The sequence below is a fragment of the Leucoraja erinacea genome, chromosome 8, assembly GCF_028641065.1.
Source record: "Leucoraja erinacea ecotype New England chromosome 8, Leri_hhj_1, whole genome shotgun sequence".
Lineage (NCBI taxonomy): Eukaryota > Metazoa > Chordata > Chondrichthyes > Rajiformes > Rajidae > Leucoraja > Leucoraja erinaceus.
Genome location: NC_073384.1, coordinates 75,095,965 through 75,168,053, shown reverse-complemented (window position 1 = coordinate 75,168,053; position 72,089 = coordinate 75,095,965).

The following is a 72,089-nucleotide window of genomic DNA, read 5'->3' as shown; positions in this document are numbered from 1 at the left end:
TACAGTTTTACTATTTTTACCAAGGGCAAAAATAGAAATTAAGCTTGAAAAAGAACATTTAAAAAATTAGTGCAAAAGTTCACTCAGTTTAAAAAACAGTTGTGGCTCAGTGGTGTTTCCTGGTCCTCCGTTAGAGATTTGTGAGTTTACACACCACTTCACTAACTTGAGCACATTTACCCTTGGAGCAGACTGGTAGAATGCTGCACTATCGATGGTGATACAAGGAATTGCAAATGCTGGGTTACACACAAAATCCACAAAGTGCTGGAATAACTCAGAGTGGGTCAGGCAGCATCCTTGGAGATCATGTATAGGTTACAAAAAAAGACACAAAGCCGACAGTGCTATTTTTCAGACAGGTTAAACTTGCCCTACACCTCCCCCCAGCCCTGAGTGATTGCACAAGGTGCCGTGACTCTGGGACGAAACACAGAGAAAGAAATCAAACCCAAGATCTGTAGTGACACTAAGAGGCAGGGGAGAGGGAGTGTATTTGAAGTAAGTGACATTCACTTTCCTCTCAAAGTACCCCAGAGAATGTTAGGGAGGCACAAGACTGCAATGAGACCATCAGACATTAAGGCTTGGTAACCACGAGGTCAAAGCTCGTGGGGAGAGGTGGAAAAACTGCAGCAAGGGAATGAGACAGAAGTCCAACTTCATTGATCATCTGCTATTGGCTTCAGTGGGCCTTGGGAAAAGCCGCACCAAACGTTCTCCTGAGTTTGGGCAACGAACACCCCAGTGTTTAGTTTAGTTTAGAGATAGTTTAGAGTGTCTAGTTGACTTTAGTTTAGTTTAGTTTAGAGATACAGCGCGGAAAGAGGCTCTTCGGCCCACCAAGTCCACACCGACCAGCGATCCCCGAACACCAACACTATCCTACACACACTTGGGACAATTTACACTTATACCAAGCCAATTAACCAACAAACCTGCACGTCTTTGGAGTGGGAGAGGAAACCGAAGATCTTGGAGAAAACTCAAGTGGTCATGGGGAATACGTACAAACTCTAAGACTTCTCAAACTTCAAGTAACCCTTGCCTTTTATCTCTCTCCCCAACCCTCCCACTTTTTAGTTCTACGACTGACCCCTTGATTACATTTTATGTCTGTTTGCTTTGTTGTCACCTTCTCCTAGCTAACAATGATCTTTTCAACATCTTCCTTGAACTTCATCCCCTTTGATGTCTTGTTCTCACACCTTACACATCCTTATCTCTGTGTCTCCCTCTCCCCTGACTCTTAGTCTGAAGAAGGGTCTCGACCTGAAACGTCGCCCATTCCTTCTATCCAGATATTGCTACCTGTCCCGCTGAGTTACTCCAGCATTTTGTGTCTATTCCCCTGAATTGACAGCTTCTGTCACCCCTTAATTGGTGGTTTTCATGAGCAGGTTATCAAATGGTTTATCAAATGGATGTTGGGGAGTACAATGGAAGCAAATTTCAATGAGCTTTAACTTAATAGATTTAATGAGCAAGGCAATGCCAGTAAAGTTCGATCAAAGATAGTCCAAGGGTCTCCATTGAGGTAGATAGTAGTTCAGGACGGCTCTCTGGTTGTTGTAGAATGGTTCAGTTGCCTGATAACAGCTGGGAAGAAACTGTCCTTGAATCTGGAGGTGTGTGTTTTCACACTTCTACACCTTTTGCCTTATGGGAGAGGGGAGAAGACGGAGTGTCTAGGGCGTGACTAGTCCTTGATTACGCTGCTGGCCTTGCCGAGGCAGCATGAGGTATAAATGGAGTCAATGGAAGGGAGGTTTGTAATTGTAATCCTCTTAAATTATAACTGGATAGAAACCTCAGATCACGCACCTAACTGCTCTGCCCTTTCACTCAAGGAACTATCATACTAGTGGATGTAGCAGAGGAGAGGCCATGGCCATTTATTTGCATAAGGCCTGCTTGCCTTGCACTTAAACTTAGGCTTCATCCAAAAAAAAGTGCTGGGCCCCAAAATCCTTTGTTGTGGCCGTGAATCAGGGCAGAGATGGACATTGGAACAGGATACGTCTACGCTCACCATAAAACCTGGCCACTGGCTCAATAGAATGTAATGAATATAACTCAAGCTGGAAACATAAATAATTTAAAAACAGATGGTGGATAAAATATATAGCAATTTGTGCATGGACTGATTGGTTGGGAAGTTAATCTGAAGGGTTCGTATTTTATTTCAAGACTATGTCAGTTCTGTTCAGTTCCGTTGAGTTTATTGTCACGTGTATCGAGGTACGGTGAACGTTTTTTTGTTGCGTGCCAACCAGTCAGCAGAAAAACAAAACATGATTACAATCGAGCCATTTACAATGTAAAGATAAATGTGTAAATGTTGCTGTAGAGATTTGTAGAGTGTGGAGCGATTGTAATTTGTGTTTGTCGATCTGCTTCTGAGACCAGCACGCAAATATTCGCCTGGGTTAGGCGCCATCTTGGAAGCATATATAAGACGATCAGAGAGCCCTTTATGGTGTAGCACTTTTGTGTAGTACAGCAGATTTGTTTTATTTTAGACGGGTTTGAAACTGTATGGACAGTACTGTGAAATACGTTGGCACTAGAGCCTAACGTATGAATAAGAACACAATATCCTACAGCTACCTTCCATTTTTGGCCTCTCAGCTGTGTCATTCCCTCCTTCAATAGGTACAAAATGCTGGAACGCCGTATGACTCCATGACTCTATAACTCTATAACCATTATAGAAATCAAATTAAAATAAAATTGAAAACAGTGGGGCTTTCAAAAGCGGGCCAGGCAGCATCGTTGGGGAGAAGGAATGGGTGACGTTTTGGGTCGAGACCCTTCTTCGAACCCTTCCTTCTTACTCATTCCCTTCTTAACTTGCTGCACCAAGCAAATACATCTCTAGCATTGCCACACATAATGATGGGAGCTTCCTCCTCTGCTTAGAATGGAGGTGCTAATTAAAGAAGAATTTGATGAGCATTGAACTCTCGAGCAGTAATTATACCATCTAATGCTTACTTTACGATGTAGTAGTCTCCTCGTTCATTTTTCACTGGGGTTTGGCACATTGCTGAGACAGCATTCCATGTTGGACGTCAGGGAAGTTCAGTTCCTCCTCGTCCTTCTCAGAGCAGAGCCTCAGGGCTGATCCTAGTCCTCATCGCCATTTACTGGACAGCGATCAGGACACATACTCCTGACCTCTTTACTAAAGTACCAGCTCTGAATTTCACCAGACCCTGCCTCAACACAACTCTCAGTGCAAAGTGAGAATTAAACCTGACCCCCATGTTCAGTTCAGTTTAGTTTATTGTCATGTGCAGAAAGCACAGCCAAAGTTTTTGTTGCGTGCTATCTAGTCAGCGGAAAGACAATACATGGTTACCACCGAGCCATTTACAGCATACAGATACTTGATAAGGGAATAACGTTCAGTTGAAGGCAAAGCCAGCAAAGTCCGATCAAGGATAGCTCGAGGATCTCCAATGAGGTAGATAGTAGTTCAGCACTGCTCACTGGTTGTGGTAGGGTGGTTCAATTGCCTGATGACAGCTGGGATGAAACTGTTCCTGAATCTGGAGGTGTGCGTTTTCACACTTCTATACCTTTTTGCCTGATGGGAGAGGGGAGAAGAGGGAGTGGCCAGGGTGCGACTCGTCCTTGGATTATGCCGCTGGCCTTGCCGAGGCAGCGTGAGGTATAAATGGAGTCAAGGGAAGGGAGGTTGGTGTGTTTGAGTAAGAGATGCCAAAGAATCTGTGTTCCCAGACATTGGCAGACTGCAGGCATAGACTGCAACTTTGCACGTTCTCCTCAGGTGATGAATGCTTGACTTATGAACGGCTCATACATAGAGTCATGGAGTGATACAATGTGGAAACAAGCCCTTCGACCCAATTTGCCCACTGCGGCCAACATGTCCCAGCTATACTAGTCCCACCTGCCTGGATTCGCCCCATATCCTTCCAAACCTGTCGTATACATGTACCTGCCTAACTCTTTCTCAACTACCTCCACTGGCAGCTTGTTCCATACACCCGCCACCCATACACATGAAGGGACATTTGATGGGCCAGCAGGACTCCAGGCATCTTCTGATCAAGTGGATGATGCCTGAGGAACCTGAGGGGCAACTCTTTTACACAGAAGCTGGTGGGTGAATGGAACAAGCTGCCAGAGGAGGTAGTTGAGGCTGGGACTATCACATTGTCTAAAAAACATTTGGACTGGTACATGGATATGACAGGTTTAGAAAGATAAGGGTCAAATGCAGCCATGTTAGACTAGTGTATATGCGGCATGTTAGTCGGTGTGGGCAAATTGGGCCGCAGCGCCTGTTTCCATACCGTATGACACCATGACTATGACTCCATAACTCTATAACCATTATAGAAATCAAATTCAAATTGAAAACAGTGGGGCTTTCATGGTGAAAATTAGTTGTTTCATCAAATTACCACACAATTGGGGGCAGTTGCGAATGGGGCATTTCCACATGCGTTCCCTCTCCGCCCATTCCACCCTCTGAGCAACAGTTGGGGTCTGGGTCCAGCTGAGCAAAGCAGGCTCACTCACTCACTCACTCACTCACTCACTCACTCACTCACTCACTCACTCACTCACTCACTCACTCACTCACTCACACACACACTCACACACACACTCACACACACACACGCACACTCACTCACAGTCTCACGCATTCTCTCGCACTCACTCACACTCACACTCACACTCATTCACACTCACTCACTCGTCCCTCACCCCATTACTCACTCACTCACACACACACTCACTCACTCACACACACTCACACACACACTCACACACACACACTCACACACACACTCACTCATCACTCACTTACATTCACTCCATTACTCACTCAGACTCACATACACACACACACTCACTCGCACTCACTCACACTCACACACACTCACTCTTCACTCACTTACATTCACTCCATTACTCACTCAGACTCACATACACACACACACTCACTCATCACTCACTTACACTCACTCCATTACTCACTCAGACTAACACACACACACTCACTCACTCACACTCACTCACTCACTCACTCACTCACTCACACTCACTCATCACTCACTTATGCCCACTCCTGTCAAGGCTGTGTCTGTGATACTCTTCGATATGTGGCTACAGTCCGTTTCTGATTTAGGAACAGTTCTCAGGAACAGAGCCCTGTCATAGCCTGGGGAGAACCCAGGAACATTTCCATGGAAAACATGAGACCATGAGGCGCGGAACGGTGGCGCAGCGGTAGAGTTGCTGCCTTACAGCGCCAGAGACCTGTGTTCTATTCTGACAAGGGTGCTTGTGTGTACGGAGTTTGTACGTTCTCCCTGTGACCTGTGTGAGTTTTCTCCGAGATCTTCGATTTACCCCACACTCCAAAGACGTACAGGTTTATGTGTTAACAGTAGCCTGAGGGTGGTCATGGCAGGGTTGTGAGCACAGAGCAGAGGCTGAAAGAGTCAAGAGTCAAGAGTCAATTTAATTGTCATTTGGACCCCTGGAGGTCCAAACGAAATGCCGTTTCTGCAGCCATACATTACACACAAATAGACCCCAGACACAACATAATTACATTTAACATAAACATCCATCACATAACTGTGATGGAAGGCCAAAAAAACTTATCTCTCCACTGCACTCTGAAGTGGCTTTGTAACTCCTGAAAGGTCAGCAGGGAAGATTATAGTTCTGGTCCAAACAGAGAATCAAAGGGGTGCTAATGAAAGCAGGGACACAACAAAAGAAACAAAGTTAAAAAATATTGCATTGGGTTGACAGTGTCTAATAATGTACCAAATATAAAATATCTAACATTGGCTATTAAATGAGAGTCATTTACAGATGGTTTTAGAAATGATGTACTGCAATGCATTTATTGTTCTGGGTGTAATTATGGTAAAGCTACAGTTGTTTTGCAGTCATCGGCCGTCACTGGAAACGAGATTGACTCCTCTTTTGGGAGGACGCCTGTGCGTGACTTTGTTTAACGTGGGGAGACTGGTGCATAGACAGCCACCACATGGTCCTTGACAGATCTGGGTCAGGATCCAGCGGCATGGAGTCCAAGACGACCGGAGACCCTTTTTTGCTGCGGCCTTCATCCGCCTTCCCAGCCGTTGTGACGCTCCACTAAGGTCAGCCATCGTCCTCCGCCTGTCCCACCGTTGAGGTCTTGGTTGGATTGCTCTTTGTCAGGGACCTCCCCCTCAACCTTACTGCCATGGGTGACCCTACCAGGAGCATAGCTCCAGACGGCATCACTCTAAGGATCTCAGGTCCACACAAGCTTCTCCACCATGACAAGGTGATAATCCACGGGGATCAGGTGTATGTAAGTCTATCTGGAAAAGTGATCCATTGGCATTATGTGTGCCTGGGATATTAAATACATCTAATAAGTGAAGTATTTGTAACTGAGAAGACTGATACAGGGTTTTATTTCATCGTGTGGGTATATTTTTGTAAATAAATAGTTGATTTCGTACTGTCAAACCTGCAGGCAATGAATTGATGATGTAATTTTGTGCATGAAGTGAGTTATTCACCTGTACAGGTCAATTATTTTTAAGGAAGAAAATATCTGGAGCATATGATGGTGTGATGGTTCTTTGAAGAAGTCAGTGTGTCACACTGTCTGATCGTTGATACACTGTGTTACTAGCCTTGCCATCCGGATCACATCTTGTACACTGCGCTGTTCACTACTTTGGAAGAAAGATGTGATTGCACTGAATGGGGTGCAGAAGAAATGTAAGGACTGTAGAAACTCAGCGGGCGAGGCAGCATCTATGGAGCACAGGAAATAGACAACGTTGCCTATTTCCTTCCCTCCATAGATGCTGCCACACCTGCTGAATTTCTCCAGCACATTTGTCAACCTTCAATTTTCCAGCATCTGCAATTCCTTCTTAAACATAAGAACTGTAGACACTGGTTTCAACCGAAGATAGGCACAAAAAGCTGGACTAACTCAGCGGGTCAGACAGCATCTCTGGAGAAGAGGAATAGGGGACTTCTTCAGACTGAGAGTCAGCGGAAAGGGAAACGTCACCTATTCCTTTTCTCCAGAGTACCTCCTGACCCGTTGAGTTACTCCACCTTTTTGTGTCAATCTGTGGTGCTGAAGAGACCTGCAAGAACGTTTTCAGGACTGGAGTCTTTTAGTTACTTACTGTAGGTATGAGAAACAAATGAATAGGCTGGGGTTATTCTCCTCGAAGCAGAAATGACTGAAAAGAGATTTAATTGCGATCTATAAAATGATGAGGGCATTATTGGCCTGTGCCACTTAGACGATTTTTTTAGGCGACTATAGACCAGTAGGCTGTCACCACATGGTCGCCTGGGTGTCGCCTGTATGGATGTGAATAGTCTCCTCAGATGCCCAAAGGGTCGTAGAGTCCTTCTGGTCACCGCTGGATTTCCTTCTTTTTTTAAATATTTTTATTAGAAGCAATTGTACAAAGATAAAACATTTGGCATCTAAAATGACACAATTGTTGTACAACTTCATTTTTAACCTTATACCCTGAAAATGAAAAAAGAAAAGAAGAAGAAAACAAGAAGAAAAAAGTGAAAAGTGAAAAGATATATCGAAAAAGAACAAGAGAAAAAGCCCTAAACTACCAAGAAAGATATGGAAATAAGAAAAAAGAAAAAGAAAGGTGGAGATATACCTTGCCCCTCGTCCCCCCCCCCCCCCCCCCCCCCTGTAAGAATTCGATGAAGGGTGTCCATGTCTTGAGAAATTGATCTGGTTTTTCCGCCAAGACAAGCCTAATGTTTTACAAATGTAGTGTCTCGGACACTTTTGTCATCCACATCTTCACTGTAGGGACTGTTTCCAAAATAAGTACATTTGGACATGTACGTGGATTGGATAGGTTTAGAATGATATAGGCTAAATACAGGCTGGAGAGACTAGTGTAGATGGGGCATGTTGGCGGTTTGGGCAGGTTTGGTCAAAGGGCCTCTATCCACATTGTATGACTCCATGTATCTATAACTCTATAACCATGATAGAACTCAAATTAAAATCAAATTAAAAACCGAGTGGGTCTTTTATAGGTGAAATGAGTTGTCACACACCAAATTATTACACCATAATTGTGGGCAGCACAGTGGCGCAGCGGTAGAGTTGCTGCCTTACAGCGCTTACAGTGCCAGAGACCCAGGTTCGATCCCGACTACAGGTGCTGTCTGTACGTAGTTTGTACGTTCTCCCCGTGGCTATCTGGGTTTTCTCCGAAATCTTCGGTTTCATCCCACACTCCAAAGACGTACAAGTTTGTAGGTTAATTGGCTTGATGTAAATGTAAAATTGTCCCTAGTGTGTGTAGGATAATGTTAATGTGCGGGGATCGCTGGTCGGCACGGACTCGGTGGGCCGAAGATCCTATTTCTGCGCTGTATCTATAGTCTCTTTTTTTTACTTTGCCCCAATGAAAAAAATGTCAACATTCAGAACGCCTCCGCTCAGTCCGCCTCAACCTACCTGATCTCCCGGTTACTCATTACTTTAACTCCCCCTCCCATTCCCACACTGACCTTTCTACCCTGGGCCTCCTCCATTGTCAGTGTGAGGCCCAACACAGATTGGAGGAACAGCACCTCATATTTCACTTGGGCAGCTTACAGCCCAGTGGTATGAACATTGACTTCTCTAACTTCAAGTAACCCCTGCTTTCCCTCTCTCTCCATCCCTCCCCCATCCTATTTCTCCAACCAGTCTGACTGTCCCCCTGATTAAATTTTATCTTTGTATGCCTCGTTGTCACCTTCTCCCAGCTGATCTACATCGGTGAGACTTGGCTTGGCGATCATTTCGCCGAACACCTCCGCTCGGTCCGCATTAACCAACCTGATCTCCCTGTGGCTCAGCACTTCAACTCCCCCTCCCATTCCGAATCCGACCTTTCTGTCCTGGGCCTCCTCCATGGCCAGAGTGAGCACCACCGGAACAGCACCTCATATTCCGCTTGGGCAGTTTGCACCCTAGCGGCATAAACATTGACTTCTCCAATTTCTGGTAGCCCTTGCTTTCTCCTCCCCTTCTCAGCTCTCCCTCAGCCCTCTGGCTCCTCCTCGTCCTTTCTCCTTTCTCCTTTTTTCTCCCCCCCACCCCCCACCCACCCTACATTAGTCTGAAGAAGGATTTCGGCCCGAAACGTTACCTATTTCCTTCGCTCCATTGATGCTGCCTTCCCAGCTGAGTTTCTCCAGCACTTTTGTCTACCTAACAATGATCTATTCCACATTTTCCTTGATCTGCATCCCCTTTGATGTCTCGTTCTCATACCTTACACTTCCATATCTCTGTGTCTCCCTCTCCCCTGACCCTGGCAAGCTCTGCAATTGCTCCAAGCTGGAATTGTTCAATGGTTGACACAAAATGCTGGAGTAACTCGGCGGGTCAGGCAGCATCTCTGGAGAGAAGTAATGGGTGATGTCTCAGGATCAGTCCGGAGAAGGGTCTCGACCAGAAAAGTCACCCTTTCCTTCCTTCTCTCCAGAGATGTTGCCTGCCCCACTTAGTTACTCCAGCATTCAGTGTCTATCTTCAGTGTAAACCAGCATCTGCATTTCTTTCTACACATTTTCTCTGCTTAGCTCTTGATATTGCTCCAGTGTGCAAAATAGTTTTCCTCCGCTTCGAAACTGACTGCAGCCTACTAACGCCTTGTGAAACGAGACCCGTTCATTAGCTGAGCAACACCAGCATCTGCAGTTCCTTCCTATGCAACCAAAGTATCATATCTACTGTATATATGCGTAGAATATTAACAAACTGGAAACATCTCAGAGACACGCTGGTAGGGTTAATAGTTTACTGTGGTGTGGGTGCGTGGAGGAGATTAGATGAGGGAGCGGAGTTGATGAGCCTGTGTGAGAGAATAAGGAAATACGAAAATAAGTGAGGGGAGGGGATTTACGTGATTGCACAGCGAGCCGGCAAAGACTCACTGAATGACGTGTGAAAAAGTAGCAATAGAGCAAATCTGTTAAGTAGGATATTTGTGTAGTTCAATCTGTTATTAGACACTCGTTCATTATCAGGGTCCCCGCTCTTAGAACTCTAATTATACACTTTGAAAGGTAATGCTAAGCCTCCAGCTTTTTGGCAAGTTCACAATTTATTGGCAAGCTTGTTTGGTCTGATTGATTATATCTTTGAAGATAATCTTGCGCAGTTAAATTTGAGAAACATTACCTTGTATTTAATCATGCTTTGGACTAAGATGGTGTGTTGTAAATGTTATCATTGGTTTCAATCCCTGTAGCATTTTTTAGCATTGTAGCATTTGTAGCAAATTTAAGGAACAGCACCTCATATTTCACTTGGGCAGCTGCAAGCCAGTGGTATGAATATTGCTTTATCTAACTCCAAGTAACCTTTGCATCCCCACTTTCTCCAATCAGCTTCAAATTCGTCTTGTTGCGTCTCATTGTCTGCAACTCGTTTTACCTAGCCCACAACTGACAATGGCCTGATTCCTTTATCATCGTCAGGTAGGTCAGGCCAGGTCAGGTGGCGGAGGTATGTGTTGGGGAGCATTTTGGGTCCAGTGATCACAATACCATTAGTTTCAATATAATTATGGAGAAGGTCAGAACTGGACCAAGGGTTGAGATTTTTGATTGGAGAAAGGCTAGCTTTGAGGAGATGCAAAAGGATTTAAAAGGAGTGCATTGGGACATTTTGTTTTATGGGAAGGATGCAGTAGAGCAATGGAAGACATTTAAAGGTGAAATTTGTAAGAATGTAAAAAGAATCTTAAGAAATAAATTAGAAAGGCTAAAAGAAGATATGAGGTTCCTTTGGCAAGTAAGGTGAAAGTAAATCCAAAGGGTTTCTACAACTATATTAATAGCAAAAGGATAACGAGGGATAAAATTGGTCCATTAGAGAGTCAGAGTGGACAGCTATCTGCAGAGCCAAAAGAGATGGGAAGATATTGAATAATTTATTTTCTTCAGTATTCACCAAGGATATTGAATTATGTGAGGTAAGGGAAACAAGTAGAGTAGCTATGGAAACTACGAGGATCAAAGAAGAGGAAGTACTGACACTTTTGAAAAAAATAAAAGTGGATAAGTCTCCAGGTCCGGACAGGATATTCCCTAGGACATCGAGGGAAGTTAGTGTAGAAATAGCAGGGGCTATGATAGAAATATTTCAAATGTCATTAGATACGGGAATGGTGCCGGAGGATTGGCGTACTGCGCATGTTGTTCCTTTGTTTAAAAAGGTTTCTAAGAGTAAACCTGGCAATTATAGACCTGTTAGTTTGATGTCAGTGGGGGGGGGGGGGGGGGGGGGGGGGGGGCAAATTAATGGAAAGGATACTTAGAGATGAATATATATAATCATCTGGATAACCAGGGTCTGATTAGGAACAGTCAACATGGATTTGTGCCTGGATGGCCATGTTTGACTTATCTTCTTGAAGGTTTTGAAGAGGTTACTAGGGAAATTAATGAGGGTAAAGCAGTGGATGTTGTCTATATGGACTTCAGTAACGCCTTTGACAAGGTTCCACATGCAAGGTTGGTTAAGAAGGTTCAATTGTTGGGTATTAAAAGTGGAGTAGCAAGATGGATTCAACAGTGGCTGAATGGGAGATACCAGAGAGTAATGGTGGATAACTGTCTGGCAGGTTGGAGGCCTGTGACTAGTGGGGTGCCTCAGGAATCTGTGTTGGGTCCACTGTTGTTTGTCATGTACATCAATGAGCTGGATGATGGTGTGGTAAGTTGGATTAGTAAGTATGCAGATGATACTAAAATAGGTGGTGTTGTGGATAATGAAGTAGATTTTCAAAGCCTACAGAGAGATTTAGGCCATTTGGAAGAATGGGCTGAAAGATGGCAGATGGAGTTTAATGCTGATAAGTGTGAGGTGCTACATCTTGGCAGGACAAATAAAAAATAGGACGTACATGGTAAATGGTAGCGAATTGAGGAATGCAGTTGAACAGAGGGATCTAGGAATAACTGTGCATAGTTCCCTGAAGGTGGAATCTCATGTAGATAGGGTGGTAAAGAATGCTTTTGGTGTGCTGGCCTTTATAAATCAGAGCATTGAGTATAGAAGCTGGGATGTAATGTTAAAATTGTACAAGGCATTGGTGAGGCCAATTCTGGAGTATGGGGTACAATTTTGGTCGCCTAATTATAGGAAGGATGTCAACAAAATAGAGAGAGTACAGAGGAGATTTACTAGAATGTTGCCTGGGTATCAGCAACTAAGTTACAGAGATAGGTTGAACAAGTTAGGGCTTTATTCTTTGGAGCGCAGAAGGTTCAAGGGGGACTTGATAGAGGACTTTAACATTATGAGAGGGATAGACAGAGTTGACGTGGATAAACTTTTTCCATTGAGAGTAGGGAAGATTCAAACAAGAGGATATGATTTGAGAATTAAGGGCCAAAAGCTTTGGGGCTAACATGAGGGGGAACTTCTTTACTCAGAGAGTGGTTGCTGTGTGGAATGAGCTTCCAGTGGAAGTGGTGGTGGTCGATTTTATCATTTAAATATAAATTGGATAGTTATATGGACGGGAAAGGAATGGAGGGTTATGGTCTGAGTGCAGGTACATGGGACTAGGGGAGAATACGTGTTCGGCACAGACTAGAAGGGCTGAGATGGCCTGTTTCCGTGCTGTAATTGGTATATGGTTATATGGGTATATTGTTTACCTGACTAGAATTTTGTTATGTTTAAAATTTCACCGAAATGCCACTTTAGATTTTCAGACATGCTACTTAATAACATGTACAGGTGCACAACCTTTTATCCGACAGCCTTGGGACCAGACACGTTTCGTAATTCGGAATTTGTCGGCCTTCAGAATAGAAATTTTTTAGCGTAGATTTTAATGGCTGGCTCAGTGGTAGAGTGCTCGGCTCATATCCGCAAGGTCGCGAGTTTGCGCCTTGATCCCGGCAGTTCCTCGGTCGCGAGTTTGAGTCTTCAATGTAGTTTTTTCTTGCAGAATAAATGTCTGTATGAAATGCAGTGTGTTGAATGAATTCCTGAATTTGTAAATGTGCCCGCAGCATTGAATCACCTCCCGCACTCATGTCACCCTAGCGGGGCTACATGCCCTTAGGCGGCCTAAGGCGACATTTTCACACTCTTATATCCGTGTGCAGCAGAGGCGACGTGCGTTTGGCGCCAAACGTGAGCTTTGGTGTGCAGACGACATCCTGGAAAAAATGTCCGGTTTCTTCCAGGTAGGCGATATACCCTCCCGGGCAATATACCCTCCACTTCTCTTTTATGAAGGGGATTTAGTTCCCCTTTCTTCCAGGACCGACCGGAGGTTCCGCTGTCACCTCTGCGGGCCACCCTCGGTGAACGCTCACTCAACTTTGTCTTGGGATTCCTACTCTCCCACGCAATGTACCCTCACCTTCTCTTTTATGAATGGGGATTTAGTTCCCCTTTCTTCCAGGACCGACCGGAGGTTCCGCTGTCACCTCTGCGGGCCGCCCTTGATGAACGCCCTGTCTCCCTGTCCCTGGGATAGCAGGGGGCGATCAAATAGCACAATACCCCCCTCCCTCTCCAACTCCAGAGGAATCCGCTCCCCGATGGGCCGCTACGGCGACAAGTGGCAGTATTCTGCCCCAATCAGCTTCTGCCCCTACGGGGAGCGTGTTCCTCTGGAGTTGGAACGGGGCTGGGCTGGAGTTGCTGATCTGGGATCTCCGTGCTTGCAGTGGGCCTGGGGGTCGGTGTCCCGAGGAGGGGGCACAGCTCGGGCTGTGGGCGAACTGCCACTTGTCGCCGTAGCAGCCCATTGGGGAGCGGCTTCTGGTGGTCCTGATGTCTCCCGCTAGTTTGCAGTTTTCGTCTGGAGTTGGAACGGGGCTGGGCTGTCCGCTATTCGGAGGTTTTCGTTATTTGGATCTTCAGATAAAAGGTTGTGCACCTGTATAATAGAAATAAAATATTAATTTATGTTTTGTGTTTCTATGTTACTTTCTTTTTAGCAATTGGGTTCACTAACATCTCAAACAAGGTCCAGAATATCAAAATCTCAACTGTGCAAAGCTACACATGTGGTAAATTGAATCCCCATGAACAATCAACATATGATGCATATGTCTGAAGAAGGGTTTCGGCCCGAAACATCACCTATTTCCTTCGCTCCATAGATGCTGCAGCACCCGCTGAGTTTCTCCAGCATTTTTGTGTACCTATGATGCAGTCTTTTTGTTTCAGATTTCCATCATCGGCAGTTTTTTGCTCCAATGTCAAAACGTTGATATCTTCTCCAAAGAAACCTTGTTTACTGCAGAGATTTCCAATATGACAAATTTGAAAACATCCAATGGAACTGTTAGTACAAACCCAACAGCCAGTTCGACAGTAATGTATCTGAATTGCTCATCAGACATTTCGCACGAGCGGCTGGAATTCAAAATCCTTGTTCAGATAATGGTATTTTCACATCTCATATGCATACCCATATGTACAAATCCTCTCCCTTCTGTTGGGTTGGGTAGACTAACCCCCCCCCCCCCCCCCCCCCCCCCCCCACCTCCCAATCTTTGTACATCCCCAATCCTTTCCACTTGTCACGTTAGTTTCATGTTTCATGTGTTTCTATGACTGTAGGCAGATCAATTTCCCTCCTGGGATAGATAAAGTTCTATTGTACTGAAGGCTAACCCAAAGGGCTCCACATTCTACATGGAGGGACACCTGGCATAGCAACTATCTATGAGGTCTCAATTCTGTTCCAGTGAGAAGAAATACAATCTTGCAATAACCCAGATAAGGGTTGGTAACAAAGGCGTACACAGAATGCTGGAGTAACCCAGCGGGTCAGGCAGCATCTCTGGAATCACCAAGGGGGAGCAGTGAGAGTGGGCCTTGCAGAATTCCCACCAGAGAGAGAAGGACAACTTCTTCATTGAGGCTGCCTACTTTGGAAGTCATTTTCCTCCTCGTTCTGCAAGAGACCCTCTCTCACTGCTCCCCCTCAGTTAGTGTGAGGGTGCTCAGATGTTTTTCATGCTTTGATGCTGTTGGCTCAGTCATAGCAATCGACATCAAATGGATAAAAGCGTAGATTCTGTGGATCAAGTAAAAATACACAAACTGGTAAATATGAGTCAATAAGGTGAATGTCCGTAGCGGGTCTGTAGGAGTTCGTGGATGTCTCGTAGCGGCCCGTACGAGTAACGGCAGGAACTCGGGAAATACGGTAAACTCGTGACGTTTTTTCAACACTGTGAAAAATGTCCACCAGTTAAAAAAATACTCGTGATGAAAAAAGATTGTTACTTTTTACTTGTACGAGCCGCTACGAGACATCCACGAACTCCTACGGACCGGCTACAGACATTCTCCGAGTTTGAATCAGGGGAAAACTCGGGAGAACTCTTGAATTACCTCGTACATTGGGACAGGCCCTTAACTATCAAGTGTTTAAATTCTTCTGATCTATTGAAGTATGTATGAAAGTCTCCACTGATATTTTCATGCCATGCTATACATAACACATGAGAGTATTGGTACAGGTGCATTGTACTGATAGAGTTTTGCATTGCTGTATGTGGTCTCTCTCAAACCAGGTCAGACTACGGCTTGCCAGGCAGAATTTAAAACACTCACAGCAGAGGACATTCACCAGGCAATATTTATTTCCCCAACTACTGACATAGATAACCTGACAATTATCAGATTGAAGGTACACAAAATTGCTGGAGAAACTCAGCGGGTGCAGCAGCATCTATGTTGTTAGATTATCAGATTGATATTTGTGGAGACTCGTTACTTGGATACTAAATTTCCTTTAAACTGGTTTTAATGTCCTCTGGGATACTCTAAAGCAAGGGTTCCAAACCTGGGGTAAACTTACCCACAGGGGATAAATTTCGCCTACCCAGGGGGTAAATCAGGGGGTAATTTGTTGATTCTGCATTTGTACATATTTTTTCTCATGACTTACTGTGTTTGGTTCTGGTATACCGGTATCTGTTCATCATTAGTTGTTCATAAATCAGTGCAATAACATTGTTAAGTGTTATTAAAGTTGCTAGGGTTAAACGGGATGAAAAAGGGTTGGGAACCCCTTACTCTAAAGGGATGTAAGACAACCTAAAATGCTGTGTAGGAAGGAACTGCAGATGCTGGTTAAAACCAAAAGTAGACGCAAAAAGCTGGAGTAAAGGGCCTGACCCACTTAGACAACCTAACCCACGAAGACCCTAGACCAGTTGAAAAAATTATAAAGGTCATGTTGACTCGCCAAAGTAAAAGACCTCCTACAACCTCCTATGACAAGTCTACGACCTCCTACGACTATATCTACGACCTCCTACGACTACGTCTATGACCTCTTACAACCTCCTATGACCCCCCCTTGACCTCCGTCTTCCACACCTAAGGCCAACTACGACTAGCTACGAGTAGAAAATGATCACATGATAAAATTATGTCATGTTTGCATTTTTTTTCTCGGGCCAGTTACCGACCCACAACTATCTACCACTACCTGCGACTACCATCACGACTTACTACGACCTACCTACGACCTACCTAAGAGTAAAATGTATCAATTTTTTCCATGCCGACCTTTTATTTTACTCGTGGACATTTGTTATCAGGCTGGAAAAAACCGCCACGACCTACTTGAGGCCACGAGTATGCGGAGACCACTCATGAGCATGAGGAAGTGTTATGAAGACCTCCTACGACCTCCTACGACCTTGTGGCGACCATGCTGCAAGTATGAGTCAAGGGCAAACTCGGCAGAGGTGATCAATTAGGTTGTGAAGGTGGGACGGGGCTTAACTCAGCGGGACAGGCAGCATCTCTGGAGAAAATAATAGGTTGGCATTTTGGGTCGAGGCCCTTCTTCAGACAAAGTGTCTTGTCTGAAGTCTTGTCCCAAGAAGGGTCTCGACCTGAAACATCACCTATTCTTTTCTCCAGAGATGCTGCCTGACCCGCTGAGATACTCCAGCTTTTTGTGCCTATGAAAATGCATGTGTGTGTTTTTAGGTCGGTTACAGACTTCAGTGCGCATTACAGCCGGGGTTTTCAAAGTAGTTCTGCTTCCCTTTGGGGAACATTAAAAGCGAGAAAGAGTCTCAATTACATGGCATTCACCATAACATTTTTATCCTCAGTACTTATGGCTAGTGTGAAGAATGGGGGTAGACATTTAGAATATTGTGTTCAGCTCTGGGCACCATGTTATAGGAAAGATATTGTCAAGCTTGAAAAGGTTCAGAAAAGATTTACAAGGATGTTGCCCGGACTAGAGGTTGTGAGCTGTAGAGAGAGGTTGAGTAGGCTGGGTCTCTATTCTTTGGAGAGTAGGAGGATGAGGGGTGATCTTATAGAGGTATACAAAATCATGAGAGGAATAGATCGGGTAGATGCACGCCTCTTGCCCAGAGAAGGGGAATCGAGGACCAGAGGACAAAGGTTCAAAGTGAAGGGGAAAAGATTTAATAGGAATCCGAGGGATAACTTTTACACACAAAGGGTGGTGGGTGTATGGAACAAGCTGCCAGAGGAGGTAGTTGAGGCTGGGACTATCCCATTGTTTAAAAAACAGTTATACAGGTACATGGATAGGACGGGTTTGGAGGGATTTGAAGGGATAGGCATATGGATGAGAAGGGAATGGAGGGTTATGGTATGAGTGCAGGCAGGTGGGACTAAGGGAACAAAGTTGTTCGGCACGGACTTGTAGGGCCGAGATGGCCTGTTTCCATGCTGTAATTGTTATATGGTTATATGGTTATATGGATATGGACCAAGCGCAGGCAGGTGAGGCTAGTGTAGCTGGGACATGTTGGCCGAAAGGTCTGTTTCCACACTGTATCACTCTATGACTCCATGACTCCAGAAATAAAACTAAATCTCTTTGAGGTGGGACACTGGGGGAGAACTGCACGTTCTTCTTTTAGTCAGCGATCCCATTCACCCTCTCAGCTGCAGTTGTTTCCAGCACTATCCTGTTCCTCTCCATCATCTCATGCTGGTCAATGTTTATCCCTTAACAAAAAAGGAATTGGAATTCTGTGCTTTTTATACATGCTGTACTAAAGGTCTTTAAAGTGATTACATTTTAGAAGTACTTAGTCTGGACTGTCCTGTGCATAAACACAAAAGTTCATTCATGCTTCAAGTTCAAGTTCAAGTGAGTTTATTGTCATGTGTCCCTGTATAGGACCATTAAATTCTTGCTTTGCTTAAACACACAGAAAAAAATAGTAGGCATTTGCTACAAAACAGATAAATGTGTCCATATACCATGATATAAATATATACACACATGAATAAATGCTTGGAGACCAATTAAATAAAAACAGATGATTAAAACAAACACTCAAAAAAATTAAAAAACATTTTAAAACTTATTTGCATTATCTACAATATTGTACTTCTAATTTTAAAAAAACTAAAAAAAACCTTATTTGCACTTTCTACCTGGCGTTGTATTCCTAACTATTAAATTTCTCCTTATTCTGCAGATGCTGGAATCTGGCGAACAAAACAAACTCTGCAGTTCGGGTTGCATCTGTGGAAGGAAATGGACAGTTGAAATTTCAGATAGACTCCAAATGCTGGAGCAACACAGCGGGACAGGCAGCATCTCTGGAGAAAAGGATGTTTCGGGTCAAGATGCTTCTTCAGACTGATGGTCAGGGGAAAAGGGAAATGAGAGATATAGACGGTGATTGAGGGAGATATAGAACAAATGAATGAAAAATGTACAAAAAAGTACAAAACGATGGTCAAGGAACCAGGCATTGTTGACTCTTCCTGTGGACTGAGAACTGGGAACGGAGCAAAGGTGAAATGTGGATGAGTGCTTTTGAATGTGCGAGATGAGTATATCACTGATGCTCCCATAGATGAGTGCCTGCTTCCCATGCTAGCATGTCTGAGACTGATCCATTTTATAATTTTACTTCGGAGTCACGTGAGTGACTACATGAAGAACCCGTCCAGCACGCATGTGCGACATGAGCGTTCACGCATTGCAACAGCGAAGAACGGGAGTACAGTGCGCTCCCGCTACAGCTTAAAAAAGACGGACCGTCAGGTAAGTTTATTCTGAGGTCGTTTTTTCCAAAAATAAGTTGTTTTGCTTTGTCTCACCAGGAATAATAGCAAATCAAGACAAGTCAAGAAGTCCGCCCCCCGTTCGACTCCAACGGAGGAGCGTTCCATCAGTGGTGGGCAAGAGGCGGTAGGACCGCTAACGCAGCAGTCCGCCATCCCCGACACCGTGCCGAGCCCAGTCCCGCTAGCACATCCTGAGCAGCGGGCTGGATGTAAATCAGCACGGAAGACCAACCGGCCGGTAGTATCCGACTCCTCAGACGGGGACGTCTCACCGCCCGTGTGGGGCAGAGACAGCCGCCTGAGCCACATGGAGAGGCTCATGGAGCAAATGCTCCAGTGAGACCTGCTTCGAGAGATGGAGTTCAGGCACTCCCACCACAGTGCCTGACAATGCACTGGCCATCGCTTCCCCCTCAACCGAGGGCAGTTTTGGCGACCAGGGCTGAGCTGGTCAAGAAGAGGGGTCACTGGCCGAAGGTGTTGAGAGTACGCTTGGGGTACAGGACCAGGAAGAGCTGCTGGGTGTGGTAGACTGCTACTTGACAGCTCCACGAGCAGGACGGCCATTAAAGCCAAAACTGGCGGCCAGCATTAACTACATGTCCTTCAAGCTCCTACAAGAGCAGGTAGTTAATGAGGCCCTAGAGCTGTGTTCGGCCCCAGAGAATTGCGCCTCGCTCAACGTGCCGGCCGTCAATAGCCAAATCTGGGGGAACGTTGGGCCAAACATCCGCAACCAAGAACTCAAACTACAGCGGATCCTCAGGCTCCTGACGTCAGCCATCACTTCCTATGGTCGTTCCGTGGATGGGGTGGAAATGACCACGAATCAGCAGGATACACTGGCACTGCTGTGCAATACCCAATTCAAAATTAACAACCTCCGTAAGGAGATAATAAGACCTGCCCTCAACCCGAAATTCGCGGGTTTGTGCAAAACACCGACCACAGAGCCAGAAGTCCTGCTCTTCGGCAAGGACCTCTCCAAAAAAAGGTTGAGTCCAAAACATTCAGCCTCATGAGGGCAGGCACCGGGACGAGCAAACCCACAAAACCCAAGCGGCAGTACCCCACCGCGTCCACCAGTCGACGTCAACCCTATGGGACTGGTGAAAGCTCGGGGTCTGCACATTACCACCAGAAGCCTTTTTTAGGCCAGGGCCCAGAGCGGACACCATGGAAAATGCGCCATCCCCAACCAGCAACACATCAGACAACACATCAGAAGACTCATCGTCCGACAAAGAAACAGAAGAAACACCCGTAACCATGGAGGTAGGTGGGTCTGGTTCCTACCAGCATATAAAAAGTGGGGGCTCTATACTAACAAGGGGGAGATCACACCTGTTTGTGCAAGCATGGAAGTCTATCACGAATGACAAATATAAACTCAACAGCATTCGTGGATACAAAAAATAATTTACTTAAGAAAACATGCCACCAGTTCAGCATACACCCCAAAGGGTCTTTTCCCTCTCAGTTAAAGAAAAATGAGAGGGACAAGCTGAACTGGTGAGGCTAATTACAAAGGGTATCATTGAAAAAAACAAACATGAACCCTTAGAATTTGTCTCTAATATATTCACTAAAACTAAAAAAGATGGTGGATGTCACATCATCATTGACTTAACTTCACTAAGTATGTTTGTTAAGTATATACCTTTCAAAATGGAAATGTTTGTAACTGCCAAACAACTGATTTCCAAAGGATACTTCATGGCAAGCATCAACCTTAAATATGCTTACTATTGAGTACCCATTCATAAGGATCATTGCAGATACCTAAAATATACCTGGATGGGGCAACAATGGCAGTTTAAAGCGTTGCCACTGGTTTAACATCACCCCCAAGATTATTCACCAAGATACTAAAACCAGCCTTGGCAATATTAAGAAAACAAAAACATATTGTCATGGCATATCTTGATGATATCTTAATAGTAGGCAAAACCATGGAATTGGCTAAATCAGCTGTGTCAGCTACCAAACGATTGTTTGAAACCTTGGGATTTGTCTTACATCCAGATAAATCTAAGTTGACGCCATTCACAACCATGGACTATCTGGGCTTCACAATTAACTCAGTCCACATGTCTGTAACTTTGCCAAAAGACAAAACAGCAGAATTGGCACAAACATGTAACAATTTAATGGTCAATGATCGACCAACCATTCGACAAGTGGCGAGAGTAATTGGAAAGATGGTAGCAGCATTTCCAGCTACACAATTTGGACCCCATGCACTATCAAAACTTACAAAGAGTGAACGTGCAGGCATTAAAACGACATGCAGGTCACTTTGACCGAGTCATGAAATTACCCACTGAAGCAATATCAGCGTTACAGTGGTGGGTAGAGAGCATTTGGCATAGTTCCAGCCCTATCATCATCGTTAACCCCACGTTAATTGTTCAAACAGATGCCAGTGCTCAAGGCTGGCGAGCAACTAATTCCATATCCAGAACAGGTGGTAGATGGACTTACCTAGAGTCATCGTTACTACTTACACTGGGCATAAATTATCTGGAAATGTTGGGTGCATTTTATGGATTAAAAGCATATTCAAAAAATATACATCACTTGCATGTTCAGTTATAAATAGATAATACCACAGTGGTGGTCTATATTAACCATATGGGCGGCATAAAATCGATATCATGTGACAAATTGGTCAACACAATTTGGCAATGGTGTGTCGACAGACATATTTGGCTATCAGCAACTTACCTACCAGGTAAGCTAAATACAGTGGCAGACACCAGGTCACACAAATTCAATGATAACACCGAATGCATGTTAAATCCCAACGTATTTGCTAAAATTACAAAGCAATATGGCACGCCAGATATCGATCTATTCGCATCCAGACTAAATCACCAGGTTCCTATGTATGTCGCTTGGGAACCAGACCCTGAGGCAGCAGCGGTAGATGCATTCGCGCTGGACTTGGGAAAATTCTTCTTTTATGCATTTCCTCCCTTCTGCCTCATCAGTCGGGTACTGCGCAAAATACAAATGGACTCTGCTTCAGGTATTTTGATAGTACCCGACTGGCCTACATGGTCGTCGAGACCCCTATGACTTTCCCCAGTACCCCAGAATTGCTAACTCACCCAGTATCTGGCATAAGCCACCCATGCCACGATATAATTAAACTCCTGGGTTGCAGATTTTGGCCTCTGCTCGACCTGGGATTGTCAGAAAACACCACCAACACCATGACAGCATCCCACCGTGTATCCACAAGGAAACAATACTTGTCAAGTATCAAGAAGTGGGAAAATACTGTTCGGACACAGGAACCACATACTCAACTCCAACTGTAACCAATGTACTGGAATTCCTGGCAAGCCTTCACCATAATGAAGGACTCAGCTACAGCGCCATTAATACAGCCAGAAGTGCTCTGTCAGCCTATTTAAGTCAGGCACCAGGACAACAGGCCATGGGATCCCACCCGCTGGTGATCAAGCTCATGAGAGACATATTTAACTCTAATTCCCCCAGACCTAGGTATACCCAAATCTGGGATGTCAGTCGCGCTGAGACTGCCAGGGCCTGCTGGAACTCCCGGTTCCTATTTCCACCAATCTCTCCCCCCTTCAGCCAATTAATCCCTTCGCACATTCATCTACTATTACGTGACAATTATTGTCCCGCACCTTCCCTTCCCCTCACCTCTTTCAACCAACTATCTCCCCTCTACTCCATCAGTCTGAAGAAGAGAGACACAAAGTGCTGGAGTAACTCAACGGAACAGGCAGTGTCTCTGGAGAGATGGAACGGGTGACGCTTCAGGTCCAGACCCTTCTGCAGACTCCTGACCAAACGCACGTCTTTTGATGTTGATGTTGATTGATGTAGCCGGTCCTGCTGAGTTCCTCCAGCAATACATCTTCACTCAAAATTCCAGCATCTGCAGTCTCGTGTGTCTCTGACTTCATAACCTTGATGCTAACTTGTACTTCCGGTGGCGCTGGTGCCAGCAGCCTCCACCTACAGCCCGGTATCTTTTTGTTTTTTTGTTTATTTTGTTATGTTAAAAGTGTGTTTTTTTGGTGTTTTTATGTGGGGGAAGAGGGCACGGTGCGGGGGATACCGTCCTTCAGCCGCTTCCTGGTGAGGACGCGACTATTATTCGACTCGCGTCCTCGCCCCCCCCCCCCCCCCTTCCCCCCCCAGCGGCCTACCTACCTGGATTGGCGCGGCCTCTCCTGCCGGGATCGACCGGAGCTCCAGCAGCGGCGGGACAGCGCTGGAACATCGCGGGGTTGGCGATGCCTTACCGGGGGCCGCCGTCTGGAGCCCGGAGTGCTGGACCTGCTGCACTGACATCCTGGAGCTGTGGTTTGCGGAGCTCCCAACGCGGGCGGCGCTGATGGGCAGCGCGGGGTCCTGTGACTGCCCGGATCGGCCTGTGGACTCAGGAGCTGCAGACTCCGGCAGCGGGAGGCGGCTGATCAGAAGGTCCGGGCCGCTGAGGAGGAGGATGTTCACCGTCGGGGTTCGGCGTCAACGTTCCACCAGCCCGGCGTGAGGGCCTGAACATCGGGCCACCCGGGGCGGCGACTGCGGGTGCTCGGAAGGCCCCGACTACGGATGGACACGGAGGGGAGGCTGGCTGGACTATGGTGCCGTCCTCACCTGGGTGCCATTTATGTTTTGTTGTGTTGTGGACTTTCTGTGTTTGTGCTTTTGTTAAATTTTTAATTCAATTTCAATTTTTTTTTTTTTAATATGTTTTATTATTTATTTATTATTTATTTTTATTATTTTTCTTGTGATTTTTTTTAACGATACTGCTGTACGGGAAATTCATTTCGTTGTCTCAAAGTGAGGCAACGACAATAAAATTTGAATACAAGATGAATACATGAATACAACTGCTGCAACATCTAAAACATGTCCAACCAGAATAACATATCCACACAAGGTCATATGTACTAGGTTATGGATCACTTCATGCTGGTCTCATCACTAATCTAGTCAGTCACATTGCAGACACTGCTACAGTGATGGTCACGCTTTAACTGGTGGTTTACCTGGTGGCTCCAGCAATGGCTGCCTCACCAATAGTCTGTCTGTCCCTTCCCTCTTTGTTGTTTGATAGTATGTGTTAAATGTATGTTTTAGTGTTCTTTAGCTTGTTTTATGTGGGGAGTGGGGGATGGGGGACTTGGGGGAAACTTTTTCTAATCTCTTACCTCCACGGAGATGCGATGGTTTCCCGTATCGTATCTCCGTCAGCACTGCGGCCTAACATCGAGGAGCTGGCGGCCTCTTGCTGGAGACCGACTTAGGGAGCTCCAACCGCGGGAGACTGTGGGCTTACCATCGTGGAGCTTGCTGTCCCAGGTTAGAGCGACTTCAGGAGCTCCAACAGCAGGGGTTTCGACCGCTCCGATGTGCGAGCTTCGATCACTGGCTGCGGGATCTTCGATCACCCCAATTGCGGATGGTACGACTGCCCCGACCACAGGAGAATAAAGAGGAAGTAGTGGACTTTATTGCCTTCCATCACAGTGAGGAATGTGGAGATTCCACTGCGGTGGATGGTTATGTTAACTTGTATGCAGTTGTGTGTCATGTTGCTTGATTTAGTATAGCTATATGGTAAATCGAATTTTACTGGACCTGAATTGGTACGAAGGGTTTCGGCCCGAAAAGTCGCATATTTCCTTCGCTCCATAGATGCTGCTGCACCCGCTGAGTTTCTCCGGCAATTTTGTGTACCTTTGAAACCTTGAAACCTTGATCTTGATGGGAGAAGAAAATGTTGATTATTGGGAAATTCTGGCAGACCAGAGGATTTGACTTGTCCAATCAGCCAGTAGATGTTTACAATGTGAGCAATTTTGGCCCCCATATCTGAGGAAGAATGTGCTAGCTCTGGAGAGGGTCCAGCGGAGGTTTGCAAGAATGATCCCAGGAATGAGTGGGTTAACATACGATGAGCGTTTGACAGCACTGGGCCTGTACTCGCTGGAGTTCAGAAGGATGAGGGGACACCTCGTTGAAACTCACCAAATAATGAAAGGACATGGAGAGGATGTTTCCATTGGTGGGAGAGTCTGGGACCTGAGGTCATAGCCTCAGAATTGAAGGACGTTATTAAAGTAGATGAGGGGGAATGTCTTTAGTCAGAGGGTGGTGAATCTGTGGAATTCTTTGCCACAGAAGGCTGTGGAGGCCAAGTCAATGGATATTTTTAAGGCAGAGATAGACAGATTTGTGTTTGGGGGGAGAGATAGATCAGCCATGATTGAATGGTGGAGTAGACTTGATAGGCCAAATGGCTTAATTCTGCTCGTATCACTTATGAACATGAATTTTACAAAAAGGAATACTACTATTTAAACAGGGAAAAAAAAAAGCTATACTTCACTGTGTGTTATGGGCCTGTCCCACTTAGGTGATTTTTAGCCGACTACAGGCGACTAGGCTGCCGTCACATGGTCACCGGAGTGTCGCCCGTGAGGTCTCCTCAGTCACTCAAAGAGTCGTACCTTTTTTCTGGTCACCACTGGATTGTGAAATGTTTAAAACTTTTCGGCGACAGTTGGTGCCCGTGGGCTTGGCGCCTACGATTGTAGCCTGATGTAGGTGCTGTCACCAGGATGACTTAGGTGCTGCGGCCAGGATGACATAGGTTGTCGCTGGTGCTGACTTAGATGCATTCCATCGGTGACTACCTACGTCAACCTACGTCAACTGGCAACAGGTCCCGGCGACTGAATTGTCTTAAGTTGTCTTCAGTTGGCGCCAACAGGGTCATACCTTGTCGTAGCTTTGTCGCGGGTGGGCGTTGGTTGTCGTAAGTGTGGTCGTAGGTGGACGTCCTAATGGGCCGCCGGTTGTCGGTAGCTTGCCGTAGCTTGACGTCGATGAGGTGGTAGGTTGTTGCAGATATTGTCGTAGGCATTGTCGTAAGGGGGTCCAGTCGCCGGTTTTTCAGCGATCTGTGACTATGACAGTCGCCGGCAGTCGCTGAAAAAATTGCGTAAGTGGGACATGCCCATTACGATTCTGAATTTTATGCTCTAATAAGGGGCTAAGTCTTTTCATTCAATATTTGTGGCCTTGCTACTTCGTTAGTTTTTTTTTTGGATGGTTCAGTTCTTGAAATATTAAAATGGCTAAAACCTTTATCTTCAACTGCTCATAAAGGAGGTAACAGAAGAATATTATTCGTGAAATAAAGTAAAAGAATTGCATACCTGTAGTGGAGCTATGAAAGGAACTGAATAATCAGAAGAAATGCAAAATAAATTAGGAACATGATTCCAAGAGGTTCTATCTCAATGTTTTCTCCAGACACAATCTTTCCGTTGATAAATTTTGGAACATAGTTTTGAAGTGTGGAGTTCATCAGCTGTAGAATAATAGTTCCTGCAAGCCATAGTGAATTGATTGTGACAATACAACAAGACAGTCTGGTGAGAAACAGGGTGAAATCTGTGACTTTCTGTCAACAGAACAATTAATTTTAAATTAAAAAGACCCTGTTTCTAATTTTAGACTTTCGTAGCTTGCAGCAATCCTCTGTCGTCATGGAGAAAATCCCCAGCATGACAATTAAAATGGCAATTATTTTTCCCTCGGTTCTGGGTGTGACCCTTTTTATGCTTTGCTCAATGCTTTCATCTCAGTGTCACTTGCTACAGGTAAGGAGCATCACAAGCCAGACTTTCCACTTAATTCTCCTTCCCATTCCCACGCTGATCTTTCTGTCCTGGGCCTCTTCCATTGTCAGAGTGAGGCTAAATGCAAATTGGAGGAACAGCATCTCATATTTCGCTTGGGCAGCTTACAGCCCAGTGGTATGAGTATTGATTCCTCTAACTTCAAGTAACCCCGGCATTCCCTCTCTCTCCATCCCTCCCCCAACTAAGTCACACCACTTCTCGTTTTCACCCAACAAACAGCTAGCAATGGCCTAGACGATAGACATTGGGTGCACGAGTAGGCCATTCGGCCCTTCGAGCCAGCACCGCCATTCAATGGCTGATCATCCCCAATCAGTAGCCCGTTCCTGCCTTCTCCCCGTATCCCCTGACTCCGCTATCTTTAAGAGCCTTATCTAGCTTTCTCTTGAAAGTATCCAGAAAACCGGCCTCCACTGAGGCAGTGAATTCCTGTTTTCTTTATCATCATTACTTTTTTGCATATCTTTCATTTGTCGTTCTATATCTCTCCACTTCACCATCTATATCTCTTGTTTCCCTTTCCCGTGACTTTCAGTCTGAATAAGGGTCTCGACCTGAAACGTCACCCATCCCTTCTCTCCAGAGATGCTGCCTGTCCCGCTGAGCTGCTCCAGATTTTTGTGCCTATCTTCGACTTAGGCCCCTTTGATTGTTCCCGATGTTGGGGAAGTCCAGGACAAGGGGTCACAGCTTAAGGATAAAGGGGAAATCCTTTAAAACCGAGATGAGAAGAACTTTTTTTCACGCAGAGAGTGGTGAATCTCTGGAACTCTCTGCCACAGAGGGTAGTTGAGGCCAGTTCATTGACTATATTTAAGAGGGAGTTAGATGTGGCCCTTGTGGCTAAGGGGATCAGGGGGTATGGAGAGAAGGCAGGTATGGGATACTGAGTTGGATGATCAGCCATGATCATATTGAATGGCGGTGCAGGCTCGAAGGGCCGAATGGGCTACTCCTGCACCTAATTTCTATGTTCTATGTTTCTATCTGTAGTTCCTTCCTACACTTATTTATATCATTGTCAGATGCAATTACCCATGTGTTACAATGAATGAACAAGAAGTGTATTAAGCAGTTGAGCATAATGTTAAAAACTCCCAAGGATCTTCATAGGTTTTACTAACCTGCTATTGCATCTCCAGCAGGCCTGTGCCTATTCTAACCATATCATAAATGCAGGAAACAAAATATTATCTGCTGGCAACCACAAGGATTACCATTTGTGGCTCCGAAAAGCTATGGAGTTCCTTGAAAATGAAAGGTTCATGCTGAGGTTCACATTTACTATGTGTCATAGTCATAGAGCGGTGTGGAAACAGGCCCTTCATCCAAACTTGCCCAATATGTCCCAGCAACATTAGTCCCACCTGCCCGCTTTTGGTCCATATCCCTACAAACCTGTCCTATCCATGTACCGGTCTAACTGTTTCTTAAACGTTGGGATAGTTCCTGCCTCAACTACCTCCTCTGGCAGCTTGTTCCATACACCCACCTCCCACATATAATGTGGTTATTATATGTTTTTGTAAGTACAACAGGCCAATTCTTCAAATAGCCCAGTGGGTAGATGCAATGTACAGTCTAACTTTGAACCGCCACGGCCAAGTGGGTCTCAGGTCTGACCCATCTCCCACACCCACATCTCCAGTTTAGTGAGGGCTTTGAAGATTTCAGTTGTGTTGGAGGTGCAGGTCGGCAGTTGGCCAAAGCAAGGCTAAGAATGGCTAGTCCTTGCTATACACCATCATGTTGACCCTGGCTGTTGACCATTGAACAATGTGTGTAGGAACGAACTGCAGATGCTGGTTTAAATCGAAGATAGACACAAAAAGCTGGAGTAACTTAGCGGGCCAGCCAGCACCTCAGGAGAGAAGGAATGGGTGACGTTTCAGGTCAAGGCCCTTCCCCAAACTGATCCTACTTCAGTCTGAAGAAGGTCTTGACCGAAACATCACCCATTCCTTCTCTCCAGAGATGCTGCCTGCCCCGCTGAGTTACTCCAGCTTTTTGTGTCTACCATTGAACAACATCAGATTGGTGCAATTGCAGAGCATGCCAATGCTTACAGCCATCTTATGTGTGAAGGAAGACTATATGAATATGAATGGAGAGGCAAAGTATAAGTAACAACACTGATCAGTATTCCAGCAAAAGCCATTCTCTTTACGATGGGGTACAGAGGATGGATCGAATAGAGTTGGAGCCCATAAGCTGAGTGAGCACAACTGGAACAACCAGGAATGAGTGGGGAATGAGTGGGTTAACATTTGATGTGCTTTGACGGCACTGGGCCTGTACTCACTGGAGTTTAGAAGGGTGAGGGGGGACCTAATTGTAATGTGCAGAATAGTGAAAGGCTTGAGTAGGGTGGATGTGGAGAGGATGTTTCCACTAGTGGGAGAGTCTAGGACTAGAGGACACAGCCTCAGAATTAAAGGATGTTCTTCATAGAAGGAGGAGGAGGAATTTCTTTAGTCAGAGGGTGGTGAATCTATGGAATTCTTTGCCACAGAACGCTGTGGGAGCAAGGTCAGTGAATATATTTAAGGCTGAGATAGGTAGATTTTTGATTAGTATTTGATTAGAGGTTATGAGGAGAAGGCAAGAGAATAGGGTTCGGAGGGAGAGATAGATCTGCCATGATTGAATGACGGAGTAGACGTGATGGGCCAAATGGCCTAATTTTGCTGCTATCTCTTTCGATCTTATGATCTTATGAAGAACAGAGCACAATGCTATTGGCATTTCGGAAAAACCATAGTGGAGCCAACAGAATTCCATTTGGTATCAGACCACAGAGAACAGTTGCATTCATTATTAATTCTGACCCAACTGAGCTGAAAGCAAGACTTCCGCCAAGCTTACCTTATTCCTCAGATTTATGAGATCTTTCTGCGCCTGTTCTATTTGGTCTTTGTCATTTTTGAGAGGCACCAGAAATTTCCCAATCATCTCACGCCAAAATGAGGACTCATCCTATAGGGACAGAAAAATACACAAAGTTCTCGTTGATTTATGTTCTCACTATCTTTCAAGTGACTTAACTGAACAATCAGCAGGAAATATTTAGGTTTGATTTGGTGAGATGCCAGCTGCCCGCGACAATTGTGAAAACATCACCAATCTGGCGCGAGTGAGACATCCAGTGCGTTCTTATTCACCAAAAGAAAAAACCCTCAATTTTTTGATAAAATTATAGACATAATATCAGTTTAATTACCAAAATGTGATAATAGGGGGGGACTTTAACTGTGTTTTAGATTCATATCTAGATAAATCAGCAAAACAAAGGAGTAGTAATTTAAAATCTAAGACTAGCGAACTTCTAAATACATATATAAAACATACTAATATAATAGATGTATGGAGATCTGTTAATCCAGTTGGAAGGGAATACTTGTTTTACTCTTCGGTACATAAAACTTATTCAAGAATTGATTATTTTTTAGTGGATATGAAATTAATGCCATATACAAACAATCCAACATACCACATTAGTAGTATCTCAGATCACTCTCCGTTGACATTTTCAGTAAAATTTGAGGGAATGCCGGGTAAAAAATCTTTTTGTAGGTTTAATACACATATTTTAAATGACGTGCAAGGTTATCAATATTTAAAACAACAAATGAAACTTTTTTCCGATACAAATGATACACCAGGTACGTTGCCTTTGGGAAACTTTTAAGGCATTTATGAGAGGAATTATAATTTCATATCAAAGTTTTCAAAATAAAAAGAATAAGACAGAACAAATGTTGTTAGAACAAGAAATCAGAGAGTTAGAGTTAGATAATGCTAAATATTCCACGACAGATAAACACAATAAGATAATATTACTGAAATTTAAACTTAATCAAATTTTATCGGCAAGAGTAATAAGACTATTCCAAATTACAAAACAGGAACATTTTGAGTTTGGTGACAAACCACATAAGCTATTAGCTCGCCAATTGAAAAAACAAGAAAAGGAAAATACTATAACCAAAATTAAATCAGAGAAAGGTGAATTACTAATACTACCTAAAGATATTAATAATAGATTTGTTCAATTTTACCAAAACTTGTATACATCTAAAATTAAAATAGAAGATAGTAAAATTAAAAAAAATTTAGATAACTGTAATCTTCCAAAACTGGATCTTTTGGAACAAGAGGAACTAGGAGCTCAAATTACAATCAAAGAAATAGGTGAAACAATAAAATCGTTGAAAAATGGTGAGACACCAGGACCATATCATTTTAGTAATGAATGTTATAAAAAATGTCATAACGACCCCTTATTTATTTAATTTATACTCCCATGCTTTTAAAGAAAACAAACTACCCTGAAACACTAGCAGAATCAACTATTACGCTTATTCCAAAAAAGTTAAAGATTTAGAAGACCCGGGCTCATACAGAGCTATATCACTTTTAAATACAGATCAGAAAATCTTAGCAAAGACTTTAGCACGAAGATTAAGCAAATATATTAGTAAATTGATAAACCCTGATCAAACGGGGTTTATACCCAAAAGATACTCATTTAATAATTTGAGACGTCTGTTTAATATTATTGTACTCGCATAAAGTAGAGGAAGAAGATATATCAATTATTTATTTGGATGCAGAGAAAGCATTTGATCAGGTAGAGTAGCAATACTTATATAAGGTACTACAAAAATGTAATATGGGAGAGAATTTTATAACATGGGTAAAATTATTGTATGATAAACCGATGGCAAGAATTTTAACTAACAACATGTTATCGCAAAAATTTCAACTATCAAGGGGTAATAGGCAGGGATGTGCATTATCACCCCTGCTATTTGCCCTTATGATAGAACCCCTGGCTGAAAGTATAAGAATTCATCCAAATATTCAGGGCTATAATACCAGCGACTCAAAGAATAAAATCTCATTATATGCAGACGATATACTTTTATATATTACAAAGTCACAAACGAGCATACCAAATTTATTAAATTTAATAGAGGAATTTGGGTCTTTTTCTGGATATAGAATAAACTGGAATAAAAGTGAAATCATGACATTAAAACCTCAAGAACCTACACACTTATTGAAGTTCGCCTTTAAAATCGCAACAGAAAAATTTAAATATTCGGGTATTCAGATTACTAGAAAATATAAAGCATTATTCAACGCTAATTTCATACCTTTATTAAATAAACTTAATACGTTGATTAAATTTTGGAAAACACTTCCTTTATCATTATTAGGTAGAATAAATGCAATAAAAATGATCTTCCTACCACAATTACTATATCTATTTCAGTCTATATATATATACCAAAATATATTTTTTAAAATTAGACTCTAATATTACTAATTTTATTTGGGACTATAGATCACATAGAATTACAAAAAAACACTTATGTAAACCAAAAGAGGTTGGGGACTTTCACTTCCAAATTTTATGTATTATTACTGGGCAGTGCATATTAAGAATATAATTTATTGGCTGGATAGTTCTACCCAACAGACACAATGGATAAAAATGGATAGAGAGGATTGTTACCCTTGTAATATAGGAACAATCCTCTTCTCCCCGAAAAAACTGAATAACACAATATATAAGAAGAACCCAATTATATATGGTACAATAAGAATTTGGAAACAAATAAAATTATCTTTAAAACTAAGAAATTTATCATTGTTAATGCCAATGGCGAATAACCCTTTATTTAAACCATCTCTTATTGATAAAACATATAACCAATGGGAAAGTCTCGGAATTAGAAGGATCGGGGATATGTACAAAATGGGAAACCTACTATCATTCCAACAATTACAATTAAAATATAAACTGAAAAACAACCAATATTTTAAATATCTTCAGATTTGCGATTTCATGAAAAAATATATACAAGGATATCAAAAAATAACTCCTGAATTATTGGAAGAAGCAATGAATATTGAAGCTGACTCACAAAAATTAATATCATATTTATATAATAGTATTTAAATATAGACCTACCATCGACAGAGGTACTTAGAGAAGTGTGGGAACGGGAACTAATGAGAAAAATTATGAAGGTTACATGGGAAAAGTACTTGATATATATTCACAAATGTTCGATTAAGGTAAGACATAATCTAATTCAATTTAAAATTTTTACATAGATTATATTATTCAAAAACAAGATTGAACAGATTTTACCCAAATATATCCCCCATTTGTGATAAATGTCTATCCCAAAACAAAACTATAACACACTCCTTAGTCTCCTGCATAAAACGTTATAGATTTTGGAGTGAAACTATCGCAATATTTACAAAATTATTCAAGATAAGAATGGAACCTAATACTGAAATGATTATATTTGGCATAATGGAAGATGGGAATAAATTGAACACATCTCAAAATTTATTTTTTAACTATGGTTTAATAATAGCAAAATAATTAATACTTAAATTTTGGAAAAATACATCAATACCAACGCTTAAAATGTGGATTGCCAGTATGTTGGACACCGCACATCTTGAGGAAATGCAATTCCTCCCAATGGATAAATCAGACCAATTCATAACGAGTTGGTCTCCATTTGTCGTCTTCTTTGAATCATATGGTGCAACACAATTGTAAATTATAACTGTTTCAGGACTGGACGAGGGTTGGTCAAGATTATAAACAATGATCTCCTTTTTTTTTTCCCCCCTTTCTTTATGTCTTATTCTCTTTTTTCTATTTTCTTTTCCTCAACTTTCTTCACTCATTCATCATTCTTCTTTTTCTTCACACACTATATATCTCACGCTTTTCTATCCTTTACTATCTAATTTCTTTTTCTTATTCTAATCTTTCTTTAATATAACAAAAAAAAAATAAGAAGCTGTACATAAAATGTATTATGCAAATATATATTAGGCACTTTGGTGCCATATGATTGTACTTACTTCTAATAAAATAAAATATTAAAAATAAAAAAATAAAAGAAAATGGTTTGCTTATTTGCTTTCCACCGATCTGTCCCGACTGCATTGGTGATTAGAGGAGACACCGAGGCAAAGCATGGGAATGTACAGTAAACAGAGGGTGCTTATTCACATCCACAGATGTTTGGAGATAGCAGAATATGTCAATAAAGTATTAAAAAGCAACATGGGCTGCTTTCATGTTTTAGTCGAGATGCAGAAATGAAGGGTCTCGACCCGAAACATCACCCATTCCTTCTCTCCAGAGAAGCTGCCTGTCCCGCTGAGTTACTCCAGCATTTTGTGTTTATCTTGCAGCACATGAGAGCAGATAGACAATAGACAATAGACAAAAGGTGTAGGAGTGGGCCATTCGGCCCCTCGAGCCTGCACCGCCATTCCATGTGATCATGGCTGATCATCCCCAATCAGTACCCCGTTCCTGCCTTCTCCCCATATCCCTTGACTCCGCTATCTTTAAGATTCAGATTCAGATTCAAACTTTGCGTAGTGTATAGTACAGAGACAACGAAATTCAGTAGCTCTGTCTAACACTCTCTTGAAAGCATCCAGAGAATCTGCCTCCATTGTTCTCAGAGAGAGAATTCCACAGACTGTGCTTGAGAGCTGCATAATGTTCCTGTCATCAAGTCACAGGAAGATAGGAATTCAGAGAAAATTAATATATAGGGTTTTGAAGGACTAAGGAACCTGAGATATGAGAACAAACAGGAAAGTGGTAAGAGATTAATGTGTAGGAAGCAACTTCAGATGCTGATTTACTTCGGAGATCGACACAAATTGATGGAGTACCTCAGCGGGACAGGCAGCATCTCTGGGGAGAAGGAATAGGTGACGTTTCGGGTTGAGACTCTTCTTCAGACTGAGAGTCAGGGGAGAGGGAAACTGGAGATATGGAAGGGTATGAAGAGAATGTAAGGTGTGAAAATGACAGATCAAAGCAGGTGAAAAGGAAATGTAGAATGGTTCATTGTTGGCTGAGGGGAAGGTGACAACGAGGCATACAAACAGTAAAATTAATCAGGAGGACAGTGAAACTAGTCAGAGAACTAGGGTGGCGGAGGGATGGAGAGAGAGGGAAAGCAAGGTATACTTGAAATCAGAAAAGTCAATGTTCATACCGCTGGGGTGTAAGCTGCCCAAGCGAAATATAAGATGCTGTTCTGCCAATTTGTGTTGGGCCTCACTAACAGTGGAGGAGGCCCAGGATAGAAAGGTCAGTGTGTGAATGGGAAGGGGAGTTAAAATGTTTATCAATCGTGAGATCACGTAGGTCTGGGCAGACTGAGTTTACATACAATGGATATTCAACTATGGTTTTCAAGAAGGAACTGCAGATGCTGGAAGATCGAAGGTACACAAAATTGCTGGAGAAACTCAGCGGGTGCAGCAGCATCTATGGAGCGAAGGAAATAGACGACGTTTCGGGCCGAAATCCTTCTTCAGACTGATGGGGGGTGGGGGGGGAGAAGGAAGGAAAAGGGGAGGAGGAGGAGCCCGAGGGCGGGCGGATAGGAGGATGGGAGGAGACAGCTAGAGGGTTAAGGAAGGGGAGGAGACAGTAAGGGCTAGCAAAATTGGGAGAATTCAATGTTAATGCCATCCGGACGCAAGGTCCCCAGGCGGAATATTTTTTACATGTCTTGCCAATTTTATAGAGTAAACAGTTTTGTCCTCTACTTCACCACAAACATGAGCTGGCAATTAATTGCTTGAAGCCCCAGAGTCTTGTACTAGTACTTAGTTTAATTGGTGTCATGCCTCTTCACAAGGCGTGGCGCAGTTAAAACCAGGAGGAAATTAATGTCGGTGTTCTTTGAAAAATGAAAATTGAGGAATAATATCAATAGTAACTGTCCAAATAAGTGACTAAAAAGCCCAGGTGAAGTGAAACATGATTAATGTATGCCATAAGTATGACACCACACCTGGGCCAGTTAATTAGCAAATAACGTATATTGTAAAGGAAGGAACTACAGATGCTGGTTTACACTGAAGGTAGGCACAAAATGCTGGAGTAACTCAGAGGGACAGGCAGCTTCTCTGCAGAGAAGGAATGGGTGGCGTTTCGAGTCGAGTCCAGTGGTGGGTCTTCTTCTGTAAAATGTTTGGTTGTATTTTTGCTGGGAAATCAAGCATCTTTTTAAAATTTGGACAATTGGATAAAATAGATAATTTTACATTGTTCAATTTTATACACCCCTCCTGACTTCATGACATAATTGTGAGCAGAGTTGATGTTGTGGAATTGCTAGTAAACTTTGCTATTGTGTGGAGGCAGGAACGATCGTTGTACCCCAATCTGCTTTATTTGTGTTGGGTAATAATGTCACTTCTGATGGCAAAAACATTCAACTAGGAATTCAACGTCAACTTTCATGGCACCCATGTTAATCCCATGGCATCAGAGTTAACTGTCATGGCTTCATGTCTACGAGAGAGGGTTTTGGAAGCAAAGGTCAAATGTTGTTACTGGAAGTGATTAAAAGTTTTCAATGGGTGGTCAGATGTGGACTGACCTGTTGGGACAGCAAGGAGATACAAGAAAAATGATATTATACAACAAGTTAAAAGCAACCATGGTATATTCAAGTACGGAAATGGAGACCGTGGAATTTTAAACAAGAATATGCAGAGGACCATGAGAACAGGGAGGAAATAGAAAATGAGTGCTAAATATAAAGAGACTGGCACAGAAACACAGTGAAAAAAAGAAACACAGGATTAAAGATATATGAGACTGCAGATGCTAGAATCTTGCCCAAAGAGCAAACCACTGGACGAACTCAAGAGGCATAGTATTGGGACGTGTAGAAATTAAATTTGGTTTGTTATTTCTCATGAGTGTTTGCTGTGCAGAATGTTGTGCTTCCAAAATACATAAATAACAGAACTTTACTCCAGAATAGCAGTAACTTGCTTTGGTGAAGCACTGAATTACTGATGGGCTAACACCTAAAATGTGACCTGGTTTTTCAGCATATCGGATGCATAGGAGAACATTAAGCTCATTGAAGGTTACGGGAGTAAGAACCCCCCGTCAACAGAGGGCTCGAGGCCCCGACCACGGAAGAACAAAGATTGAACTTTTTTTTCGCCTTCCATCACAGTGAGGAATGTGGAGGAGTCACTGAGGTGGATGTTTATGTTAAAATGTTTTTTTATGTTCCGTAGCTTTTTATTTGTATGACTGACTTGGCAAATGAAATTCCTCGTATGTTGCAACATATATTTGACTAATAAAGTATTATTGTATTGTATTGTACTGTATTGTATTGTATGAATTAGTCTACTTTAAAATTTGTTATGTCTGCTGGTAAGATTGGCATGAAATTCAGTCATCAAACTCAAACCCCCTTTTCACGGTGCGACTTGACGCAAGAGGTAACCAGAGTTTGACATCGTGGGAACCTCGTGCGGTAACAATACGGCATTCGTGGACCACCGTGGCGCTAACGGCAGGTAATCGTGTACCTTGGGTACTCGGGAGAAAATTCAAACATGTTTGAATTTGTCCAAGAGTGTCTTGTGCACTTGTGGTTAAGCATTGCAACATTTTATGAACGAAGTGTCCCGTGCGATATCGGTAGTAACTCTTGCGGTCACCGTGGGAACTCCTGCCAACGGTGAACCCGGAAGTTGGATAGAGTGAATCCAGCCAGTTTGCTATTTACATACAAATCTAATAAAACTAGCTAAGCATTTCATTAATGTCAGTGTGTCTCTTTTTGTCTGAAAGATGGGGGTGTCTTCATTTACTGGCGGTGGGTGTCTGTCACTGAAACAGGCAGGTAAGATTTCGCATCCACCTTGTGTGTGCGTGCTCTCTCTCTCTCTCTCTCTCTCTCTCCCTCCCACTCACACAGGCGTGAATGGATGAACTCCGCGGGCCAGACAGCATTTACGGAGGGAAATGGACAGACGACCCATTCTTCAGGCTGCCTAATGTCTCCCCCCCCCCAACTCCCACCCACACACACACGAATGCTGGAGAAACTCAGCGGGTGCAGCAGCATCTATGGAACGAAGGAATAGACAACGTTTCGGCCCCGCTGCACCCGCTGAGTTTCTCCAGCATTCGTGTGTGGGTGGGAGTTGGGGGGGTGGGGGGGGAGAGACATAAGGCAGCCTGAAGAATGCGTCGCTGTCCATTTCTCTCCGTAGATGCTGCCTGGCCCGCGGAGTTCATCCATTCATGCCTGTGTGAGAGAGAGGGAGGGAGAGAGAGAGAGAGAGAGAGAGAGAGAGAGAGAGAGAGAGAGAGAGCGAGGCAGTCCTGGTCAGTCCTTTGAAGATAGACACCAGTTGCTTGGAGCAACTCAGCGGGACAGGCAGCATCTCTGGAGAGTAGGTACGTAAATGCTGCCTGGCCCGCGGAGCTCCTCCATTCATGCCTGTGTGAGAGTGAGGGAGGGAGAGTGTGAAGAAGGCTCTCGACCCGAAACGCCCACCGTTCCTTCTCTCCAGAGATGCTGCATGTCCCGCTGAGTTGCTCCAAGCAACTGGTGTCTATCTTCAAAGGACTGACCAGGACTGTCTCTCTCTCTCTCTCTCTCCCTCCCTCCCTCCCTCTCATACAGGCGTGAATGGATGAACTCCGCGGGCCAGGCAGCATCTACGGAGAGAAATGGACAGGCGACCCATTCTTCAGGCTGCCTTATGTCTCCCCCCCCTCTCCCCCCCCTCCCCCCCTCACCCCAACTCCCACCCACACACGCGAATGCTGGAGAAACTCAGCGGGTGCAGCAGCATCTATGGAACGAAGGAAATAGACAACGTTTCGGACCCGCTGCACCCGCAAAGTTTCTTCAGACTGAAAGTTTCACCTCTCAGTAGATCATAAAATAACACAATAATCACGGTCAATGTGAGATACAGTCTTTATTCATATTTGACAAAATAAAAAGACGACTTCTTGCACATATTGAGAGAAGGTGCATCACACCAAACAACATTTGTCTAAAAAAACAGATTATTCTTCAGCTCATTAAAGAGCTCGGGTGAAAAAAACGAATAGAGTGTGTGACAACAAAGTAACATCATTTGTGCCACGTGATTAACTACACTACAGTCCACGATGTTCATTCGGGAAAGATCGGGAGACGGACAAGTCACTCGCACAAATGACAGAATTGCCGAGTACCGTGGGAACTCTTTACTCTACCCCCGTTATATCGTGTGATATCGTGCTAGACCACGACCACTCCACTCTGGCTACATCTTGCGTCAAGTCGCCCCGTGAAAACGAGCCATTAATCAGAGAAGCTCTTAGAATGGCAATGATAACTGAAAGTAGGGAAGATGCAAACAAGGGGACATGACTTGAGAATTAAGGGACTGAAGTTTAGGGGTAACATGAGGGGGAACTTCTTTACTCAGAGATTGGTGGCTGTGTGGAATGAGCTTCCAGTGAAGGTGGTGGAGGCAGGTTCGTTTTTATCATTTAAAAATAAATTGGATAGTTATATGGACGGGAAAGGAATGGAGGGTTATGGTCTGAACGCAGGTATATGGGACTAGGGGAGAATATGTGTTCGGCACGGACTAGAAGGGTCGAGATGGCCTGTTTCCGTGCTTTAATTGTTATATGGTTATATGGTTATATATAGTTAAGTTTGTAGAGGGAGTTATATTTGTGACCAACCACCACGAATGCATTGGTGTACGGTGCAGCGGTAAAGTTACTGCCTTACAGCGCCAAAGATCCGGGTTCAATCCTGACTACAGATGCTGTCTGTACAGAGTTTGCACGTTCTCCCCATGACCTACTTGAGTTTTCTCTGGGTGCTCCGATTTCCACCCACACTACAAAGACGTACAGGTTTGTAGGTTAATTGGCTTGGGTGTAGGATGTGCGGGGATCGCTGGTCATGCATGGATTCGGTGCGCCGAAGGCCTTGTTTCCAGGTTATATCTCTAAACTAAATTAAACTAAGCAATCAAAAGCAATATTGCAGTGCAAAAGCATTCCTTTCCTCAGACTGACATTCTGCCTTGCACCAATCACCAAAAACAGGACTTTATGTACATTAGTTGAAGGCAATTAGAATACCACATGGTTTGAAAATGCACACTACAATTTATTTTCTGAACACTTCATAGATAATCTTCAGGTAGACAAGGTGGTCAAAGAGGCTTTTGACACATAGCCTTCATCAGTCAGAGAGTTGGGAAGTCATGTTGCAGTTGTATAAGACGTTGGTGAGTTCGCATTTAGAATATTGTGTTTGGTTCTGGTCACCATGTTATTGGAAAGATATTGTCCAGCTTGAAAATGTTCAGAGAAGATTTTCGAGGTTGTTGCCAGTACTATATGGTCTGAGCTATAGGGAGAGGTTGAGTAAGCTGGGACTCTATTCCATGGAGCACTGAAGGTGATCTTATAGAGGTGTATAAGAACACGGGACAAATAGATCGGGTAGATGCACAGAGTCTCTTGCCCAGAGTAGGGGAATCGAGGGGTTCAAGGTGGAGACAAAAAGATTTAATAGGAAAGCTGAGGGGTAGCTTTTTTACACAAAGGGTGGTGGGTGCCAGAACAAGCTGCCAGAGGAGGTAGTTGAGGCTAGGACTATCCCAACATTTAAGAAACAGTTAGACAGGTACAGGGATAGGACAGGTTTGGAGGGATATGGACCAAGCGCAGGCAAGTGGGACTATCATAGCTGGCACATGTTGGCCGGTGTGGGCAAGTTAGGCCAAAGGGCCTGTTTCCATACTTTATCACTCTATGACTCTATCTCTATGTTCTATTAAATATGCTATAATTGATACTTTGAATGTAGCAGCACTTATACATATTATTCATTGCTTCAGTCAAATTTTGTGTGAAGAGAAACAGTTGAAATGTTAGGTCAAAGTTGTAGATCAATCGCTATTGCTGATTTGATCCATGTCTGGTTTTGCTTTTGCTGACCCGATCCATAATCCATGTCACGTTTCCACCATGTCATCTTGTGGAATGCGAGCAGCCATGCTTTCAGTTTTAATCTACGACTTCAAGCCTACAATACCTATTTATATGGTTCCTGTGTATATTCTTAATAAAGTACTTATTTTGAAGTTTTATGACTCGGTGTCAATAGTACTTTATACGTGGTGTCAAAAATAGGATGGCGTGGTATATTGCAGAGATTGAGAAGATCTAAAAATATGTCAGACCCGGCTCTGCTGCACTTCTCCGTGACTGTCTTAGCACTGCGGACAGCAAGCTCAGCCAGTCCATTCAACTGGGCCAACTCCGATGATGTGCTCAAAGTCCCATTCTCTCCCAAGTCCTTAAAACGCTGGCTCGTGAATTGTCCACCATTATCGGACAAGAGGGAGCGAGGCGCCCATGGACTGAGAAGTGTCTTGCAAGTTTCTTGATGATGGCCGCAGAAGAGGTTGTGCGGAGCAAGTCGATCTCGAAGAGTCTACCAGGACCAAGTATTGATTGCCACGCCAATCAAAGATGTCAGTGGACCACAGCAGGTCAGGAACAGTGTGCTGCAAAAGAGATTCTTTCTGTTGATGCGGCGGCATGCTGTTGCACACAGTGCAAGACTGCACCCTCTGGCATATATAACCCGACATTAGAGGCCAGAAAAACATGCTCTTTGCTCATTGTACAGTTGCCTCGCAACCAGGATGTCCTCTGTGTATGGCGTTAAAGTACTCCTGTTGGAGTGAAGCTGGGATCACTGCCTTATGGCCCTTCTTGATGACTCCGTTTTCAATGGCAAGTTCGGTTCGGACACGAAAGTAAGATTGGACAGAAGGCGGAAGCAAATGCTGCTTCCTGGGGCATCGGTGATTGATGATTGAGGTGAGTATCTGCAGAGTTGCATCCTCTGCCGTGTGAGCCACTAGAATATCCAACCAGGAAGGATGAATAATGTCGACTGTCATAACGTCAAAAGTTCATTTCAGTTGCGTGCTGTGTATTCGTCCTCCTGGGAGCGCAAAATAAAGTGTCAGCCAAATACATGTGCTTAACCTGTTTGTAAACGAGAGTGATTCTCCGAGGATCCTCCAGTGCTTCTACGCAGCGGCGGTGGAAAGCATCTTGTCCGGGAACATTACCATCTGGTTTGGGAATTGCTCTGCCAAGGACAAGAAGGCTCTGCAGAGAGTAGTGCGTTCGACCAAACGCACTATGGGAACTTTACTCGCCCCCCTGCAGGAACTATACAACAGGAGGTGCAACTCCAGAGCAAATAAAATCATGGGAGACCCCTTCCACCCCTGCAACGGACCGTTCCAGCTGCTACGGTCAGGCAAACGCCTCCTTTGCCATGCGGTGAGAACGGAGAGGTTGAGAAGGAATTTCTTCCCAGAGGCAATTCGGACTGTAAACGCCTATCTCACCAGGGACTAACTCTACTGAACGTTTTTCCTTCCATTATTTATTATGTAAAAGAATATGTGTGTTATGATTGTGTTTATAATTTGTTTGGCTGTTTGGTTGTTTGTCTTTTGCACAAAAGTCCGCGAGCATTGCCACTTTCATTTCACTGCACATCTCGTATGTGTATGTGACAAATAAACTTGACTTGACGACCTGACTTGATGTCGCACTTCTGGAGTTGCAGCATCATTCTTCACAACCTCGCTGGTGCGGCATGTATAGGCATGTTTAAAATGGTGACGAAAGGCTGGTGGTCAGTCTCTATGGTTACAACCTTACCAAAGATGTAATCGTTGAATATGACACATGCAAAGACTACCGGCAGCAATTCCTTCTGAGCATACCTTGTCTCTGTGTCCACCATCGTTCTGGAAGCATAGGTATTGCCATCCTGCAGGCACGCAGTGCCGAGGCTGTACTGGGATGCATCGCAGGTCAAGTTGGCAGGCTGATTGACATCGAAATAAACCAATGCACAATATCTGTTGTTTGAGTTGTCAAAAGCATGTTGCTGTTGTTCATGACACGGCCAGGCAGTGGCTTTGTGAGTAAGCTGCCGTAGGAGAGCCGAGAGCTCGCTGAAGTTGGGAGTGAACTTCCTGAGGTAATTAACCATGCCCATAAATCTCTGCAGGCTGGCAACATCTGTTGCCGCTGACATCTCGCTGATAGCCGCAGCCTTGGAAGGATCTGCCCGGAGGCCGTCACTTGTGAAAACATGCCCCACATAGCACACTTGGCTAACACGGAACCGACACTTGTTGGGATTAAGTTTCAAGTTAATTTCCCTGGCATGCTCGAGCACTTTCTTTAAATTGGCATCCTGCTGTTCCATGTATTTGCCAGTAACAATTATGTCATCCACGATGATTGCACAAGGGAATCGATCAAAGAGTTGTTCCATAGAACGCTGAAACACCTCACTGGCCAAACTGATACCGAACGGCATCTGCAAGAATCTGTAGTGTCTGAAAGCATCGTTGAAGGTGGTAAACATAGATGATGCTTGATCCAGGGGGATTTGCCAGAAGGAGCTCTGGGCATCTAACACAGAGAATACTGCTGCCTTACCCATGTGGGCAGCTACTTCCTCCATGGTATGCATGGGGTGGTGGGGCCTTTTGAGTGCGGTGTTTAGGTCCCTCGGATTAATACATATGAGAATCTCCTGTTCAACCATCAAGGACTCCCAATCGGTGGGTTGTGAAATGGGTGTGATAACTCCTAATGTCACCATTCTGTCCAGTTCGGCTTTGACCCGGTCCCGCATGGCAATGGGTACACGGTGAGCAGGAGGAACCACGCATCGCACCTCTGGGTCTAATGTCATAGAGTAGGTTATTGGTAGCTTACCCAGCTCCTCAGTGAAAAGATCCTAGTAATCCATAAAGGACAACTTTTGCAAACCTCCCAGTCCTACTTCACAAAATCTGCCAGGGGATTGTTAACTCTATTGTTTTATCTATGTATTTCTTTGTCTAAAGGGTGACTGTGTAGAAAGACACTGCAGATGCTGGTTTAAACCGAAGATGGACACAAAAAGCTGGAGTAACTCAGCAGGTCAGACAGCATCTCTGGAGAAAAGGATTAGGTGATGTTTTGGGCCGAGACCCTTCTTCAGATTGAGAATTAGGGGACATCTGAAGTCTGCGTAAAGGATGTGTTGCCCAGAAGTTGATTTTGAGCAACCAAGTTCAAGGCTACAGCTGAGGCAGAGGATTGATATTCTGTAATGGGTGATTCTTCTCCTGATTCCTCATGACCTATTCACCAATTACAAAGCTGCAATTAGGTTATTTCCATACTCCATACTTCACCAGGGAATTAAGTATTGTAGGGAACTGGGAGAGAAGAGGAGCTGAGGCCAGAATAGATGTATCATGATCATGTTGCTCAAACTAAACTAAAGATGAGGCGTCCACCCTTGTCAGAATTGAACCAACTTCTACAGGACCAGCTTCGATCAAAATCGTCTCCAATGTAGTTCAGAAGCTTTTTGGAAAATCCAACCCATCAGAAGAAGTGTCTCAACCAGAAACGTCACCAATTCCTTCTCGACAGAGATGCTGCCTGTCCCGCTAAGTTGCCCCAGCATTTTGTGTCTATTCACCCCATACTTTGCTGACGCTCCACTCCACTCATACCATCAGTTGGCTAACAGATATTGCTCTGCCCTCTGCACTTGGTTGAACTGAAATGATCTACTGTAGCCATTTACAGCCACACAAAGCTGGAGTAACTCAGCGGGACAGGCAGCATCTCTGGAGAGAAGGAATGAGTGACGTCTCGGATCGAGACCCTTCTTCAGACTGACATTTACTCTTTGAATTATTGAACTGCAAGAGCCAGAAACTATATATGTAAAAGATCAAACAGGAGTAGGAGTAGGAGGTATTGAAACAGTTATGATATAAATGCAAGGTCAATTATTCCATGAGACTCAGTGATCTCGATATTTCTGAGAAAGATAGCAATAGAATGATGGCCTCCACAGCCTTCTGAAGCAATGAATTCCACAGATACTCCATCTTCTGACTGAAGAAATTCCTTCTCATCTCCTTTCCTATAGGAATTTCCTTTAAATTGGAGGCTATGACCTCTAGTCCTTGACTCTCCCACTCGTGGAAACATCCTTTCCACATCCACTCTTTTATCCAAGCCTTTCACTATTCAAATGTGATATTTGAATGCCAGAATACAGGCTGAATGGTGAGAACTGGATTTACTTCATGGCCAGTGCAGACCCTGATTTTCTGCTGTATGGCAATGATTCTATGAAATTTATTGCAATGTGAAATTCATGCAGAAACAAGGAAACTGCAGGTGATTGGGGGTACACAAAAATGCTGGAGAAACTCAGCGGGTGCAGCAGCATCTATGGAGCGAAGGAAATAGGCAACGTTTCGGGCCGAAACCCTTCTTCAGACGTTTCGGCCCGAAACGTTGCCGATTTCCTTCGCTCCATAGATGCTACTGCACCCGCTGAGTTTCTCCAGCATTTTTGTGTACCTTCGATCTTCCAGCATCTGCAGTTCCTTCTTGAACACAACTGCAGGTGATTGCAGGTTTTCAAAAAAAGACACAAAATGCTGGAGTAATGTGTCAGGCAGCACCTCTGGAGGTCAGGACCCTTCTTCAGACTGATTGTGGGAGGGGGAAGAAAGCTGGGAGGGGCAGGACAAGGCCTGGCAGGTAATAAATTGATTCAGGTGAGTGGGATTCCATGATCGTTCATGTGAAGCCAGTGGCAACATTTCTGTTGGATACAAAGTGCTGGAGTGACTTGGCAGGTCAGGCAGCAACTCTGGAGAACATGCATAGATGACGTGCATAAGACCATTAACCATTTGCAATCAAATAACATTTTGAGCCATAAAAGGACACAAAGTGCTGGATCCGAAACGTCACTCTTCCACCTTCTCCAGAAACTCCAGCACTTTGTGTCATTTTGTGTGTTTACCAGCATCTGCAATTCTTCATTTCTACTCATAACATCCCCGTTTACTGCCTTTGCACATATTCTCAGAGAGGATAATGTGAAGAGTGGTTTACATCAACATGGCCAGCATTGATAGAAACCATGCCTGTCTTTTAAAGGGCTTTACAAATTCTCTAGTTGCCCTCTAACATCCCTCCAATACCCAATTTACAAGCTGCTCATCGAAATAAGCATCAGCTGTTATGCACCTTCTCCCCTGAGCTGCGCCCCCTCCATCTGCCTTGCATGTTGCAGAAGGTCCCGGACCCATTGCAACCCAGCATTGGAGCTGTGTAGTGAGAATGTTATCAGAAGATATGCCTTTCCTCAAAAATAAAACCTGCAGAAGCTGGATGAATGAATGAATACGTCATTGTCACATGTGACAAGTCGCAGTGAAATTCTTTGCTAGCTTGAATGGTTATTGTGTTGCAATTCTGCTTCTCTCTTCACGACTGCTGACTGACCTGCAAAATGCTTCCCTCAACGTCTGTATTTCCATTGCTTCATTCCTCAATCTGGCCCTCATAGCCCCCGGCTTGGATGTTCAGGCACTTTGAGCATTGTGGAGCGGTCAGTACATGGTGGTTGAACAGGAACAAGTGATCTTAAAGTGTAGCGCAGGGCCCAGCTTTTCAGAGTGAGGTATAGTTTTTAGTTTAGTTTAGAGATACAGCGCGGAAACAGGCCCTTCGGCTTACCATGTCCACGCCGACCAGCGATCCCCGCGCACTAACACTATCGTAGACACACGCACGCACACACATGCACACACACGCACGCACACACACGCACGCACGCACTAGGGACAGTTTACATTTATATCAAGCCAATTAGCTTACAAAATTTGGAGCGTAGGAGGGCCCGGAGCACCCGGGGTAAATCCACGCAGGTCACGGGGAGAACGTACAAACTCTGTACAGAGAGGCATCTGTAGTCAGGATCGAACCCGGGTCACTCTACCGCTTTGCTGCTCAAAAATGAAGAGAGCAAGGAGCAAGGAGAACCATGAAAGGGAGCGAGGCAAACACCGATTCTAATGTAAAGGATGAGATAGGAACTCCAGTGCAGCAGCACGGCAGCAAATACTGAGGAGACTGAACAATGTTAGGCCCCTGAGTGGCTGCTTTGCACATCTCTCTGCCTTATCTGTCGCAGTCTCCCAGTAAATGCAGCCGAGGTTAGTGGCCGATCGTCCCTTGCAGTAGAGGAGGCTGCGAATGCCTGTGTAGTCTTGTAGTGAGTGTGCCTGGCCTGGGTGGCAAGTTTTTGCACTGCCCCTCAGCGACCAATTCAAAGAGGTTGAGTGAGTTGTGTACATTGCACAACATACGACCTTGGTAAGGCCATCAAAAAGGCCAAAAGGGACCTGCTCCAAACTGGAGGACGAGACAGATGTTCGGCAGCTGTGGCGGGGCCTGAATGCAATCACCTCCTACAAGGCGAAACCAGGAAGCAGCTCGAATGTCGGTGTAACATCACTCCCTGACGAGCTCAATGCGTTTTACGCACGCTTTGACAGGGAGAATACTGATGTGCCTTCCCGATCCCCCATTCGCTGTGATGGCATTTCAGTCTCAGTCACAGAGGCCGACGTCAGGAAATCCTTCAGGGGTTGAACCCTCGAAAAGCGCCTGGACCTGATGGTATACCCGGTCATGTTCTAAAAACCTGTGCGGACCAACTGGCTGGAGTTTTTACGGACATTTTCAACCTCTCACATCTGAGGTCTGAGGTCCCCACCTGCTTTAAAAGGGCATCAATTATACCAGTGCCCAAGAAGAGTAAGGTGACGTGCCTCAATGACTATCGACCAGTGGCACTAACGCCGGTGGTGATGAAGTGCTTTGAGAGGTTGATCATGGAGCAAATCAACTCCTACCTCGACAAAAACCTGGACCCACTGCAGTTCGCTTACCGCCACAACAGATCAACGGTGGATGCGATCTCGCTGGCTCTCCACTCCACACTGGACCACTTGGACAACAAAACTCATATGTCAGGCTGTTATTCATTGATTACAGCTCGGCATTTAACACAATCATCCCCTCCAAACTGGTTACCAAACTCGCAGAACTGGGTCTCTGCGCATCCCTCTGCAATTGGATCCTCGACTTCCTCATTCACAGACCACAGTCTGTTCGTATTGGTGGAAATGTGTCAGCCTCGATAACAATCAGCACGGGAGCACCTCAAGGCTGCGTGCTCAGCCCCCTGCTGTACTCACTCTATACTCATGACTGCGTAGCCAGTCACAGTGCGAACTCCATCATCAAGTTCGCTGACGACACCACTGTTGTGGGGCGTATCACTGATGGGGATGTGTCAGAGTATAGAAGAGAGATCGAGCAACTGTCCATATGGTGCCAGCGCAATAACCTGGCCCTCAACACCAGCAAAACCAAGGAACTGATAGTGGACTTTGGAAGGAGTAGGAGGGGGACCCACAGCCCCATTTATATCGATGGTTGAAAGGGTCAAGAACTTCAAATTCCTGGGCGTGTACATTTCTGAAGATCTTTCCTTGTCCGAGAACACTAACGCAATTATCAAGAAAGCTCATCAGCACCTCGACTTCCTGAGAAGATTACGGAGAGTCGGATTGTCAAGGAAGACTCTCTCTAACTTCTACAGGTGCACCGTAGAGAGCATACTGACCGGTTGCATCGTGGCTTGGTTCTGCAATTTGAGCGCCCTGGAGAGGAAAAGACTACAAAAAGTAGTAAACACTGCCCAGTCCATCATCGGCTCTGACCTTCCTTCCATCGAGGGGATTTATCGCAGTCGCTGCCTCAAAAAGGCTGGCAGTATCATAGAAACATAGAAACATAGAAATTAGGTGCAGGAGTAGGCCATTCAGCACCGCCATTCAATATGATCATGGCTGATCATCCAACTCAGTATCCCATACCTGCCTTCTCTCCATACCCTCTGATCCCCTTAGCCACTAGGGCCACATCTAACTCCCTCTTCAATATAGCCAATGAACTGGCCTCAACTACCCTCTGTGGCAGAGATTTCCAGAGATTCACCACTCTCTGTGTGAAAAATGTTTTTAAAGGATTTCGCCCTGATCCTTAAGCTGTGACCCCTTGTCCTGGACTTCCCCAACAATCTTCCTGCATTTAGCCTGTCCAACCCCTTAAGAATTTTGTAAGTTTCTATAAGATCCCCTCTCAATCTCCTAAATTCTAGTGAGTATAAACCAAGTCTATCCAGTCTTTCTTCATAAGAGAGTCCTGACATCCCAGGAATCAGTCTGGTGAACCTTCTCTGCACTCCCTCTATGGCAATAATGTCCTTCTTCAGATTTGGAGAACAAAACTGTACGCAATACTCCAGGTGTGGTCTCACCAAGACCCTGTACAACTGCAGTAGAACCTCCCTGCTCCTATACTCAAATCCTTTTGCTATGAAAGCTAACATACCATTCGCTTTCTTCACTGCCTGCTGCACCTGCATGCCTACTTTCAATGACTGGTGTACCATGACACCCAGGTCTCGCTGCATCTCCCCTTTTCCTAATCGGCCACCATTTAGATAATAGTCTGCTTTCCTGTTTTTGCCACCAAAATGGATAACCTCACATTTATCCACATTATACTGCATCTGCCAAACATTTGCCCACTCACCCAGCCTATCGAAGTCACCTTGCAGTCTCCTAACATCCTCCTCACAGCTAACAATGCCCCCCAGCTTAGTGTCATCCGCAAACTTGGAGATATTGCCTTCAATTCCCTCATCCAGATCATTAATATATATTGTAAATAGCTGGGGTCCCAGCACTGAGCCTTGCGGTACCCCACTAGTCACTGCCCGCCATTGTGAAAAGGACCCGTTCACTCCTACTCTTTGCTTCCTGTTTGCCAGCCAGTTCTCTATCCACATCAATACTGAACCCCCAATGCCATGTGCTTTAAGTTTGTATACTAATCTCTTATGTGGGACCTTGTCGAAAGCCTTCTGGAAGTCCAGATACACCACATCCACTGGTTCTCCCCTATCCACGCTACTAGTTACATCCTCGAAAAATTCTATAAGATTCGTCATACATGATTTACCTTTCGTAAATCCATGCTGACTTTGTCCAATGATTTCACCACTTTCCAAATGTGCTGCTATCCCATCTTTAATAATTGACTCTAGCATCAAAGACCCACACCATCCTGGCCACACACTCATCTCCCTGCTACCTCCAGGTAGAAGGTACAGGAGCCTGAAGACTGCAACAACCAGGTTCAGGAATAGCTACTTCCCCACAGCCATCAGGCCATTAAACCTGGCTCGGACAAAACTCTGATTATTAATAACCACTTTCTGTTATTTGCACTTTACCAGTTTATTCATTAATGTGTATATATATTTATATCATGGTATATGGACACATTTATCTGTTTTGTAGTAAATGCCTACTATTCTTCTGTGTGCTTAAGCAAAGCAAGAATTTAATTGTCCTATAATTGATATAATTAGATATAATTTAATTGCCACACAACCAAGGTCGGTGGAATTTGGGTTGCCAGCAGCGTTACAGTAATAAAGAACACACAACCACAATAAAAATTGTACACAAACATCCACCACAGCATTCATCACTGTGGTGGAAGGCACAGAACTTGGCCAGTCCTCCTCCATTTTCCCCCGTGGTCGGGACCTCCACCCTCCGCAGCCGTTGCTGCGGGCGTCCAGATGATAAGGGACAAAGTCAAAGTCAAGGTGAGTCCAGGATCGGCTCTTCCCAACTACAGACCGCGGCTTCAGGCTGGTGTAGGCCGCAGGCCGGCGGTCAAAGTTTTAAAGTACCTGCCGAGCCGCAGCCATAAGCACCGCAGACTGCAGGGCCGGCGGTCGAAGCTCCCCTCCAGGGGAGATGGTAAGTCCATACCGCGCCCGCGGTAGAAGACGGCCACGGGCCGGCGGTGGAAGCTACTTCTTCCCCCCGTGTCCTCCACGAGGGATCCCGGGCTGTAGACGCCGCACCAGCTGGAGCTCTGCAGACCGCTGCTTCAGGCTGCCGGCTGCCCCGGGCCAGCGTAACGGAGCACTCCCCTCCAGCGAGGTCTCGCCCGCTCCGCGCCGAGAGTCCACGCTGCGCCCGCCGCTGAAGCTCCGAGCGCGTCTCCGGGAAATGCTGCCCGATCCTCGATGTTAGGCCACGAGGGGGGGGCGACCTGAAAAAAAGTTGCCTCTCCATGGCGGCTGAAACGGTTTCCCCCTCACCCCCCCACACCACCCCCCGCACATAACACACAAAGAGACATTAAAAACATACTTTTAAACATACTAAAAAAATAAAAAAAGTTGAAGTCCCTATATAGGGACACATGACAATAAACTCACTTGAACTTGAACTTGAATCCAGGCATGTCGAGGCTGCTCTCCGAGCTTGCAGGGAAGAGCTTGAGGCTTGGGTGGCAACATTAAGTGTCAATGTCCTGAACTTGCATTGCAGAGGGAGTGTTTGAACATCAGAGGTTCTACAATAGCCATGGGCATTTTAACATCGCAGTCAGAGGACTGTTGTGGCATTTGCAAATTGGATAATGGTGCACTGATTTTATATGGCAGTAAGGCAGTTGGGATCAAAGATCTTATAGCGGAACAAGGTGGCCTACTTAGAAACATAGAAACATAGAAATTAGGTGCAGGAGTAGGCCATTTGGCCCTTCGAGCCTGCACCGCCATTCAATATGATCATGGCTGATCATCCAATTCAGTATCCCGTACCTGCCTTCTCTCCATACCCCCTGATCCCCTTAGCCACAAGGGCCACATCTAACTCCCTCTTAAATATAGCCAATGAACTGGCCTTAACTACCTTCTGTGGCAGAGAGTTCCAGAGATTCACCACTCTCTGTGTGAAAAACACGTAGTACGGTCATGGGCAGATTCATGGGTGATTATAGGACCCATTTTAGCAACCAGCCTCCGCCATCTTGTTGCCATCTTGTTCCGCCATCTTGTTCCGCCATCTTGCTTCCGGCCAAAGATCGGATCTTTGCTTCCGCCTCCGCTCTCGTATCCAAAGATCTTATAGCGGAGAGTGGAGGCTCCGCTATAGGATCTTTGGTTCCAATCGCCAATGTAGGCGACCCGACTTGTCTTTCTTCAGGTTCCCCGTTAAGGAGGAAAGGTAAGAAAACATTTATTACTTCTGTGGCATATTGAAAATGTTATTAAGCCTATTCAATCTCTCACTGTAGTTAGATCATAGAGATCAGATAGTCGAGTCCTCATGGCAACATACTTGTAAAAATCTTCTCCTCAAGAGCATTTTCTTTCTACCTCTCTGTTACTTAATGCAGAATAAGCACATATTGACTCTGTTTTACACTGAGAATTTTATTAAGTCTGCCCAAACTTTCACTATAGTTCAGATCTTAAAGCTGGGTGCTCCTCTTTGTCAAAGTGTTGACCATGTGTTGATTACTATTATGAATTATTTAAAATTGAGTGGGTCAGTGCAATATACTGCTAATGTGCCGTTATGAGATATTCACATTAAAGTCTTACCATGAATGACAGAATGAAAGGTGTTATCCTTGTTTGTTTATGGATCTTGTTTTTGAATTATTTAGATGAGTGGGTTAGTGCAATGTTGGTGCCATATGCTGCTAATGTGTCGTTATCAGATATTCAGTGTTAAAAAGACAAATAAATCACAATAAAAGCGAAAAGATGCCTATGGTCTTCCACATTGTGCAGGGAGCCTGGCCCGGATCAGCACGGCCAAAACACCATTAAACACAAGTTTAATCTGTATTTTATGAGGAGTTACGATGAGGAATTACATGAAGAACCCGTCCAGCACGCATGCGCGACATACTTCAAAGCAGCGGTGTGGAATCACAGAAACAACACAATAATTGAAATAAACATAGTAAAGACAAGGAGAACTAAGTTATCAGTTGATCTCTATAATTGAGGGTGGGAGCGGATGGCACGTATCCCTCATCATAACTCCTCATAAAATACAGATCAAACTTCAAACTGGTAAGTTCTCGTTTAATCTTACTATTTTACTTCGGAGTCACATGAGTGACTACGTGAAGATTTTAAAGCTCTGTGATTTCAAACCGTGTAACAGTTCATACTTCACTCGCTGCCAAAGTCATTCAAGGGAGGAAGTATGTTATCGTAATCAACCATGAATCTGTTTGTAAAACAATAATAGTGTTATTAACAATAACAAGACCAAAATGCTCCCCCGGGCTTAAATTATATATTTTTGCAGATTCTAATACTTTTTCTGCAAACGATACAGGTTCTGCCAGCGGCTTGTTATAAAAGTTTGGAACGTATACTCCCTAGACCACCCTGCTGTAGCCAGGATGTGGTTCATAGGCACGTCCATCCTCTTAGTCACCGATGTGGATGCTGCCCTGGTGGAGTAAGATTTATACACGTTAGTATTTTCTCCAGCAAATCCCAGTACCTGCTTGAGCCACTTGAGATAGTTTGGCTCATCACCCAACCATGAGGTTTCTTGTGGCTGACCCATAAGGCTTTTTCTCTCCCTCGGGGATTTCTTATAGTGTCGATGTAGTTCAATAAGTGGGTCATGACACATAACCGTGGTTCAGGTGGGTATGCCCGGAATTCCATGACTCGACCTGATGTTCCTGGTCTACTCTGTTTGACCAGCCCCTGAATGGTAAATGTGACACGGTCTGGTGTTATAACCATATTGTCCAATCATAGTAGATGGAGGAACTGGACTCTTTGTGCTGAGACAAGGCCTCAGCATGACCGTCTTCAGGGTAGGCTGTTCCAGGGTGAGGGACCTGGCTGGTGACCATCCCCTAAGGTACGTCAGGTCCACACTGACATCCCAGATTTGGGTGTACCTAGGTCTTGGGGATTAGAGTTGAATATGTCTCTCCTGAATTTGATCACCAGCGAGTGGTACCCTATGGCCTGTTGTCCTGGAGCCTGAGTTAAGTAGGCAGACAGGGCACTCCTGGCTGTATTGATGGCGCAGTAGCTGAGTCCTTCATTGGGGTGAAGACCTGCCAGGAACTCCAGTACAGGTTTTGTTGTACTTGAATATGTAGTTCCAGCATTTGAACAGTATCTTCCCACTTCTTGATGTTCGCCAAGTATGTTCCCTAGTGGATCTGCGATGGGATGCTGTCATCATGTTGATAGTGCTGTTTGACAATCCAGGCCCAGCGGTGGTCTTCCCAATTCTGCAACCCAGGCCCAGCGGTGGTCTTTTCAAATCTGCAACCCAGTAGTTTAATTTATCGTGGCATGGGTGGCTTATGCCTGATACTGGGTGAGTTGATAAGTCTGGGCTACTGGGAAAATCATTAGGGTTTTGATGACCATATCGAGGACCACTGGGAACCATGCCTGTGGGTTTAGTCGGGTACTATCAAAATACCTGAAGCAGAGTCCATCTGTATTTTGCGTAGTACCAGACTGATGAGGTTGTAGCACCTGACTGATGAGGTAGAAAAGGGGAGAACATAGAGATTAGATTCCCCCCTGACCCCCCCCCCCCCAGTTCAGCGGGAATATATCCATTGCCGCTGCCTCAAAGTTTGGGTTCATGCGACATACATCGGTACGTGGTGATTCAATTGAAATACAAGGAAATCGATATCTGGTGTTCCATATTGCTTTGTAATTTCAGCAAATGCTTTGGTTTAATATGTCTGTTTACAGTATTTAGCTCACCTGGTAGGTAAGTTGCTGATGGTCAAATATGTTTCACGACATACGGTTACCAATTGTAGTCAAATAAGTTGTCACATGATATCGATTTTGTTCTTCCCAAGTGGTTTGGTATATGCCACCACTGTGATGTTGTTAATTTATAAACGAACATGCAAAATGGTGCACAACTGAACAATATGCTTTTACCAATAGAACGTACTCAATATTTCCAACTAGGTTTTATGCCCAGTGTCTATAGTGATGACGACTCCAGATTAGTCCATTTGCCACCATGTTCTGGGTATGGGTTATTTTGTTTAAACACTAGCACCTTAGCTCTAATGGAAAGGTTCAAGTTAAGTAGCTGGTAATGCTGCTAGTAATTCCCAATTACTCTTGCCACTTAGTTGAATGGTTGGTTGATTGATACCATTAATTGTTACATGTTGTGCCATATGCTGACTCTCCTTATGGCAATGTTATAGATGAGTGGGTAGAGTTAATTAAATACCAGATAGTCAATAGTTGTGGATGGTGTCAACGTAGATTTATCTGGATTGTATTTATTAAGTCTGCCCGAACTTTCACTATAGTTCAGATCTTAAAGCTGGGTGCTCCTCTTTGTCAAAGTGTTGACCATGTGTTGATTACTATTATGAATTATTTAAAATTGAGTGGGTCAGTGCAATATACTGCTAATGTGCTGTTATGAGATATTCACATTAAAGTCTTACCATGAATGACCGAATGAAAGGTGTTATCCTTGTTTGTTTATGGATCTTGTTTTTGAATTATTTAGAATTGAGTGGGTTAGTGCAATGTTGGTGCCATATGCTGCTAATGTGTCGTTATCAGATATTCTGTGTTAAAAAGACAAATAAATCACAATAAAAGCGAAAAGATGCCTATGGTCTTCCACATCGTGCAGGGAGTCTGGCCCGGATCAGCACGGCCAAAACACCAGAGTGAAGTTGCGGGGAGGTTTACAATGCTTATTATTTAATGTCCCTTGTCTAGTCTGAAATAAAGTTCATCATTGGATATAAAAATCAGAAGAAATATAACAGTAAGATGAGAACTTACCAGTTTGAAGTTTAATCTGTATTTTATGAGGAGTTACGATGAGGGATTACGTGAAGAACCCGTCCAGCACGCATGCGCGACATACTTCAAAGCAGCGGTGTGGAATCACAGAAACAACACAATAATTGAAATAAACATAGTAAAGACAAGGAGAACTAAGTTACCAGTTGATCTCTATAATTGAGGGTGGGAGCAGATGGCACGTATCCCTCATCGTAACTCCTCATAAAATACAGATCAAACTTCAAACTGGTAAGTTCTCGTTTAATCTTACTATTTTACTTCGGAGTCACATGAGTGACTACGTGAAGATTTTAAAGCTCTGTGATTTCAAACCGTGTAACAGTTCATACTTCACTCGCTGCCAAAGTCATTCAAGGGAGGAAGTATGTTATCGTAATCAACCATGAATCTGTTTGTAAAACAATAATAGTGTTATTAACAATAACAAGACCAAAATGCTCCCCCGGGCTTAAATTATATATTTTTGCAGATTCTAATACTTTTTCTGCAAACGATACAGGTTCTGCCAGCGGCTTGTTATAAAAGTTTGGAACTTATACTCCCTAGACCACCCTGCTGTAGCCAGGATGTGGTTCATAGGCACGTCCATCCTCTTAGTCACCGATGTGGATGCTGCCCTGGTGGAGTAAGATTTATACACGTTAGTATTTTCTCCAGCAAATCCCAGTACCTGCTTGAGCCACTTGAGATAGTTTGGCTCATCACCCAACCATGAGGTTTCTTGTGGCTGACCCATAAGGCTTTTTCTCTCCCTCGAGGATTTCTTATTGTGTCGATGTAGTTCAATAAGTGGGTCATGACACATAACCGTGGTTCAGGTGGGTATGCCCGGAATTCCATGACTCGACCTGATGTTCCTGGTCTACTCTGTTTGACCAGCCCCTGAATGGTAAATGTGACACGGTCTGGTGTTATAACCATATTGTCCAATCATAGTAGATGGAGGAACTGGACTCTTTGTGCTGAGACAAGGCCTCAGCATGACCGTCTTCAGGGTAGGCTGTTCCAGGGTGAGGGACCTGGCTGGTGACCATCCCCTAAGGTACGTCAGGTCCACACTGACATCCCAGATTTGGGTGTACCTAGGTCTTGGGGATTAGAGTTGAATATGTCTCTCCTGAATTTGATCACCAGCGAGTGGTACCCTATGGCCTGTTGTCCTGGAGCCTGAGTTAAGTAGGCTGACAGAGCACTTCTGGCTGTATTAATGGCGCAGTAGCTGAGTCCTTCATTGGGGTGAAGACCTGCCAGGAACTCCAGTACAGGTTTTGTTGTACTTGAATATGTAGTTCCTGTATTTGAACAGTATCTTCCCACTTCTTGATGTTCGCCAAGTATGTTCCCTAGTGGATATGCGATGGGATGCTGTCATCGTGTCGATAGTGCTGTTTGACAATCCAGGCCCAGCAGTGGTCTTCCCAATTCTGCAACCCAGGCCCAGCGGTGGTCTTTTCAAATCTGCAACCCAGTAGTTTAATTTATCGTGGCATGGGTGGCTTATGCCCGAAACTGGGTGAGTTGATAAGTCTGGGCTACTGGGAAAATCATTAGGGTTTTGATGACCATGTTGAGGACCACTGGGAACCATGCCTGTGGGTTTAGTTGGGTACTATCAAAATACCTGAAGCAGAGTCCATCTGTATTTTGCGTAGTACCAGACTGATGAGGCTGTAGCACCTGACTGATGAGGTAGAAAAGGGGAGAACATAGAGATTAGATTCCCCATCCCCAGTTCAGCGGGAATGTATCCATTGCCACTGCCTCAAAGTCTGGTTTCATGCGACATACATCGGTACGTGGTGATTCAATTGGAATACAAGGAAATCGATATCTGGTGTTCCATATTGCTTTGTAATTTCAGCAAATGCTTTGGTTTAATATGTCTGTTTACAGTATTTAGCTCACCTGGTAGGTAAGTTGCTGATGGTCAAATATGTTTGACGACATACGGTTACCAATTGTAGTCAAATAAGTTGTCACATGATATCGATTTTGTTCCTCCCAAGTGCTTTGGTATATGCCACCACTGTGATGTTGTTAATATATAAACGAACATGCAAAATGGTGCACAACTGAACAATATGCTTTTACCAATAGAACGTACTCAATATTTCCAACTAGGTTTTATGCCCAGTGTCTATAGTGAAGACGACTCCAGATTAGTCCATTTGCCACCATGTTCTGGTTAAGGGTTATTTAGTTTAAACACTAGCACCTTAGCTGTAATGGAAAGGTTCAAGTTAAGTAGCTGGTAATGCTGCTACTAATTCCCAATTACTCTCGCCACTTTGATGAATGGTTGGTTGATTGTTACCATTAATTGTTACAGGTTGTGCCATACGCTGACTCTCCTTATGGCAATGTTATAGATGAGTGGATAGAGTTAATTGAATACCAGATAGTCAACAGTTGTGGATGGTGTCAACGTAGATTTATCTGGATTGTATGACAGAGCCCAGGCTAAATAGGTTTTAGTAGCTAATGCTGCTGATTTAACTATTTCCATGGATTTGTCTGTCGTTAATATCATAGAGATATGCCATGACGATATGTTCCTTAATAGTGTCAGGGCTGGTTTGAATATCCGGAAACAGTTTTGGCTCATATTAGCCATTGTCAATAATTTATACTGCCATAGTTACCCCATCCAGGTAAATTGTGGTACCTCCGACAATCTTTTATGAATGGGTACTGAATAGTATGCACCTTTTAAGTTGATGTCTACCATAAAGTATCCTAGGAAATCCATGGTTAGCAGTTACAAGTTTCCATAAGTGTGTATACCTGGTGAAATTATTCAAGTGGTTAAGTCAATGATGGTGTGACATTCACCATCTTTGGGTTTTTTGGTACCAAAGGTACATATTAGGCTTCTTTATAACATATAACATATAACATATAACATATAACAATTACAGCACGGAAACAGGCCATCTCGGCTCTACAAGTCTGCGCCGAACAATTATTTTCCCTTAGTCCCACCTGCCTGCACTCATACCATAACCTTCCATTCCCTTCTCATCCATATGCCTATCCAATTTATTTGTAAATGATACCAACGAACCTGCCACCACCACTTCCACTGGAAGCTCATTCCACACCGCTACCACTCTCTGAGTAAAGAATTTCCGCCTCATGTTACCCCTAAACTTCTGGCCCTTAATTCTGAAGTCATGTCCTCTTGTTTGAATCTTCCCTATTCTCAAAGGGAAAAGCTTGTCCACATCAACTCTGTCTATCCCTCTCATCATTTTAAAGACCGCTATCAAGTCCCCCCTTAACCTTCTGCCCTACAGAGAATAAAGACCTAACATTCAACCTTTCTCTGTAAGTTAGTTGTTGAAACCCAGGCAACATTCTAGTAAATCTCCTCTGTACTCTCTCTATTTTGTTGACGTCCTTCCTATAATTGTACACCATACTCCAGATTTGGTCTCACCAATGCCTTGTACAATTTTAACATTACATCCCAGCTTCTATACGCAATGCTCTGATTTATAAAGGCTAGCATACCAAAAGCTTTCTTTACCATCCTATCTATATGAGATCCCACCTTCAAGGAACTATGCACGGTTATTCCCAGATCCCTCTGTTCAAATGCATTCTTCAATTCCCTACCATTTACCATGTATGTCCTACCATATAACCATATAACCATATAACAATTACAGCACGGAAACAGGCCATCTCGACCCTTCTAGTCCGTGCCGAACACATATTCTCCCCTAGTCCCATATACCTGCGCTCAGACCATAACCCTCCATTCCCTTCCCATCCATATAACTATCCAATTTATTTTTAAAAGATAAAAACGAACCTGCCTCCACCACCTTCACTGGAAGCTCATTCCACACAGCTACCACTCTCTGAGTAAAGAAGTCCCCCCTCATGTTACCCCTAAACTTCAGTCCCTTAATTCTCATGTCATGTCCCCTTGATTGAATCTTCCCTACTCTCAGTGGGAAAAGCTTTTCCACGTCAACTCGGTCTATCCCTCTCATCATTTTAAAAACCTCTATCAAGTCCCCCCTTAACCTTCTGCGCTCCAAAGAATAAAGCCCTAACTTGTTCAACCTTTCTCTGTAACTTAGTTGCTGAAACCCAGGCAACATTCTAGTAAATCTCCTCTGTACTCTCTCTATTTTGTTGACATCCTTCCTATAATTAGGCGACCAAAATTGTACACCATACTCCAGAATTGGCCTCACCAATGCCTTGTACAATTTTAACATTACATCCCAACTTCTATACTCAATGCTCTGATTTATAAAGGCCAGCACACCAAAAGCTTTCTTTACCACCCTATCTACATGAGATTCCACTTTCAGGGAACTGTGCACAGTTATTCCCAGATCCCTCTGTTCACCTACATTCTTCAATTCCCTACCATTTACCATGTACGTCCTATTTTGATTTGTCCTGCCAAGATGTAGCGCCTCACACTTATCAGCATTAAACTTCATCTGCCATCTTTCAGCCCACTCTTCCAACTGGCATAAATCTCTCTGTAGACTTTGAAACTCTACTTCATTACCCGCAACCCCACCTATCTTAGTATCATCTGCATACTTACTAATCCAATTTACCACACCATCATCCAGATCATTGATGTACATGACAAACAACAGTGGACCCAACACAGATCCCTGTGGCACCCCACTCGTCACTGGCCTCCAACCTGACAAACAACCATCCACCATTACTCTCTGGCATCTCCCATTCAGCCACTGTTGAATCCATCTTGCTACTCCACCATTAATACCCAACCATTGAACCTTCTTAACCAACCTTCCATGAGGAACCTTGTCAAAGGCCTTACTGAAGTCCATATACACAACATCCACTGCTTTACCCTCATCAATTTCCCGAGTAACATCTTCAAAAAATTCAAGAAGATTAGTTAAACATGACCTTCCAGGCACAAATTCATGTTGACTGTTCCTAATCAGACCCTGTTTATCCAGATGCTTATATATATTATCTCTAAGTATTCTTTCCATTAATTTGCCCACCACTGACGTCAAACTAACAGGTCTATAATTGCTAGGTTTACTCTTAGAACCCTTTTTAAACAATGGAACAACATGCGCAGTACGCCAATCCTCCGGCACTATTCCCGTTTCTAATGACATTTGAAATATTTCTGCCATAGCCCCTGCTATTTCTACACTAACTTCCCTCAATGTCCTAGGGAATATCCTGTCCTATTTTGATTTGTCTTGCCAAGGTGACCCCTTTGTATATCTTCTCCAGATAGCTAGTCCCTCGTGTTCTTTTTTAGTGGGAGGGTAGACCCCTTTGTGGTGCATGCTGAACTGGTGGCAAGTTTCTTAACTCAATTTTTATCCTTGAATACTTTTGATATATAACTACCAAGTGTGATAGTTCTTCATGTTTCCAACCCAGGTGTGATTCCCACCCCCCCCTGTTAGTACAAACCCTTCACCTTTTATGTGATGGTAAGAACCATACTTATCTGTCTTCACTGTTGTTTAGTGGTGTGTTCATTTCTTCGGTTTCTGGTTCCTTGTCTGTAGGGATGGTGTTGCTGGGGGGTGGCGCATTTTCCATGGGGCCCGCTCTGGACCCTGGCCTGAAGAGGCTTACGGGGGCTGGGATGCGGGCCCCGAGCTTTCACCCGTACCATTAAGTAGACGCCTACTGGTGGACGCGTGGAGGTACTGCTGTCTGGTTTTGTGTGGTGCTCATTCCAGGCCCTGCCCTCTTGATGCCGAATATCTTGGACACTTCGTCCAGTTTTTTAGGCTTGGTTTGGTAACTTTGCCAGATAGCAGGATCTGTGGTTGTGAAGTCGGCGTTCTCACAGTCCTATGAATTTTTTTAGGTTGAGGGCAGGTTTTATGACCTCCTTTGAGAAGTTGCGGAGCATACTGTGAACAGTAGGGTCAGGTGTTTTGCCATACTACCCTGCCCCTCTGGAATGAGCATGCGAAAATGATAGCCGACGTCAGGGGTATCAAATGCAATTTAAGATATTTGGGTTTTTAAATGCCCTGCTCAATGTACCCCCCAATAATAGTGGGCACTTTGAGTAAATGCAATTTGGGGGAGGCGTGATAAAATCCAACGCCTCATGACTACCTGTCTTGGAGAGGTTTTTTGGAAAAAACAGTTAGTAAGCTGGCCGTCAGTTGAGACTGAAAAGCCATCTCGCTCATGGTGTAGCCACATAGCGGCCACACCCAGCAGCTCTTCCTGATCCTGTACCTCAAGCATACTCCCGATGTTGTTCAGCCAGTGACCCCTCTTCTTGACCAGCCCAGCCCTGGTCGCCATTGATCCCTCGATAAGGGAGATGGCCAGTGCTGTTAGTGCACTGGAGCAGGAGTGTTATGCTCCCTTGGCGAGCTTGCCCCAGCTCCCGAGGCAAGTCTCGCTGGAGTTTTTTTACTCCATGACCTTACTCTAGGCTTGGAGAACAGACACTTACTTGCTCTCGGGTGGTAGTTTGAAGTGCCGGTTCCATCTTCCGTGCCTGTCTCCAGCCCGAGGTTTGGTGCTGACTTTGCTGTAGAGGCTGCCTGCCGTTTCCGGGCAGCATTTCTGCGGTTCTCGGGTGGCGAGTCTCCTTGTCGGGAGTATGCAGGGATTACCAGCCGGTTTTTGAGTTTCCCTCTAGTCCGCTGCTGTTGGTCAGGCAGCTGTTAGCGGACTGGGCATCGGCTCAGTACCCTGACTGTGGACCGCAGCGTGTGCGGTCCAGGTGCCGCCTCTCCCCCCCTCCACTGACGGAACGCTCCTTCCCTGGAGTCGAACGGGGGCCGCTTCCCTCTGTTCTGCTTTGCTCTCTCCAGTTTCCCCTGGAGCAACAAAGAGGAGCAAAGTAGTAAACTCGAACCTGTGGGTAAGTACAAGAATTTTATTCTTGTCAAGAATTAACAGAATTATGAACTAACAGAATTATGAATCTAACCCTATATCACACACACACAAACTGTTCCCCTGCAACGCCGATTACACTGCGAGTCGGGTCGGGTCGGGTAGGTTCCGGTTACTAAAATGGTCGGGGAAAAATGCCCAGGATCCGCTCCGTAGCGTACTACAGCTCATCGTCCGCCCATTGCATTTCGCAGGAGTGGCCTATCTTGCTCCGCTATAAGAACTTTGGTTGGGATGGTGATGAAACGGTTGAATGGCATTGTGAGGTTGGATAGCAATAACAGATTTTGGATAACAGTAGGTGAGTTTGGGTGGCAATGGAAAGATTTTGATGGCAGAGAGAGTTTGTTTAGTTTAGAGATACAGCGCGGAAACAGGCCCTTCGGCCCAACGAGTCTGCGCCATCCAGAGATCCCCGCATATTAACACTACCCTACACACACTATGGGCAATTTACATTTATACCGACCTACAAACCTGTACGTCTTTGGAGTGTCTCGGGGAAAACCCACGCAGGTTCCAAACTCCGTACAGACAGCACCTGTGGTCAGGATCGAACCCGGGTCTCTGGTGCTGAAAGCGCTGTAAGGCAGCAGCTGTACCGCTGCACCACCGTGCCGTCCCTTAACAGCGAGAGTTTGGACGAGAGTAAGATGGTTTTGATGGAAGTGAGGACCATTGTGGCAGTGAGAGAGAGGTTGAATGAGTGAGAGAGTCTGCAGGGCAGTAAGATGCATCGGAGCATGTAGTCAAAGAGCATGGGCAGCAAGATGAGGATTTCCCTTTCAGTGCCAGGGCAAGGTTGGTGGTGGATGGGATTGGGTGGCAGCGATGGCAACCCATTCTCTCAGGAGTCAATAACCTCTGGTTGAGATGCAAGACTGGCCTTTGGCATATTAAGACTATAAATGGTGCCAGGCAAGGTGACTTGGATAGGCTGGGTGAGTGGGCAAATGTTTGGCAGATGCAGTATAATGTGGATAAATGTGAGGTTATCCATTTTGGTGGCAAAAACGGGAAAGCAGACTATTATCTAAATGGTGGCCGATTGGGAAAGGGGGAGATGCCGCGAGACCTGGGTGTCATGGTACACCAGTCATTGAAGGTAGGCATGCAGGTGCAGCAGGCAGTAAAGAAAGCAAATGGTATGTTAGCTTTCATTGCAAAAGGATTTGAGTATAGGAGCAGGGAGGTTCTACTGCAGTTGTACAGGGTCTTGGTGAGACCACACCTGGAGTATTGCGTACAGTTTTGGTCTCCAAATCTGAGGAAGGACATTATTGCCATAGAGGGAGTGCAGAGACGGTTCACCAGACTGATTCCTGGGATGTCAGGACTGTCTTATGAAGAAAGACTGGATAGACTTGGTTTATACTCTCTAGAATTTAGGAGATTGAGAGGGGATCTTATAGAAACTTACAAAATTCTTAAGAGGTTGGACAGGCTAGATGCAGGAAGATTGTTCCCGATGTTGGGGAAGTCCAGGACAAGGGGTCACAGCTTAAGGATAAGGGGGAAATCCTTTAAAACCGAGATGAGAAGAACTTTTTTTCACACAGAGAGTGGTGAATCTCTGGAACTCTCTGCCACAGAGGGTAGTTGAGGCCAGTTCATTGGCTATATTTAAGAGGGAGTTAGATGTGGCCCTTGTGGCTAAGGGGATCAGGGGGTATGGAGAGAAGGCAGGTACGGGATACTGAGTTGGATGATCAGCCATGATCATATTACAAGATACAAGATACATTTAATTGTCATTTGGACCCCTTGAGATCCAAACGAAATGCCGTTTCTGCAGCCATACATTACACACAAATAGACCCAAGACACAACATAATTTACATAAACTTCCATCACATTGCTGTGATGGAAGGCCAAATAAACTTATCTCTCCACTGCACTCTTCCCCCCCCCCCCGATATCAGAGTCAAAGTCAAAGCCCCCGGCTGGCGATGGCGATTGTCCCGCGGCCATTAAAGCCACGCCGGGTGGTGCGAGGTCGCACACCGGGTCTTGGTGTTAGAGCCCCCGGCGTGCGCTCTCAGAGTCCCGCGGCCATTCCAAGCCGCGCGGGGCGGTGATGTAGGCCCCGCTCCAGGAGCTCTTCAACCCCGCAACTCGGGCGGGAGAAGTCGCCGTTGCGAGAGCCCTGAAAAGCGGTCTCCCTCCAGGGACCCGCGGGCTCCCGGTGCCGCCGTCCACAGACCTGCCGTTGAAGCCTCCGACTCTCCGGTCGGGCCGCAGCAGCAGCAGCAGCAGCGCTCCTCCACCGCTCCACCCGCTCCGGAGTCGGCCAGCCCCGCGACGGCGACGGTGAATCGTCGGCACCAGAGTCCCCGGTCTCTTCCTGTTGGAGGCCGCTCCTCGTTGCAGCCCCAACGATAACGGAAACCCGACGAGAAAAGGTCGGGTCTCCCGTGCAGGGAGAGATTTAAAAAGTTTTCCCACCCCCCCCCCCCCCCCCCCCACACACACCCCAACAAAAAATAACAAAAACGACATAAAAACACAGACAGAAAATAATAAAACGCGGACAGACTGCAGAGGCCGCTGCTGACCAGAGTCGCGCCGCCCACCGGAATTGTTGAATGGCAGTGCAGGCTTGAAGGGCCGAATAGCCTACTCCTGCACCTAATTTCTATGTTTCTATGTTTCTAAATGATACCTAGATCACCTCAGGCAAACTCTTTAGTTTAGTTTAGAGATACTGAATGGAAACTGGCACTTCGGCCCACCGTGTCTGCACCAACCAGCAATCCCTGCACACTACCACTGTCCTACACATATACCAAGGACAATTTACCATTTAACCAAGCCAATTAACCTTAAAACCTGTGCGTCTTTGGAGTGTGGGAGGAACCCGGAGATCCTGGCGAAAACCCACGCAGGTCACGTGGAGAACGTATAAACTCCATGAGAGAGCAGCCATAGTCAGGATCGAACCTGGGTCTCTGGTGCTGAAGGCAGCGACTCTTCCACTGCGCCACACGCGTCACCTCTTAGCGATGTGGAACGTGGTTGATGATCTAGAGGAAGTAAGCTCAAGGAGTTTCTCTCTGGGTGGGTGCCCATTGGTCAGCATGGACTTGTAGGACCCAGTGGCATGTTTCCCTACTGTACAACTCTAGGACCCTTGTGAGTTTTATCCAATTAAATAGTGGGAATAAACAAGAGGCCTGTGTTGAAATGGGCAGAAGTTGCATTGAAATCCAGAGAAAATGCAGATAAGCAAATTCTATAATAAAAGCAGAGGAAATACTGAACATTTCAGTAGGTTAGACTGAGAATTATGATGGGAGAGAAAGAAAGTTAATGTTTCAGATCGGTAACATACCTCAACCAGAGAGCAGTCAAAGTCAACGTCAATTTTATTCGTTACATGCACCCGAAGGTGCAGTGAAATGAACTAATATCCTGAACTACTATCTACCTCTTTGGTGACCCTCGGACTATCCTTGATTGGAGTTTGCTGGCTTTACCTTGCACTAAACGTTATTCCCTTATCATGTATCTGTACACTGTAAATGGGCCGAGTGTGATCATGTATTGTCTTTCCGCTGACTGGATAGCACGCAACAATACACTACACTGAACTAAATGTCATCAGAAGTTGGGCCTTTAACGTCAGAGTGGCAGCAAAGGCTTGAAACTCTGCTAAGAATTAGTGGATGCTCTAATGGATAGATCATTTATCATCAGTTTCCAGATCTCTAATACAACGTATGATTCTAATCATTGGATGAAAAAGAATATTAACTTGAATCAATGGGGCAGGGAGTTAAGCTAATACAAAACTGCCATCTGGTGGTTTTCATTCCACTTGCAGTCTATGAGCTTCAGGAAGAGCTGGTTATCAGTGGTGAGGCTGTTACTCCAGCATTTTGAGTCTATCTTTTTGCGTAGTTGTGAAGTTTGAAGATCACATTAAAGTCATTGATGTTGTTGATAGCAAAGATGACCACCTAACACAGTAGCAGGAAGCAGATCAGATGGAAAACTGGGCCTAGCTTTGGCAGATGTAATTTAATCCCCACAAGTGCAACATGATGTATTTCGGGAAGTCAAATAGGGGCCGGACATGTATGATAAAGGGCAGAGGCTTAATTAACATCGGTGAATAGAGGGTGGAGAGCAAAAGAGATTCAATGTCAAATAAAGACACAAAGTGCTTGAGTAACTCAACTGTTTAAGAAAGAACTGCAAATGCAGGTATAATTGAAGGCAGACAAAAATGCTGGAGAAACTCAGCGGGTGAGGCAGTATCTATGGAGCGAAGGAATAGGTGACGTTTCGAATCAAGACCCTTCTTCAGACTGATGTGGGAGTGGTGGGGGGGGGGGGGGGGCGGGAAGAAGAAAGGAAGAGGCGGAGAGAGTGGGCTGTGGGAGAGCTGGGCAGGGGAGGGGAAAGAGGGAGAAAGCAAGGACTACCTGAAATTGGAGGTCAATTTTCATACCGCTGGGGTGTAAACTACCCAAGCAAAATATGAGGTGCTGCTCCTCCGATTTGCGGTGGGACTCACGGTGGGGGAAACTCTAAATTCTCTCCCCTGCACGGGAGACCCGACCTTTTCTTTGTCGGGTCTCCGTTGTCGTTGGGGCTGCTACGTGGAGCGACCTCTGGCAGGAACGACCTGGGGCTCCAGTCGTGGAGCTGCGGACGACTCACCTTCACGGAGCTGGCAAAGTCCGGAGCGGGTGGAGCTGTGGTGGAGCGCTGCTGTGGCCCGACCCCCGGAGTTTCGGAAGCTCCTACCGCAGGTCTGTGGATTGAAATACCGGGAGCCCGCGGGTCCCTTGTTGGGAGACCGCTTTTCGGGGCTTCCGCAACGGCGACTTCTCCCGCCCGAGTTGCGGGGTTGAAGATTACCTGGAGCGGGGCCTTACCTCCCTGCTCCGCGCGGCTTGGAATTGCCGCGGGACTTTGTGAGCGCCCGCTGGGGCTCCAACACCAAGAGCCCGCCGGGGCTCCAACAGCAAGACCCGGTGCTTGGCCTTGCATCACCCGGCGTGGCTTTAATGGCTGCGGGCATTTAACATCGCCCGCTGGGGGCTTTGACTCTGTCTTTGACTCTGACATGGGAGGGAGAGGGGAGTGCACTGGAGAGATATTTTTTTTTTTGCCTTCCTTCACAGCGAGGAGAAGATGCGCTGTGAAAGATGTTTGTGTAAATTGTGTTGTGTCTTGGGTCTTTTTCGTTTTGTATGTATGACTGCAGAAATGACATTTCGTTTGGACCTCAACGGGGTGCAAACGACAAATAAATTGTATTGTATTGTATTGTATTCTACCAGGTCTCTCCTCAACCTCCATTGTTCCAGAGAAAATAATCCAAGCCTCCCTATAATTAATATTCTCTAATCTAGGCATTATTCCAGTAAACCTCCGTGGCACCCGTCCACATAATACTCAAATGTGGCCACACCAAAGACATCCTGACTCTGAAACTCAATGCTTTGAACAAAGGCAAGCTTGCCACAGGCATTCCTTACAATTTCATCTACTCTTGTTGTCACTCTCAGGGAGTTATGGGCTCTAACCCCGAGATCAATGCTGTTCAGGAGTCTTGCCATTCATTGTATATTTTCCTCTTACACTCGATCTCCCAAGGCTTCTTTGACTGAACTCCATCACCCATTTCCCTGCCCATTTCTATCAGTAATATATACACCCACTGTATACTTTGAAAGCCATCTGCATAGTCTGCGAGTTCAGCAAATTTGGCAACATCCATCAACTTAAACCCATGTCCATTGATAATATCACAAACAACAGGAGTCCCAGCACAGATCCCTGCAGAGCTCTGCAATACTAGGGGCGGCATGGTGGTGAACTGGTAGAGTTGCTGCCTTACAGCACCAGCGACCCAGATTCGATCCTGACTACTTGTGCTGTCTGTACAAAATTTACACCGTCTCCCCGTGACCTGCGTGGGTTTTCTTCAGAATCTCCAGATCCTCCCACACTCCAAAGACAGCCAGGTTTGTAGGTTAATTGGCTTGGTATAATTGTAAATTGGCCCTGCTATGTGTAGGATGGTGTTAATGTACGGGGATCGCTGGTCGGCGTGGACCCGGTTGGCTGAAGCGAGGTGGGAGGGGTGGAGAGAACAGGGTTGTTAAGAGGACAGACACAAAATGCTGGAGTAACTCAACGGGACAGGCAGCATCTCAGGAAAGAAGGATTGGGTGAAGTTTCGGGTCGAAACTAAGGGAGCTGGGTACCAGAAACCTTCTCTGTCTATTTACCTCCACATGCCTGACCCCGTGTGTTCCTCTAGCACTTTGTTTCATTGTTCAAGATTTGATGATTCGTGAAAACACGCTCTCCATTTCCATACTGTCAAGACCCCTCACAATCATATCCCCTCTTACCTATCTTTCCTCATGAGACCACCCACCCATTCCATTGGAACTCCATTAAAGCCACTAGTGGGAGAGTTGAGGACCAGAGGCCACAGCCAAAGGTCTTACCTTTAGAAAGGAGAAGAAAAGGAATTTCTTTAGTCAGAAGGTTGATAAATCTGTGGAATTCATTGCCACAGAGGGCTGTGGAGGTTTGACAACGCAACAAAGACCGATTCTTGATTAGTACGGGTGTCAGGGGTTATGGGGAGGAGGCAGGAGAATGGGGTTAGGAGGGAGAGATAGATCAGCCATGATTGAATGGCAGACTAGACTTGATGGGGCGATTGGCCTAATTCTGCTGGAACTTATGACCCTCAGAACTGTTTTCAATGCAGAAGAAGACAAATACTGTGTACACCATCATCTTATTCACCAATAACGTTCATAAGTGGAGCACCAGCTCCTTTACTTTTGTACTGAATGAATGAGTGTTTTGCGGTTGGCACTGACATTGTGCAGGACTGTAGGATGTTGTGATCCCCCAAATTCATAGCTCAGCAATTTCAAACCAATTGAGGTGGCACGGTGGTGCAGCGGTAAAGTTGCTGTCTTACAGCGATTGCAGCGCCGATTACCCGGGTTCGATCCCGACTATGGGCGCTGTCTGCACGTAGTTTGTACGTTCTCCCCGTTACCGCATGGATTTTCTCTGATATCTTCGGTTTCCTCCCACACTCAAAAGATGTATGAGTTTGTAGGACCTCGGAGCTACAACTGCAGGAGCCTGCAGACTTAACATCTCTGAGCTTGCGATCATGGAGCTTGCGGTCCCTGGTTAGTGACCAGGCTTCGGGAGCTCCAAGCTGCGGGAGCTTCGACCACCTTGATGCGGGAACTTCGATCGCCCCAACGTGGGGGCTTCAATCTCCGGCTGCGGGAGCTTCAATCGCCCCGACTGCGGATGGTTCGACTCCCCCGACCGCGGGAGAAGACGAGGAAAGTAGATAAGACTTTGTTGTGCCCTTCATTTATACTTCACCCATTAATCTATTGACAACTGTATTTCTGGCAAGAGTATTCAAGGCCATGCTGGTGACTGGAAATCCTCACAGAAATCCTCACCATGGAACAAGAGTGCAGCTCATCACCCCTCTTCCTGATAACTTCTTTCAACAGATTAGGAGAGCGGGTAAGTATATCAAGTCAAGTCACTTTTATTTCTATAGCACATTTAAAAACAACTCTCGTTGACCAAAGTGCTTTACATCAGTGCGGGTACTAACATGCTACATACAGTGGTACATAGATCTAACAATACACACATAAATACATACAGACAGCGCTCCATCAGAGGACCTCAAAAAACACTTGTGAGTAGAATTATGTTTTAAGTCTAGACTTAAAGGAGTTGATGGAGGGGGCAGTTCTGATGGGAAGAGGGATGCTGTTCCACAGTCTAGGTGCTGCAACCGCAAAAGTGCGGTCGCCTCTGAGCTTAAACCTGGACCGAGGGACAGTCAGTAGCCCCAAGGCAGTCGACCTGAGGGACCTGGAGGTAGAATGGTGGGTTAGTAGATTTTTGATATAGGTGCGGGCAAGCCCATTAAGGGCTTTGTATACATATAGGAGAAGCTTGAAATTGATTCTGTACTGTACGGGGAGCCAGTGGAGAGAGGCCAAAATCATGGTGATGTGGTCCCTTTAACAGGTGCCCGTCAGAAGTCTCGCTGCGGCGTTTTGGACCAATTGCAGGCGGGACAGGGATGATTGGCTGACGCCAGTGTATAGGGAGTTGCAGTAATCAAGGCGGGAGGAGATAAATGCGTGGATGATCTTTTCAAGGTCGTAGTATTGGTGGAATGGTTTGATTTTAGCTATCGTGTGAAGATGCACGAAGATAGCTTTTCCCACAGCATTGGCTTGGTTCTCAAACTTCAATGTGGACTCAAATATCACGCCAAAGATTTTGACGTAGGTTTGAATAAGGATTTATTTTAACAGTTTAAAATCCTGTTGCCGACTGGCCCGCTGCAGACTGCAGGAGTACATGCCGAGGGATGCACTGAAGCTCGGTGCAGCCCAACGTCAAGGCTCGGCGAGGGAGGACCACAGTCTAGGGTCCTCCCATTGCTGGACATGGGGGGTACGGTGTGGTGGAGATGCCCCTCAAAAATAAGGGAAGGGATTCCATGCCAGTGGGCCACATGAGTGGCAAGGGTGGGGGATAAAATAGTGTAATTTGTGTTAACATTATTGATTGTATGTATAGCCTCTGAGAATGTTGGATGGAGTCTTGTAAGGATCATGTATTGGATATATTTATTTCCCGAATAAAGTATATTTTTGAAATTTAAAAAAAAATAATAATAAAGTTTGTAATACTGGAAAGAATTTTATAATAGGAATTTTATAATGGAAATTTTATAATAGGGATAGGTATTAATTAGACAATGGTATTCTTAGTGTCAACATAGAATATTTTACAAAATACCTCATTATTGCCACAATATTTCAGTTTCGTTTTTTAGATCAGTGTAGAGATACAACGCAATAATTAAGTTTGCTGATGACACTGTGGTGGTGGGCCTGATCTCAGACAACGACGAGAAGGCCTACCGGGAGGAGGTGGCTGATCTAGCACTCTGGTGCCAGGATAACAGCCTCTTCTTGGACATCAAAAAAACGAAGGAGCTGATCGTGGACTTTTGGAGGGCACATCATCCGAGGACGTACACTCCATTGAGGATAAATGGGGATCCTGTGGATAGGGTGAACTGTTTTAAATATCTGGGAATCCACATCTCCGAGGATATGACATGGGCATCACACGCCTCAGCACTGGTGAGTAAGGCAAGGCAGCGCCATTACCACCTCAGGCAATTGAGGAAATTCAGAGTGTCTCCGAGGATCCTCCAGTGCTTCTATGCAGCGGCGGTGGAAAGCATCTTGTCCGGGAACATTACCATCTGGTTTGGGAATTGCTCTGCCAAGGACAAGAAGGCTCTGCAGAGAGTAGTGCGTTTGGCCGAACGCACTATGGGAACTTCACTCGCCCCCCTGCAGGATCTATACAACAGGAGGTACAACTCCAGAGCAAATAAAATCATGGGAGACCCCTTCCACCCCTGCAACGGACTGTTCCAGCTGCTACGGTCAGGCAAACGCCTCCGTTGCCATGCGGTAAGAATGGAGAGGTAGAGAAGGAGTTTCTTCCCAGAGGCCATTCGGACTGTAAACGCCTATCTCACCAGGGACTAACTCTACAGAACGTTTTTGCTTCCATTATTTATTATGTAAAAGAATACGTGTGTTATGATTGTGTTTATAATTTGTTTGGTTGTTTGGTTGTTTGTCTTTTGCACAAAAGTCCGCGAGCATTGCCACTTTCATTTCACTGCACATCTCGAATGTGTATGTGACAAATAAACTTGACTTGACG